Here is a 69557-nt window from a genome sequence, read left to right on the forward strand (position 1 = left end):
GATGCCAGCCATCTGGATTTGGGGTGTACACAAAGTCATGGCTCCCACTTGGAGGTGCAGCCCATCACTAGGAGGGTCACCCACCTGAGTGAGGTTAACACCAGCCTCCTTCAGCTGGAGCAGTCACATCTTAGAAGGCTGGTTCTTTAGCCCACATGCAGACACACGTTGGCCACTCTGCACAGAGTGATAGACACCACACGTGGAAACCCTTTCAGACTGGCATGATTCCCTGAAAATGGCTAAATACATCCTACTCTGGTTCTCAAAAATCATATAGGGCATTTGAGACCTGGGAGGCCATTAGCTTCTACAAGAGCCAGCAAACAGCAAGCCCAAACCAATCAAAACTGCCCTTTCAAAGTGCTCTGTCCTTGTTAAAGTCATGGAAGTCAAGTTCTCAATGTTGGCATGCCTTCCAAGTATCTTTTTTAAATTCTTTGTTCATTTCACTATCATAACACAAATAATAAATGCTCTTTGTCTACAAGTACAAGGATAACAAAAATCTTTCAAAAGATATTCATACTTGGGTTAATTTAAAATAGTTGAAGCAGTTGACCTGAGTCCATCTGTCCCACCTATGTGCAAAAAGATGAATTTCTGAGCACTCATGTGTACAGAACATTGATATATTTATCACATATGCACACAAACATATATCATTATAAATGCACCTGCCATATTCCCTATTACCCTCTGTGCACCCATACTTGTGTGTGTGTGTGTGTGTGTGTGCGTGTGTGTAATTAGGGCTTGAAGTAAAACGGATTTTCAGAAAACTTAATCTATTCCCTTTGTTTAGATGAGAGAAAAGAGACACTTGTTCAGATGGCATAAAAGTAGAATTCTGTGGTTGTTTCTGGTCTACCCCAAATATAACTGAGATTTTGTTTTAATTAAGAAGCAGGAACCCTTTCTTGGTCTCTTTGAGCCACACTGTTGAGCCAATGATTAAATTTAGAATCATTAGAAAATCTGTTTGGGTTACTAAGATCCAAAGCCTCCTTTTTCTTCAATAGTGAAGAACACACATGGAATTGTGTAGATTCCATAGAAAATGCCCTTCACTGTCCATTCCTCTTAGCTTCCCAAACCAGATGAAAGCAGGAATCAGACAGCAGAATTTTTCCTGTGCATGTATAAACACACTTAGCCAAGCATATACACACTCCTGCATTTTGTCTGTGCTATTAAAAAAAAAAAAAAGTGTATACTGCACTTTTGGGAACTCTAACTCTAAAATACTATCCTTTTAAAATAGCAGTATTGAATCACTGGCTACACCAGAAAATAGCCATCAAAAAATTAACAAAATACACAAGACAGCAAAGCAAACACTGCAAGGAAAAGTTAAAACAGCAGAATTATTCATTCTGCTTTCTGCCATGGAGGCAGCACCCACTCGCCCTCTTGCAGCTGGCCCCTTCTCCTCCGCTCTGACGACTTGCCCTCCTTAGAAGCCAGGGCCTCTGAGATGCTGACATGACTCCCAAGTATAATCCCAGTCTCCTCTTTCCTATTACACTGTTTGTTTATTTCCCCCAGTGATCCAGTGAACCAGGCAGGGAGAGGTTAATGAAAACACAACTTTATTCACAGAGGCTGAGAGTTTGGGATAACAAAATATCCAATGACAGCCCTTCTACCCTGTTTTCAGTTCATCTCGGTGTGCCTGGATCTCAACAATGGGAGTGCTTCAAAATCCCCAAAACCAAGCACCCTCTACAGTTTCCCAGAGTCTTCCCACTAGCCCAGGAGAACCCAGTCCTGTAAATGTTTCTGAGTCTGTAGCTCATGGGTCAGCGTGGTCTTAAGAATGAGTTTCCAGAAAGCCAACTCTGTGCCTGCTATGATTAAACTATTCCGCTTGCCTGAAACATGTCTTTTCCCCAACATTATTAACCAAACCAGTTGTCGTCGAATTGATTCTGACTCATGGCAACCCCATGTGTGTGAGAGCAGAACTTCTCCACAGGGCTTTCAAGGGTGTGATCTTTTTGGAAGCATATCACCAGGCCTTTGTTCTGCGGTGCCTCTAAGTGGGCTTCAACCTCCAACCATTTGGTTAGTAGTTGAGCTACTAACCGACAGGCCCTCTTGATTTAAAATTTGTACTAATTTGTATACATGACTTGGAAATGACTCTGAAAGTTGTTTCGAAGACCCCTCTCTGTCTACCGCCAAGGATTCATGACTTTCTGTAGCTTGCCTGCACCAGAAAAAATAAAATTTACTTGGAGGTTTAAACCCGTTGCCATTGAGTCAATTCCAACTCATAGCAACCCTATAAGATGGAGGTGAACTACCCCATACGGTTTCCAAGGAGCGCCTGGTGTATTTGAACTGCCAACCTTTTGGTTAGCAGCCCTAGTTCTTAACCACTACGCCACCAGGGTTTCCACTTTGAGGTTTAGGAAGTCAAATCTCAGAATCCGTGCAATAACACAAATACAGATGCCATAAGAGGTTGGGTGCATTTCCAAAGAGTTCCAAGCTGAACCGGGATGTGAAAATCTTAATTTTTTTACCCAGACCCTTGTTACAGAGCCCTGCCTCCCTCTCCACCTTCCTGCAGACTTCCAGCCATTTAGTTAAGGTGTTTATTTAACTGCAGGCTCCAGGCCTGCCAGGTGGGGGCTTGGAGGGAGAAGCTGGTAGTGGGCTGGGGATGGGGTCGGCTGAGGGTGTCTGAAAGAATCCTCCCATCAAGCCTCTGTTCTTTGGGGTCCAGAGAGGCCCCTCTAGCCAACACCAGCAGATCCCTCACGCTTCCAGGCATTAACCCATCCCTCTTTCCATCTGCTTTCTGTTTGTTTTACCAAACTTGTTTGATTAAAAGTAGTCCTTAGCTACATAATTCTGGAAAATGTAACAAAAACCAAACGTAGGTCTTGAAAAAACATGGGAATCGAAAAATATGACGTTGTCTGCATCTTCCCCCCCCCCCCCGTGTCCCTTGAAATCTTTTGATCTCTTAAAAGAAAAAAACGAAAAGATAAGAGGGCTGCTATCGGCTGTTACAAAAGTTGCTGAAATGAGCGTTGACTAGTGGGCTATCATAATGGAACCAAATGCTATATTATACATAGTGCATTTTCTTAATAGAAGTTGTTAATAGAGAGGTTTTCAAAGAGCAATCACTACAGCAAAAGAGTCATGTATTTAGGCAAAGAATAAAGCGTGTTCCTTTTACAGTCTAGAAAGAAAGAGAAAAAAACCTCTACTTGAAATAAAAATGTTACTGCTCTTGGTGGTGTCTCAGCTTCCACTTTGACATTGGCCAGGCGGGAGATCTCGGAGAGAACCTGAAACACAGGGGTCATCCCCTGTGCCCCCCACGACTGGACTCCAGGGACAAACCCAGCTGTGAACAGAACCACCACCACCCAGACCGGCTCGAAGCCAAGCCTGGGCCACACAGCGGGAACCGAGCTGGTCAGGCCGCAGTTCCCAGATGGAAACGACCACACTGCGTCCGTCTGTCCTGGCCTCGGGCTGTCTGGGCGCTCGAGTCCCGGAGGCGCAGGACCTGTGGTGGGTAGCGGAAGGTGACGCCATTAGACTGGCCTGAGGCCAAGGAATTGCTCGCTGGAGGGTCTGGGATGCCCAGTCCCGGAGGGGGCCGGCCTGTTAAATCTCTGAGGCCGCTACTAGCGGCGGCGGGAAAGGGTCTGCTGCGGAGGAGCAGGCGGGGATCGGGTCCCCCACGCGCGCAGAGGTTGGAGACACTTTCCAGAATCCCTACTTCGGCAGAGGAAAAGATAATTTGTAAAAGATCATGACTAGTTTTCCCACCGGTAGCCGATCGCTCAACGACTCAGGCCAGGCACCCCCACCACTGCTGGCTTTACTGGAAGTGAAACACTGAGTCCGAGAGCTGCAGGGGGAAATAGGAGAGGAAGGGGATCCCAAGCTGGTAAAAGCCACCCTGCACGTGCGGGTCGAGCATCAGGGAAGCGTTGAACGGCGGGCGGAGGCCGGCGGAGCTGGCTAGCACAGAGGCGCCCACTCCGCCGCCTCCGGGGCCTGGCTTGGAGCCCCCTGGGAGCTCGACCCTTGCTGCGGGCTCCGGGCTCGGCCTCCCCGCGAGGATGCTGTCTATGCTGAAGCTCTTGGCCCTGTCTGCGCCTTTCGGAGAGCTTCGGGAGGCGGGGCGCGGAGGGCACCCGGGGCTCTCCGCCTTGCTCCCTGGCTGGCTAACGGCCACCGTCGCTGCGCTCTGGACAGCGTCGCGCGCGTCCTCGTCCTGGGACCCGGGCCCCGGCCAGGGGAGAGGAGCTGTCGGAGAGGGTCCGTCCGGGGCGGGTGAGGGGCGCGCGGGCCCTCCCTCTTCAGGGCGAGGGGTCGCCGGGCCATAGGGAACTCCTTCGCCCGCCGCCTCGGGCAGCGTCTCTGCCCGGGCCCGCTTGGCCTCTGGCGCCCCGGGGCCCGGCTTGGGCTTCCTCTTGCGGCGCCGGTAGTTGCCGTTCTCAAACATGTCCAGGCAGCGGGGATCCAGCGTCCAGTAGCTGCCCTTGCCGGGCCGCCCCTTCTCGCGCGGCACCTTGACGAAGCAGTCGTTAAGAGAGAGGTTGTGGCGGATGCTGTTCTGCCAGCCCTGCCGGTTGTCGTGATAGAAGGGGAAGCGGTCCATGATGAACTGGTAAATGCCATTGAGCGTAACCCTCTGCTCGGGCGCGTCCTGGATGGCCATGGCGATGAGCGCGATGTAGCTGTAGGGCGGCTTCTGGGGGGGCTCGGCTCGGCCCGAGGCGGCCAGGGCGGCCGCGGGGGCGAAGGCCAGCGGCAGCCCAGGCCGCTCGGAGCCGTACAGGTAGAGCAGGGGCGAGGCAGCCAGGGTCGGCAGCCGCGGGCAGAAGAGGTGGCTCATGGCGCGCGGAGCCGGCGCTGCGCTCCCCGGGGCTCAGGGACCGCGGCCTGTGCCACCAGAGCCCTCCCGGGGATCCCGCTGCGTCGCTGCCTCCTGCTCTGCCGCGCTCCCCGGCCGCGCCGAGCTCTGGCCCTCCTTCATGGCCTTAGAAATGTTAAATAATTGTTGTAAGTTTGCTATTATATGTTGACTTAGCGCTGGAAAATAAATTGTCTATGATAAACAGTCGTTGTGTTCTCAGCCCACCCACATTAATTAAAATTTCATTGCTGAAAAACTCCAAGCTTTTCCCTCCACGTGTCTTTTTGATACCAGCCAATCGGTTTCGGGGCTATTCCTTCATTTGTTTATAGAATTAGTCTGTTGATAAGTCCGCCCACCCAAGTTGAATCAAGCTGTGTTTATTTGGAAAAATTTCCGGGCACCCAATATATAAACGCACTGATCTGATGTTTGAAATATCACGTCCACCCCTTGACGCTGTAAGCACACATAGTCAGAAGGCAGGATGTGGACCGCAGTGGCTTGGAGCGGTCCGCCAGCCAGAGTGGAGAGCCGAAGGTGGGGAGGGGGCGCAGGGTGGCTTCTCCGTCTGACCTGGGGAGCCCCAGCTGGCCTCTCACAAAAGGGCTTTTCTTCTCACAGGCTTGATAGGAGATGTGGAGATGGCACCATGTTGTAAAATGTCTTCTGAGATTCTTGAAAGCTTTTAGAGATCTTGGGAGGTAGGGTAGGGAGGAAAGGAAGGAGGCATGTCCATCCAAAAAGTTGGCCTCTCTGATGAGAAGGAGATAAAGCCCTCTCTGGAAAGATACCCATCAGGCCCCATATGGGGCAGTATTCTCTAGGGGCCTAGAATCCCCAAGAGGGGAGGGGGCACTCCAGGACTCCTGGGGCATCTGGAGAAGGGGACAGGCTTATTCCTGGTGCCCAGTTTCTCCAGAAGCCAGTGTAGGGCACCGAGGAGCTGGAGAGGGTGTGGGGTACCTACCTGATCCATAGCTCGGTTGAGGGAGGTCTGAAAATAAACCCGTTTGGAGAGTTGGGGGGGGGGTTGAAACTAAGGTCTTTCTGGTCCGGTTGAGGTTGCAAGCTAGGAACACCATAAAAGGGGAATTTGGCAGCTGACGCGGGAGAGCTGGTATTTGTGAATGCGGGTCTGTTGCTTTATATTCTGCGCTTTCCTGTTTATAACAAGGAGGGGGGTTATAACAACTTTACAAGTGCACGCAGCTGGCCCGTGATTACATTTAGCATTTGGGAAGCCTGCTTGCCTCTTCCCCCACCCACCCACCTTGGGGTGTAAGCAACCCTCCCTTCTTGTTTTGCGTATAGCCACGTCAGAGTTTGAATCAAAAAAATCCTGAGGATGCTGACTGAGAAGGAGGGGGCTTTCCCCCCACTCCACCATGTTTACAGGGTAGGGGGAACATGCAGCATGACTGGTTCCTGTTTATGATGGCCAATGAATATTTTTTAAAAGGAAAAAACACACAGGATAACTGAATTCGCGTCTCATTGCGTAAAATGGGAGAGGAGACCAAAGAGGAGTGAGATGGGTGAGAACCAGGTGAGAAATGGTCGGGGCAGAGCCCAGGGCAGATGGACCAGAGGCGATGAATGCGCACTGTCGGAGGTCTCTGCCACTGTCACAGAAAGATGGCACCAGCCTGGGGACTAGCAGTGAGCCTCAGGTCGCCCCTGAACACAGAGAAGGAACGGAGAACCTCACTCCACAATGAGGAGGCCAGAAAATACCCCCACGTGTCTGGGGGTTTCCGGATGCCAGGCCTATGGAGTAATTAGAACGCAGGGAACCGGTGAGTTTGAAACACCAAAAAGGAAGTCGCAGTCAGGGTCGAAAAACCGGTTTGGGTGCAGGCACCGCCTGAGGCAGAGCCGAGCCCGGCCCTGGGACACCCCCAGGCCTCCCTCCGCAGCGCTGCAACTCTGACTTAGGCCAAGCCAGGCCTGAGGCGGCCTAGGTCCTGACAGGGGCCTCCTAGCCAGGAGGCAGCGGGGCGTTGCTCTCTCTCTCAGGAACCCTAGCTCTTCCTGGGGCACCCCTTTTGAACTTTGGGGTGAAGAGAAACAAAATGACTGCACCTTTGCAAACCGAGAGCCCCACAGTGCCCCGGAGCCAAACAGCCTCTCCAGATTAACGCGCCCCCGGGCAAGCTCAAGTGTGGCTGCACCTCCGGCCCCGCTCTACCCGACCCCAAGCCAAGAGACAAACGGGTGTCACTCTGTACCACCCCCACCTCTGCACCCTGCAGCCACTCCAGGATCTTCCCGGGCACCCTTGGCCCAGCACACACAGCCTGGCCTCTCCCGAAATGCGCGCGGCCCCGGTGAGTCTTCTCAACTCTAAAGCAAATCCGAGCTTGACTTCGTGCAATAATAAACACCACTCTATTTGGGCATGGGCCGGGATGCGGGCGGGGACAAGCTAGGCTAGGGGAGGGTGGGCGGAGCGCGGACGTAAAGAAAGAAAATACCCGCGTTCTAGTCGCGGTTTGGAGAGGCACGCCCGGCCCAGGGCGTTGCAGATGTTTTCTACGACTCGCGAAGTTCCAGCGGCAGAACTCCCGCGGCGCTCCCCCGGTCCCACTTGGGCTCCGGCGAGAGCAAGTCTCCTGGGCTCCCAGGGGAAGAATCTGTAACTTGAGCCTAGGAAGGGGCCGCGAGACTAAGGAGCTGCGCGCTGGGGCGGATTTTCCGGGGAGCGCACCGCACAGCCCCTAGCGTCTGAGAGCGGATGCGCCCTCGTGCGGAAGCTCTGTTGGGAGAGGACACCCGGAGGCCGGGTGGAGGGCAGCCGAGCTTGGGAGACGACCGGGCGGAGGTGTTGTCCCAGAGAGCCAGATGGGGACAGCCTGAAAGTGTCCTGCAGGTTCTCAGAGAAGCGCGTTCGTCTCCGGAGTCGGTGGGTGCCCCGCGACCTCCGGCGGCTCTGGTACTTGAGAACGACGTCCAACGCTGGGGCCCGAGCAGAAACTGGGTTCTTTGAGAGATCGGGGCAGATGGCTCCATTCCCTTCCCAGCCTCAGGACGACGCGGGAGGTGTGCCCCTGGGGAGGCTGGGCGGATCCCAGGCACCAAGCGACTAAAGAGGCCGCAGGAAAAAAAGGAGCCCCTCCCCCTTCCCCGGAGATGCACCATCTGCATCCATCCTTCCCCAGCTGCACCGGTGAATAAAAACGTCTGCGTACCAGCTAGCGATTACCTGTTTCATCTCTCCAAGTATCTGCATCACTTTTCCAGGTGTGAAATACAGCTAACAAGTTATATGTACTATAGATGTAAATTTCTACTGTATGGTAGTGCAGTATGTGTGAGAAGGGCAAGGGTGGAAACAGATGTAGGACTTAGGCAATCACCCTACTGTCAACCGGAAAATGCTCAGGAGGATGATACTAACAATAAGATTAATAAATGTTAATGAACACTGCTATGTGACATGTGCCAGGAGCCCTGGTGACACAGTGGTTAACAGTTCAGCTGCTAACCAAAGGGCCAGCAGTTTGAATCCACCAGGTGCTCCTTGGAAACCCTATGGGGCAGTTCTACTCTGTCCTATAGGGTCACTATGAGTCAGAATCGACTGCACGGCAAAGGGTTTGAAGTTTTTTGTTTTTGTTTTTGGCTATGTGCCAGCACTACTAAGCCATTCCATCCTCATGCACCTCTAAGAAGTAGAAACCTTTGTCATTCCCATTTTGCAGTCCAGGAAACTGAGGCCCAGGAAGTTAGCATGCCTGAGGCTGCACACAGGCAAGTGTTCCAAAGACAGGAAAGCAGTCATATTATAATGGGTGCCATGTGTAGACCATGAGGGCCTTGAGGAAGTTCTCTTACTAACCCTCACACCAACTATGGGGGTAGGGGTGATGAATCCACCCATTTTACAGATGAGAAAACTGTGGCTAGGCACAGAATACGCTGATATCATGGAGGTTGTAAATGGCAAAACAGGGATGGGAATCCACATTGTTGGCCTTGAAAGTGGGGCCTCTGCAGTTTGACTTGCTCAGTCTGACATGCTCAGTCGACCACAGGGACTCAGAGACAGAGAGAGAGATTGGTCTGCAGTGTGGTTTCTGCACAATGAGGGGTGGGGAAGGCTCCCCAGAGAAGAGAAATATTCGGCAGCTCCAGAGCTTCAAGATTTGGGGCATTTTGTAAATAGAAAGCCCCAGGGTCCTCACTTAGGATCCCACCCAAACCCAGAAGCCCCCCCTTCTCTACTGCTTTGAAAAGATCAGGGGCAGGGTCTTCTGCTTCTTGTAAGGTGGGGGGCCAGCCTAGGGTCCAGACACTGATGGTTGGTGGAGTCAGCTGATGGTGCAGAACAGAGCCCAGAAAGCTGGACAGGATTTTCCAAATTACTGCCTTATTTATAGCCCACCTTGTTCCCAGAAAGTATTTACAGGGTCTAAACAGGGGCAGTTAGGTCACATGCATACAGTGCACTGAGATCAAAGAATCCTTTCTCTTCAGCTATCCAGACCAATCCTAACAGCTAACATAGTGAGTCCTCGCTGTGAACAGGCGCTGCTGGAAGCCCTTTGCCGACGTGCATTAGGTTCATTAATGCTCACAATAACCTACTTGATAAGCCTATTGTTTTTCAGTTGAGAAACTGGCCCAGAATGCTTAGATAACGTGCTGGAGGTCCTATGAACCCTGCTGGTAAGGGCCTGAGTTGGTTCTCCTGAATTCAGCTGCCCATAAAAACAACTCCAGGCAGAGTGAGAGTTGGGACTGGGGAAGCAGCTGGGGAAGGGGAGGGCCGGGGGCTCTGAAACTTGGCTCAGAGAGGTCTCTCTGCCCTCCCCCTCCCCCATCTCCCAGCCAGGCGGGCACAGACTGAGGTCCCCAGAGCACCAAGCCACACCCCAAGAGACTAGAGAGACAGGGACTCCTTCCCAATGGTCCCCAGCTCCATTTCCTTAAAAGGACCTTGGATACCAGCACCCTTGTCATCCTGCCACCTCACCACCCCCCATTTTCAGCCTTCCACCCATCCATGGCCCCAGGATCAGTCCCCACAATTAGACCCCACAAGCCTCACACGGGAAAAACCATAGCACTGTGATTGAAAGGCGAAGAAAGTCTACACAAGGTACATCTTTCTGCCTTCGCTGTAGAGCAAGAATGCTGAAAAGGCAAGGTAAAGGCTTGCAAAAGTTAAAGGTGGGGGACATCTCCCCACAAAGGAGGCTGTCCCTCACTGGGGCTGCCTGACTTCCAGCATCCCTGAAGCCCTCCACCTCCTTCCTTATATGCCTATGGCAAAAAGCAAACATTTCGAATGTTTTGGCGAGCTGAGGCCACGCAAGAAAGAGGCAGGCAGGGAATGCTTCTTGAAGTTTGGGAAAGAATTTCGAGTGTGTGGTGCAAAAAGGCACTCACTGGGTGGAGGGCAGGGCGTGGGCGCCAGTTCAGCGGGGTCCTGTTTCACCTGGTGCTGAGGAGTGGAATCTCAGCTCCCCAGCCATCTGTATCAGGTCAGCACCTAAGGAGTAAAACCTCAGATCTTGAGGTATCCACACCCATCACATTCTGAGATCGGACAGGGGTATTTGCAGGGGGTGGGGGGGGGAACACTGGCAAATGTTCCTTGAGCCACCAGGCATAGGCTCAGGATCCCAGCACCTTCTTCTGTTCTACTTATTAATTAATGGACTTCTTTCTCTGTATCTCTCTCCAACCAACTTAGGTTGATGGCTATCAACAAATTCCCATCAGCCAACCTGCCCCAAGCCCTCAATCCCCAGTTTTGGATTTGGAGGTGGGGATAAGAGATGCTTGGTTTAGGGCTAGATGGGAACTGTGCTCTCTGTGATTAGAGCCACCAGTGTGGCAAGTAGTGACCCCCAAGCTGGCTCAGGAGACAAGGGAGATGCTCCCGGAAAGATTTGTGAGCCAAACGCCCCAGTTCCCAGCCCCCTATCTTTCTCCTCCCTCTACCTTCTGATATCGGCAGGGGAGCGTAACGGGCTAACCGAGGGCCCCGCTATGCAGGAATATAGGTGCAGGCGGTCCTGCTATGGCCTTGCACTGACCTGGCCATTTTGCAGATGAGAAGACGGAGACCAGAGAAGGGGCGTGGCCTGGTTATGCAGCAGATGGGGGTCTTCTAATTCTAGCCCAACGCTAGTCATTCCGGGATGTGAGTCACCCGAATCTGGCATCTGTGGGGACAGGCTACTTGATCCAGGGCAGTGGGGGCCGCCTTGCTACGCAGAGGACAGCCTGGTTCTCAGAGAGAGGCCTGGGCCGAGTCCCCCTCACTGACAGCAGTGAGCTTGGGGCGGCGCCTTCGGATCTTCCAAAAAGAGGGGAGCACACAGGCGACTCTAGCCTGCAGCCTCTCTGGCGCTGGGAACGCTCTGAGGCCACGGTGTCCGCCTCGGGCGGCCCGTATCTGTCAAACTGGACCCTGGTTAGAGTCGCAGTCCACTCAGCCACAGCCGGCCCGGGGGCTGCGGGGTTAGCTCAAGGGAAAAAGAAGGTGTCTGCTGTAGGCCTTGCTGTCTGAGTTGCTTTCATTTTATTTGCAATCTATTTGCTACCTCCAAGCCGTATCTTCTTGGGTCGGGAAGGAGACTGGTATCTAGACATTGCCTCACGCAAACTGCTCTGCGTTTCCGCAGGCCACCCATCCCCAAGTGCCCGAAGCCTGCCTCCTTTTCCCTTTCCCTCAAAGGCCCTGGGCCTCGCGAGCTCCGAGGGCCTAAGGAAGGGGCCACGCCGAAACGTCGAGCGAGGACAGCCTGAGCCTCGCTCCACAGCAGACGCGCAGGACGCCGCTAAGAGCCAAGGCAGCCGGACAGGCGCGTCGACTCTCCGCGGCTCAGAGCTGGGCGTTACGGGTCCCACGCCGCCCGTGGGGAGCGCAGCCAGACGCCTCGAGACCGCTAAGCCCCATGCCGGAAGTCCGCGCGTCTCCGGGTACACCTCGCGCCGTCCGGAGCTGAGACAAGCTCCCAGCGCAGCGCGCAGCACACGGGCCCGGCCTCCGGCTCACCCGCACCCATCCCGGACCCAAGGCCTCGACTGAGGACGCCTCTGGGGACCCCGTGGTGCGTCTCGAAGCTCCTGGGCCTTACACCTCCCAAGGTCCTGGCTCACCATCCGCCTCCTCCAGATGCCCGAATCAAGCCGCAAATACAACCCCCCAAAGTGCTCAAGTTCCAGGAGAATGGAAGGCCCCTTGCCCTGCCTCCAAGGGGGGGACCCCCCCAGCTGCCCACTTGGGCTGGCCGACCCATGCAGAGCAGGGACTTTTTTAGGGAGCCTTCCTAAAGCTGCAAAAGCCAGCGCGATTTCAGTAGCTACACGGGTCTCAGACCACCCCAACCCCGCGCCTCTAGCTCCTTTATTTTCCACGTGTGTCTCAGGCCTCGTCAGGAAAACCAAGGGTCCCAAATCTTAAGATGAGGGCAAAGCTTTCAGGAAGGCATCTTTGGAACATCTGGGGCAGGAGGAGGCCAGCTTGCTCAGGATCCAGAATACCCTCCTCTTCTCTGGTGGCAAAGAGCTTAAAGACAGCAGGGGCAAAATGAAACCGAGTGGCAGAGGCGGTGACCAGCTTGAGACCACCTCACTCCACAGCTCAGAGAGGTCCCCTCTCTCTTTTTAGCTCCCGTGTCTGCTCACTCAACCAAAAAACGTGTGGTGTGGGAGGCCTGCTGAAAGCCGGGCACCAGACTCCCTCTCCAGGGAGCTATGGAAAGGAATAAAACCTGTCCTGACCCCTAAGTCCTGACCACTTGCCTGCTTTGATAACATACATTGAAAGAATCAGGGATTGCACATATCGGGGAGGGGGGTATGCCTCCAGCTTTCCCCCAAGTCTGTTTCAGCAGAGCGTGAAGACAAAATGCCACGTTTAAAACAACACCAACAACACCAACACCCAGGTTACCTGCAATGCCACCGCATGGAGCAAAATTGCCCTTTGGAAAATCTTTTCCACCTGAAGTGTTAAGTTCGCAGGAACTTTACCTTGGCAAATTACAGCTCACCTGCTGGGGTAGGGGCTGGTGAAGCTCTGGCCTCCAAATTCGAACTCCGAAGTCAGTGGGGGAGTTGCGGTATTCAGCCGATGAAACAGAATAAAGCCATCCCCCTAGCCACATTTTGCCAAGGCTACGTTGCTATTTAAAAATTTAAAAGACAAGAAATCACAATGGAAAAGAAAAATAGTCTCCCTGTTCCTGAAAGTCTTGAAACGTTGAGGCATTTAGAATCGCATAAGCATTGAAAGTTGTTTTTGAAGGGCAGTGAGGTTTTGAAATTTTTGACCATGACACAGGAAAGGATTTCTAAATCAAATCCCGAAGTACAGAGGTCTGAGTTCCACCGCCGAACAAGAGGGAAATGCTGTGGACTTCTCTTTGAACCTTTGCTGGCCCAGTTCATATTCTTTTCTGGAGACCCATGGAAGTGGGCAAGAAAGCCTGCATTTCAGGGGACAGGGACAGTGAGACTTCCCCTCAGTAGTAGTTAGCAAAGGGGAAATGTTTATCCTGCCCCCTGAATTGGGGACGGCTGGAAACTCAGATGGAGTGGCACTGTTTGTTCTGACCACGGGCATGTTTTTTCTGCATTTAACAAAATGTATCACAGCAAATGACCCCCGCAAAGTCCTCAGTCGCCCCCATCCAACTGGCTGGTGACTTGAATTTTCTTGGCCAGGGTGGGATTTTTTAATTAATCAAAAGCTTTTCCCACACTCAATATCACTGTTCTGTGATGAGCTGTATAAGTCTACACATATGCCCACCGGTGTAACAAAAATAATCAAAACAGGTGGGTTTGCAAACACACCTCATTTTTTAAAAAATGCGAGAACACACACTGTCCGAATTTTGGGCAGAAAAACAACATGGATTTATTTTAAGGTAAGTACAACAATTAAGACCATGTAAGACAAACACAGGTGAAGTTAAATTTTTTGAAGTTTTTTTTTCTTTCTTTCTTTTAGGAATTCTCAGGGTGAAGTCTACTATACAAAACCATCACACTTTGTAAATAAAAAGTATCAGATACTTGACTTCATTATCCGCTGACAACAAAAATAATAAATTATTTTCTTGTTTTGTAAAAGACCTACAGCTGAGAAGAGAATTATATCGCATAATTGTACAAGGTGAAAAAAACCGCCTAAGTTTCCCTACTTCAATTTGGCAGTTAGAAATGGTTGGGCAAGATGAAAAATTATCCAGTGAACTCAACTTTAAATATTATATTAATGGCTCTGAACAACAACAACAAATAGCCTGATTACAAATCCACACGTTTGTACAGCACGGTTAGAGAAATTTAAAATTACACACAGCACGTACATTAATCTATAGAGGCCCACATACACACGTCTATGTGAGTCTCTACAGAAAGTCATTACTGGTCGCTATGGGATTTGGTCCATAACTTAATTTTTTGAAAACCCGAGAGGAGCCGATCACAGCCATCCTGCTTATATGGCGGGGGAGGGGGATTTAAAAATCAGTATTCACCCCTTTAGAGGCACTTCCTGGAATCTCAGAAACGGGGCGGCGAATTAAAGTTACCTGCAGCTTCTCAGAGGGCTGGCGCGCCGGGCTCTCTGCTCCCGGGTCTGAGAAAAGGTGGGTGGACATGTTTGGTTTCTTTTTGCGTCTCTGCAGCCTTAACTGTCTGGGAGGGCCGGGTCTGGGAAGCAAAGCTGGAGCGGGCCGGGGGCAGGGGAGGCCCAGGGGAGTCAGTATTTCGTGCAGTCGTAGGAGTAAGGGGCTGCGTGGCGGTAGAGCGACGGCGTGGACCTGTACGGCAGCTGACAGCTTGCATTGCTGCTCACCTGGTGGTCCCCGAGGGTCGAGTTCTCAATGCCCAGCCGGTGGGAGCTGAACATCTCCCGCACGTTGGGGAAAGTTTGCTGCTGGGCGGCGAATGTGTGGCTGGAGAGGTGGTTCAGCTCCCCGCTGTGGTTGAGATACCAGGAGGCCGCCTGGGCTGCGGCAGCCCCGGGCTGCGGCGCCGGCTGTGGCTGGGGAGCCGGCGGGGGCGGCGGCGCGGGCGGGTGGTGGTGGCCGTGGTGTTGGTGATGGTGGCCCGCGGCGGCGAGCGCGCCCTCCTGGCCGGCGGCGAGGTTGAGGGCGCTCAGGGGCGACGTGGGGCCGCTCGGGTGGTCCGAGAGGGCCTCGTCCAGGGCAGGAGGGCCGCACATGTGCGCAGGCCGCTCGGCGCCGGTGTACAGGCTCATGGCGCGCACGCTGCACTGGTAGCCGCCGGGCGGCCCGGCCTCCAGGCCCTGCGCGCACGGCTGCCCGTAGGCTGCGGGCGGCGCAGCGGCGTAGGGCAGCGCCAGCGGCGGCACCACCAGGCCAGCGCGCCCCGCCGCGGGGCTCAACTCGCCGCCCGGCGGCGACGTTCGCAGGGTCATGATGTTCTCCACGCTGAAGCCTGGCAGCCCGTTCGGCGGCCCGGTGTGATGCTCGGGCAACGAGCCGTCGGGTGAGCCGGCGGGCGTGGAGGCGGCGCTGCGCGGACTGCCCTGCAGCGCGCTCTCGGGGCTCAGCGTCTCCACCTTGGTGATGACCGGCAGCGCCGGCGACGCCGCCTCGCTCTTGATCACCACCTTCTTTTCGGTCTCCTTGGGGGCGTCCGCTAGGGGGGGCCCGGCCGGGGCGCCCTTGGCTGCAGCCGGGGGCGGCTCCTTGAGGTGCGCGCGCTCCTCCTTCTCTCTGGGCACGTCCTTCTTCTTGAAGCGCCGGCGCCGCCGCAGGAAGCTGCCGTTCTCGAACATGTTGTACGAGTCCGGATCCAGCGTCCAGTAGCTGCCCTTGCCCGGCTTCTTGTCGTCGCGCGGCACCTTGACGAAGCACTCGTTAAGCGAGAGGTTGTGGCGGATGCTGTTCTGCCAGCCCTGCTTGTTCTCCCGGTAGAAGGGGAAGCGGTCCATAATGAACTGGTAGATGCCGTTCAGGGTAATCTTCTTCTCGGGCGCGTTCTGGATGGCCATGGTGATGAGCGCAATGTAGCTGTAGGGAGGCTTCACCAGGTCCTTGGGCGCCGCGGGCTGGTGGTGGTGGTAGGGAGCATACGAGCGGCCCATGCCCGCGCCGTACTGCTCCGGGTGGCCCGAGTAGACACCCATGGGGCTGGCCATGCCGCCGTAGCTGCCGGCCGCGCGGTAGTAGTTCTGCTCGCTCAGATAGGGCACCACTCCCAGCGCGTTGGGGTCCGACACGGAGTAGCGCGCCTGCATGCTGCGTCTGGGGCAGCCAGCCACCGCCTGCGCGCGCGGACGCGGCCGGGCAAGCTAGCGAGGAAGGGCCTGCGAGAGCGAGAGAGAAAGAGCAAGAGCGAAAGCGAGCAAGAGAGAGAGAGGAGAGGAAGCCGGCGGGGCCCGGCGCCGGGAGCCTCAGCGGCGCAGCGGAGGGCGCGCCAGCCTCGCCGCCGCCGAGGCCGAGAGGGGCGCGCTCAGCGGCTCGGGCGGAGCGGCATCCCGGAGGGCGCGCCGGGATGCGCCGCTGGCCACTGATCGTTCGCGCTCCGGAAGGGGTCGGCAGGAGACCGGGACCAAGGCTTGCCCCTCTGCCTGCGCGCGGGGGACAGGGCAAGGTGGCCCCCAAGTCCCAGCAGATCGGCGCTCTGCGGTCCGCAGCGGGTGCCTGCCGAGACCGGAAAAAAAGGCCAAGTCCCTTTTCGGGGTTGGGAAAAGTTTCAAAAGTCGTCTTGCGAAAGCCAGTTTTTACTTTCCTCAGGCCACGCCCTCTCATGGAACTTTAGGCCAATCCGCCGGCAGCTGTGGGGAGCTGGCACCAATCGGGGCGAGGAGCCCCGGAATCCGTCGGCTCTAAGACCCAGACGCGCAGAGCCAGACTTTTTGCAGCTTCATACCAACTTGAACAGATTTTTTTTAAAAGTTATATCTTATTAAAATTAATTTTATTATCACATTTTGTTTAATAGGCCCACGTGTCCAGAGTAAAAAAAAGCGATGTTCCCTTGCAAAACGTTAGTTTGAAATATAAAATCGAATTGATTAACGTAGTCAACTATCTCCCCAAAGACCTTGTAAGTAGCAAGATCCAGTGCCTATTTTTCTCATTAATGAGTGATGAGGCGAGTAATTAGATTTCCTCGTTATCGGCTCCCAGGTTGAGTGGATTCAAAGCCAGTGGGCCGGATTCGAACCGAGAGGCCTCCCTGGATGTTGTCACGATTTAATAAAATGATAATTAATAATCATCCGGAAGTTTTCAGGTCCAGGGCCGTCAAGAATAACCGATAAAGATTTTAGAGGCAAATTGTAGAAACCGAATTCCCCTCCCTCCTCCTGAGAAGTCAGGCCTGGCGCCTATGCGGGAAAGGTGGAGCGGGGAAGTTAGCAACGACCGGAGGAGAACTTGATCCTTGCAGACCGCCGCGGATACGGTGAATCCCACGCGTCCCCAAGAGCAGTTTTGTGGGGTTTGGGGAAGTGAGCGAAATAGCTGCACCTTTTCGCCTTTCCTCTCCTGCATAGACGCTTGCCGCCCACCAGCTCCAGCTTCCCAGGGCCTCTCACTTCCCCCAGCTAAAAACTCCTTTTGACAGTTGGCTACCGCGCTCCCGAAAGACAAGCACAGCGCAGCGACTTACGGACCCCAGGCAAAAGCCAGGGTCCCTCTGCCCGGCGACAAGAACCCGAGCTTGCGCTCCGCGGCGGCTTAGTACCAGGCAGCGCAATGCGCGTAAAGAGCGTCGTTCACCCTAGCTGGGAGTCCACCCGCCCTGACCTCCTGCCTTGGGCAAAGCCCCCTCGCCATTAGCCAAGCTGACTTTTCTTCATTCTAGTCTTTTCTGTTTGGTACGTTTTTGGCAAGGTGAGTTGGGGGCCGGGCCTCCACGGGGGAACCGGGTAAGCGATTCCAAATGAGTAAAGACCCCTCCAGAGGTTCTATTATTCGCGGTGCCGACCTGCAGCAACTCGAGGTTCCTCGCCTTCCGACTGTTTGGCTTCCTCCTTCCCTCTAGGAACCCTGGGCAGTTTATTTGTAGGCTGATTTATTTATTCCTTCAACGCCTCAGAAAAATCGGATCCCCTTTTGCCCACTTCCGAAGCGGGGCGACACCCCTTGCGAAGGGCTAAATGCTGGTCAGGATCCTACTGGAAGTTATCTGTCCGGTTGGGTAGCGGAGGAGGATTTCAGATAAAACATTTGCGTTTCAGGTTTTCTTTTTTCCTTCCATCCCTTCCATCAATCGCTTATTAGGTTCCCCAGCAAAGGGTTTAGAGATTCCACGCTTCGCTCTTAGCTTTGGGGAGGTTAGTAGAAGACACTGGGAAAGTCTCATTCATTTTCAACAAAAGAACAAAAGAAAATATTTATGTGCATTACAAATATTATTATTAACCTATTCTCTCTTGATAAATTCAGAATCAAAGGGAAAAGACATAACAGGTTGCTGTTACCTCGAGTATTCTAAAGCGGCCACTACATATTCTATGGGTCCTGCGGGTTCTTTCCCTAACTTGATTCTTCATTATTACTATTTTGTAACGAAGTAAAATAAAGCTGCCCAGTTCTCAGCTTACACGTCGACAGTTTGAGCTTTCTTTCCCCAACTCCCACCACAGTTTTATTATATTTAAATGGCTCTAGGATTTTCGCGTCAATCTTAAAAAAAATAAATAAATAAAAATAAAAAGGACTTTGGCAAAAGTACCTTTCCCCTGGAGGCACCCCCAGTTCTTTTCGCATTTTTACTGGAAATGTGAACCTATTGATCAAGAAACACTCCTCAGTCTGTGGGATTCCTGAAGGAATATTACTTACTTTTTTTTTTACGAGGTGTTTTTCAAAAAACTAGCTTTATCACATCATAAGGCAAAACCCCAAATAGCTAAAGACCATGAAGACTAAATTTCAAAATGGCAGTTTCTGCCTGTCTTTGTATTTACAAGAGTGTCCAAGTTTAAACCAATGTCATCGGAAAAGAACGAGATTGCGTTGCCAAAAATAAATATCATTTGCCGCCCCCCTCCCATGAAGCGGGGGCGGGTGGGGAGAAATCCTTATAATCAAGACAGAGGAGGCAAGAGAGACACTTTCCTTCGCCCCTGGAATTGGGTTTCTTCTCCGCTCAGTGGGGCTCCGGGAGAGATGTTTGTTCAGGTTATTAAAACAACACCTTCCACGCACCTGGAGTTTGCAAAAGCCATATTTCCGATCTTTTTTTTAACCTGCCAAGGTATTTTGGGCTGGGGGGGCTGCTAATTTCTTGCTGATCTCCCTGACCTGCTCCCAGTGAGCCGAAAGGGGAATCGGGCCCCAGAGGGCCCTGTGTGTTACTAAAATAATAAGCGATGATAAAGGCAAAAGATATTCAAGTTTCTTTCCACCCCCACCTCATTGCATTTCCCGCCCTGGCGCTGCTCAGCTACCGCACCTGGAGGCTCCGGGACCGACTTTGTGGGTGTTGGCGCCATCTAGAGGGCATCGGGGAACTACTCTGAAGCAAACAAAACAACAACAACAACAAAAAAACCCGACCCATCCTGGTTAAAATGGACGTGCTGACACCTTTTGGATAGATCTTGGCATTGCACGGCAGGACTCAAGCCTTCAAGAATCTTCTATAAGTGAGAAAAAAGTGAGAGAGAAGGTAAATAAACTGTGTGCGGCACGTCGGTTAGAAAACACACACACACAAACATTTTCCATAGCTTTGCAATGTGTCAAGAACATGATCTGTTGGGAAATAGAAATGTCTTTGAAACTGCTTGGGGAGCAAGAAAGCTTCTCTAGGGAAACTTGCTGAGGTTTTAAGCAAATAAAATCTATGCCTCTTAGGTGGCTAGAAGTCTGGATTTTTTTTTTTTTTTCTCCCACAGTTGTTGAACAAATTGCCCGTCAATGTCTTCCAACCGGAGCTGCCTTTCTGGCAGAGGTGCGGCGGGAACCGGTCAGAAAGCTGTTTGTGCTGGATGTGAGTGGGGTTGGTTGGCTTTGATCAGAGGTAGACTTTCAAACGGGTCTCACAGCTAACATCTGCTTTTGAGGCACAACAGAGAACTCAAAGAGGGGCCACGTGAAGGAACTTTTGTTTCTTCTCTCAGTATGTTCAATTGATCCATCCCAATATCCTGCAGACTTTGCTCTTCTAGGCTCACAAATGCCTTAGGTTTTAGGGAAACAGACCCAAGTCTAAGAGCAGTGCCTCAGGCTTCTAAAAGCTACTAGGGAGATCCTGGATGGCACAAATGGTTAGGCGCTTGACTACTAGCCGGAAGGTTGGCACTTTGAACCATCTCATCCAGAGGCACCTTGGAGAACAAGCCTGGCTGTTTCTGAAAGCTTTCAGCCTTGAAGACCCTGTGGAGCAGTTCTACTCTGCACACACTGGGTCACCATGAGTGGGAATCAACTCGAAAGCAACTTACAACGGCCACCACTACCACCACCACCAACAACCACAAAAGCTACTTGAGATGTGACGAACTCTTGGGTTAAACAGTCAATGCTACTTCTTTTAAAAATCAACTGTGATCCAGCTTCTAGAAATAATCTTTTCCAGGACAAAAAGCTTGTCCCTGATGAAAACTGCCTAAGCCCATTTTACTGAGCATGCCCTTTCTAGGGAGTTAAAGTGATATGGCACCCTTCACAAATGACAGTACCTTGAATGACAAAACAAAAACCAACAAGGTGGTTCTTGGTTAAAAGAGATTAAAGAAGCTCCACAGTTAAATGCAATACTTGATCTTAGATGGAGGAATACAAAATCTTACAAAGGACAAAAACCTTACAAGGGACAGGTTTGGGGATATTTCGGGAACATTGAAATCAGAGTAGATATTAGGTAGTAATCTGGTATGGAGGTTAAAATTCCTGAGTGTGATAATTATACGTGGCCAAGTAACAGCACGTCCTTGTTTTTAGGAGATGCATATCAAAATATTTAGGACTGATACTCATCAACTCTGCAACTTTAAAGATTCTACCAGAGGTGGGAGGACAGAAAAATAAGGCAAATGTAGCCAAGTGAGAACAATTGCTGAATTGATGGAATGTGGGTATTTGTTGTACTATTATTGCAACGTCTCTGTAGGTATGCAGTTTTATAAAAATTAAAAAAAGAGAGAGAGACAAAAAAGATGGGGAGAAAAATACTTTTGTTATTCTGAAAATAAAAAAGGGATGTGACACTGAGCAAAGTCATTTCTATGGGAGGAATTTCAAAGCCTAATGTGGACATTCAGTGAGGGCTTAACCAGGGCCCAGTGTCCCATCTCCTTCTCTTCTGGGAATTTCTGAAAAACAACCATCAACAGCCATGGGGTTTATACAATAACTTCTGGTGGTTAAAAGTCAAAAGCAAAACAAGAAAGTTGATTCTCGAAGAAGCTTATCTGTCTTACAGTTCAGGCACTGCCACAATGAATATAATTAAAGATGCAAGAAACTCAACACAGTGATGTAGATGTTTCTAAAAGATATTAAAGATATTCATACTATTTCTTCTTAAAGAGAGTTAATTATATGCTTCTCTGTGCAGCCTATTTCATATATGTCACATATAGTTGCCCTTATCCAGACTGCTGTGTAACTGACATGCTTACGTGCTGTATTAGTCAGTCTAGGCTAGCGTAGGCTGCAGTAACAAACATCCCAAGGCTCAGTGGCTTAAGCCTGTGCTGGCTCATCAAAGTCACACAGGATTCTTGGCTTTCGAAGGCTTTCTGTTATCACCTGCTTCCACAGGCATCCTGCACTGGGAATGAAGTGTTCCACCTGGGAAGTGACAAACATCATTGCCATTTACAACTCACTGTCCACAGGTGATCACATGGCCCTGACACTCCCCAAGGGGACAGGAAGTTCAGTCTCCCCTGTGCCCAAGCAGTCAGGGAACCAAAGTTTGTTTAGCAGCCTGATGATGCCACCACATCCCCCTTTTCAGGCAGGTGGTAACAGTGTCTTACTCCTCTCTGCGACTCCAGTGCCTTTCGCAATATTCCAGCACGTACTAGCTGCACACGTGTTCGTTGAATGAATGTGTGACTGCTTCCAAGATTATTCTTCCTAATTTATAAAGGAAATTGTAATGCATGCATACTATGTGCGAAGCACTGTGCCAAGTGTTTTGCACGTAATGTCTCATTTAACTCTCTTCTGGGGTGAAAAATATCCTCATTTTGCAGGTGAGGAAACTGAGGGCTAGGGATGTTAAATAACTAGGCTGTGGTCTTGCATCTGCCATGGGATAGAATTGGAATCTTGTTATCCATTGCTCTGCTGCCTTTTGAGATTAGGGCTAAGGCCTTGGAAATTAGAGGAGACTCAAAATGCTGAAAGAGAAACCTCTACATAAAAAAGGTAGTATATATAGAAACTTATATATATAGTTCCATAAATATATACACAGTCAATGGTGTATGCATGAAGGCATGACTTCTGAACGCACATAATTCATAAGTCTATGAAATTTTAGCTTTTTATATCACCAGCTTGAAACCCTGTAATTAACCCCATGGGGTAAATGGACTCATTATTAAAGCCCAAAAGAGGACTTCTCCTTACGAGGTGTGGAGAGGGCTTCAGTTGTTTGGGCAAGCGGGGCTGAAAAAGCAGTAAGGAGACTGCTTGCCTTTGGCAGACTTTGCCGTCTATGGGGTGGGTGTTCTGCGCCCCAGTGAACGAGCCAGACTGGGACTCCACAATCGGCAGCTCCATCAGCATTCCAAAGTGGCCACCAGGTGTAGTACTGAGGCCCCATGGAGCATATAAAGGACTGAATGAAGTCACATGCCCAGAGCAATTCTCCAGGGAGTAGAAGCCGCACTGGAATGGGATTCTCGTCACCTATTGGGCATCTGATGAAAGCCAAGAACGCTCTCCCCCCAAACATGAACCATGTAGTTCCATACAGAATTTCCAATGCCAGCCCGGCCCAGGCCTCTGCAGGGCCTCTGCAGGGTGCCTTACCTTCTGGGTCATCTTCATTCAGCTCTTAGCTCCCTTGCCTTCTCCTTGAGAGCCCCGCCCTGACCATATACCTACCTCCTCTCTGTCCTCCAACTCCAACCCCATTTCCTGTTTCATTTCCTCCATTGTGATGGCCACTTGTCCAACAGGATCTTATTTGCTCCTGTGTTTGTCATCTGCCCTCCATATACCAGAATAAATGTACCAGGAAGCAGGCAGGGCCCTGGTCTGACTCACCCTCTGCTGAACCCCAGTACCCACGGCTGTGCCTGGCCCAGACTCCATGCTCAGTTATTGTAAGTTGAACAATGGGTGTCACCTGGGGGGCTCACAGACCCTCCCATTCTGACTCCTAGTCACCTTTTTGGTGAAGGAGGGATCCCCCACCCTAAATAATACAAGATGGTTGAACACATGCCACCCGACACTGGAGAGATGAGAGTGACAGCAGTTAGTCACCTGTACTTATAGCCTGGAGGAGGAGGAGGACACTGCACCACAGAGGGCCACACAGGGGCAGAGTGAACCAGCAGGGGGTATGGGAGGCAGACTTTGTAGTAACAAGAGGGTGGGGTGCCGCTGGTTCCTATGTGAGATGTGACTGGTCAGTTTAAACAGTTTCCTGGGCTGATAGCAAGGTTGAGGACTGGGTGGGGTGCAGCTGGCCCAGCTGATAGGGGAAATGGCTGAGTGAAGAGCCTTTCCGACTGGGTTGGAAGCATATCTGGTGAGAGCAGGAGAATTCAGGGTAAGGACGTTTAGGGGCCCTTTTTTTATGAGGCTCAGGTGGAGTCCTTGGGTGGCACAAATGGTTAGGAGCTTGACTATTAGCCAAAAGGTTGGCAGCTCATACCCACCCAGAGGCATCTTGGAAGATAGGCCTGGTGATCTACTTCCTACAGCCTTGAAGACTCTTATGGAACAGTTCTACTCTGCACATATGGGGCCACCATGAATCGGAATCGACTTGATGGCAACTAACAATAACAATGCGGTAAGGCTCAGAGATGCCAAAGCAGCACTTGAAATTTTAGGACTTACAACGCACCGTCATAGCCTCAGCACTTCAATGTAGCACTTCAAGCCCAAAATTCAATCCAAACACTCATGGAGCTTAATTTAGGCAGATGCTGCATCAGGAATGGGAGAGAATCAGCAAATGCCCCCAACTACAGCAGGTAGGCAGCTGCCTTTGAGGGGGCGGGGCTCACAGGCAAGGACAGGTTGAAACATCTCTTTTAAGCAAATACATACCTGGCTCTCACCACATTCCAGGCACTGTGCCATACTTCTATTCACTTACTTAATACTCACCAACTAGTACCAGCATCCCCATTCTACAGATGAAGAAAGTGAGGCAAAGAGAAGGTCAGTGCTCACCCAGTGTGATGGTTAAGGTTGTGTGTCACCTTGGCTGAGCTGTGATTCTCAGTGGTTATGATGTAGTTTGGCAGCTGTGTAATGATGTAATCGCCTCCATAATGAGATCGGATATAATGTAATCACCTCCATGATGAGATCTGCTATGAGCCCCTTATTAGTTGAAAAGAATTTTCCTTGGGGTCCTGGGTCCAATATATGCGTACTTTCTGGCAAGGTTCGTGAGTTTTTGCTCACTCTGGACCCTGCATCTGGTTCTCGTTCATCTGGCTTCCAGTTCTTGGGACTTGAGCTAACACTTTACCTGCCTGTCTTGGGATTCGTCAGCCTCTGCAGCCTGTGAGCCAGTGGACTGCCAGCTTACCTGCCGTTCTTGAGCTCATCAGCTCCTGCAGCTATGTGAGTCAGGGGAAGCCTCCAGCCTGACCCACGGACTTGGGACTTCCCAGCCTCTACAACTGCATGAGCCATTTCCTTGATATAAATCTGTCTCTCTCTCTCTACATTTTTGTTAGGTGCCATCGAGTTGAATCCAACTCATAGTGACCCAATTACTGCAGAACGAAACACTGCCGGGTCCTGCACCATGCTCACCATCGTTGTTATGCTTGAGCCCATTGTTACAGCCACTGTGTCAATCCAGAGAGAGCTTCACTGGTTTTGCTTCTCTAGAGAACCCAGCCTCAGACATTCAGACTTACCCAGCTGGAGAGCTGCAGTCCTGGAATTTTACAACCAGACGGGCCACATGCTCAGCTCCTCTCTGGCAGTGCTTCCTTCATCCATTTGCCCATCAGGCACATGGGGAAAGGCCAGGGCCTGAGCAGCCATGAAAATTCAGAAAGGGGATGCTTAGGGGCAATAGACGTTTCTAGGGCAAGTTGGCCATGAAGCTGGGCCTTGACACCGGAGTAAAGAAAAAACTTTGTGCTCGATTATCATTCTTTGCCTTGACACTTTGGGCTGCCAGATTTCTCGACTAAAAATACAGGATGCCCACGCATTGCATGGCACATACTTATACCCAAAAAATCTTCCGCTGTTTATCTGCAATTTGAATTTAACTGGGAATCCTGTATTTAGTCTGGCAACCCTGAACTTGGGGGAAAAAACAGTTCTTCAAACACCTCTGGAGGTATTAGCCTATTAAAGTTTCTTACACTTATTAAGTGTTAGATGCAGCTTCAAATAGCTATGTGTTATTAAACTTCACAATAAAAGGAAGCATACCAGGAGAATGTCTTCACCCTTCTTTCCAACTGTGCCAGGCCAGAGATGAGACATATCAATGGATTACTCACAGCTTGAAATGTGGGAGAAATTATACCGATTTTTAAGGAGTTTCGGCCTCATACATGTACATGGCTCAAAAGCCCAAAACCACAGAGAAACTTCACATGAAAAGAGTGTTTTCTGGCCACATCCTCCCTGCTCACATCTAGCTCATTTAACTGTTTCTCCTGGCATTACCAACATATCTTGAAAAAATACACTTTTGCTATTTCTTGACTTGGCGAGCAGAGATGTGATGGACTGGCTTCCTGCTGAGTATTTAAAGACGGTAATAAGTTTACTTAGAAGAAATTGGCTGGTTCCCGTTGAAAGAGAAACGTTTTCAAACACGACCCGAGTGTTCCCGGCTATCCCCATTGCGTAATAGTCAAACAGTGTGCACATTTCAAATTAGCATGTGGGTTCACCTGAGGATGTAAGGGCATCTCGCAGGCGTTACCCAGCCCTCCCTCCTCCTCTCCGCCAGCCTTCTAATAGGGATCTTGTTTTTTTTAGTTTCTCTGCTGGTTCCCTTTAAGTAGTTGTTGTTATATGCCATCCAGTCGATTCCGACTTATAGTGACCCTATTTGACATAGTACAACTGCCCCCATTGAGTTTCCATTGAGTTATAGGAGCAGACGGCCAGGTCTTTCTCCCTCAGAGCAGCTGGTGGGTTCAAATCACTAACCTTTTGGTTAGCAGCCAAGCCCTTAACCATTGTGTCACCAGGGCTCTTTCTTCACTTTTATTTCTCCACCTGACATCTACCCACCATGTCAGTGATTCCCCACTTTGTTCAAGGAGATTAATGCCCCAAACTTCCCTTCTGCTTGTTAGGATTTGGGGGTAGGATTTTTGACCCACAAAAATGGGGGGAAGGGCATTTCTGAGACAAGAAAACACAAGCAACATGAGGAAGGAGGAGACGTGCAGTTGACTTCAGAGCTGGGGAGACGCAACTGGGAGAAGGGATGAGGCCCAAAGGAGATGGCAGTCAAGCAGGGCCTTCGCTGCCCAGCTGAGAAGTGTGTGCTTTGCCATGGGAAGGCAAAGCAGGAAGTCATAGCCAGAAGATACACTGGTGGGATTTGGGTGGATGGAGGGCAGGAGAGAGGGAGGGAAAGCAAAGGAAGAGGAGGAGGAGAGTGGGGGAGAGTGGGGAGGCAGGAGGCCCTTGTATATTCTGGGGCCAGGTGACACATCCCTAGCCTGGGTCGTGGCAATGGGAAGAACAAGGTGGCATTATGACATTCAGGTTCCCTCGTCCTGCCAAAACGTAACCTCCTATGGCATGCAGGTGCTGATGGAGAGGCCTCACCTGACCCCGGAATGGGAGAATCATCCAGCCAACCGGGCAGAGCAGCTACAGGAACGCCTGAAGGTGCAGGGAATTTTCTAGCTTCTCAGCAGCAGCCTTTTTTGTTATTAGAATTACTGGTGTTATTTTTTTTCTCTGTGGCACTTTAGAAGGTGTGGGACGTGTGTGATGCAAGAAGGGAAGAGAAAACAGAACCCGGCATTGGATATTTAAAGCCCGCAACTAAAGTGGAGTCCCCGGGTGGTGGAAACAGTTCACATGCTCAGCTGCTAAATGAAAGGTTGGAAGTTTGCGTCCACTCAGAGGTATCTCAGAGAAAGGCCTGGTGACATGTTCAAGAAAGCAAGTTGAAGTCTCGCCGTCCTCACTTCTAAGGAACATCCCGGTTGTATTTCTTCTAAGACAAATTTGTTTGTTCTTCTGGCAGTCCACGGTATATTCAATATGTCTCGCCAACACCACCGTTTGAATGCATCAATTCTTCTTCCTTTTTCATTGTCCAACTTTCGAGTGCGTATAAGGCAACTGAAAAGACCATGCACTCAGTTGAGACACATCTGTCTGTCAATGTGTTGTACTGTGGAGGCTTGGCATGGCTGTGATGCTGGAAGCTATGCCACCGGTATTTCAAATACCAGCAGGATCACCCATGGTGACAGGTGTCAGCAGAGCTTCCAGACTAAACTAGGAAGAAGGGCCTGGTGATCTACATCCAAAAATTTGTCAATGAAAATCCAATGGGTCACAACAAAATATTGTCCAACATAGTGCTGGAAGATGAGCCCCCTAGGTTGGAAGGCACTTAAAATATACAGTGGCTGCAGCAATGGACTCGAGCATACCAACCGTGGTGAAGATGGACGGTGATGATGGCACAGGACCCATGTTCTGTTGTCCATGCAGTTGCCATGAGTCCAAGCCAACTTGATGGCAACTAACACCAACAAAAATGGGTGTTCAAATGCTATGCCTATTTCACAAGTTTGCTGTGAGGGTCTTATGAATTATTAGATATATAATTTTGAAAAGTAGCTACCACTTGAGTGCTTATTATGGGCTAGGTGCTTGCTAAGAGTATGCACTCACCCATTAGGAAGGGGTTACTAGTGGTTGGTTTTTCTCCCCATGTTTTTTCTTTGAGGGGGGAGGTCGCCTATTTCAGGCCGACAGACCCTCACTGTACGCCATACTGAACCCCGTGTTTCTCCTGCTTGACTGGCGCTCCAGGAGGGCGTGGACTTGTCCCTCCAGCCAGGTGTCTCCGGACGCTTCCAGGCACTTCGACGGTGTTTGACGCATCCTTGATTATTTGAATAAATGAATGAGCAAATGAATGAATGTTGGAGTCAAGCAGACGCAGGCTGCCACGTTCCTTCGGTCCGTTTTGTCTGGTGGGAGCGTTTCTAGGAGATCCAGAGGCCAAGGTAAGAGTCTGGGGTGGTGAGAACCGACCCCAGGCCCAGCGAACCCCACGCTGACATTCCTAACAAGAGCCAGCCGAATCGGACGCCCACTCAGGTGTGGGGCCGAGGTCTCTGTGGGTATCGGAGAAAAATCCCGTCCGGAGGAGGAAGGCCGGCCGGCTTCCCGGAGGAGGCGGCCTCTTGGCTCGGTGGCGGGGGAAGGTGGGTTTGAGCGGACAGTGAGCTCCGAGGGGGCCGTTCGCTGTTCGCTTCTGGATCCCCGGGGCCGGGAGAACGCCGGTCAGAGCAGACGCTCAGTAAACATTTGTTAAATGAACAAGCGAAACCCGGGAGCGAACACACGACTCCAATTGTCCGCGCCGGACCTGCCCAGCATCCCGTGCTCATACTCGCCCGGGTCAAGCCTCCGCCCCCCCTGGCCCCGCCCCTTCCGTCGAGGCCGTGCCTCCACCCCTCACGGCCACACCTCTGTCCCTTCAAGGCCCCGCCTCCGCCGCTCGCGGCCAGTGCGCAGGCGCAGAGAACTGCCGTGCGAATGACGTCACTCCGCGCCAGATTCCGCCCCGGGGAGGGGGGCGTCGCGCAGTGATAGCGTCGCCATGGAGCTGAGGGCGGGTGAGGGGCGCGGCGAGGTCACGGGGTGGTTGAGGGGTCACGGGGTGGTTGAGGGGTCACGGGGTGGTTGAGGGGTGTGGAGGGCGAGGGGTTTGGAGTGCGCAGAGTCAGGTCCCGAGTTGGGGCGCCCGGGGATCAGCTCCTTTCCCTGCTCTGGCCGCGGCCTCTTGCCCACACGGGGGTCCGGGCGCAGGGTGGGTGCCAGGGGATTCCGTACTCATGGTCACAACAACCTGGCGAGATCGGCACCCCGCACCGTCCCCGCTATGCTCCGGGGAAACTGGCTCGCCGCTGGTTCAGGGGCAGGATCCGAAACCGATGTTTCGTCCAATCTAGGCCCTCCCTGTGCCAGACCCTGCTCTAGGCACCGGCGAGGCTTGTTCCCGAGCCGCTGCTCTTTAGGAGGTCGCTCTCTCCTGGGGAAGTGCCTTGATTGATTGTGGGATTGCCTGGCAAAGGTAATAGCCAGCATTAATGCACAAGGAATTCAAGGCTCTGTAAAATCCACTCCTGACCTCCCTTCATGTGCACCCTACTGGGGCGAAGTAAACAGCACAATAAACATGCTTACAGCACAGTGGGGTGGTAATAGCGACCCTGGGTGGAGGCCAGCCTTGTGCCAAAAGTGAGCCGGGGTTGGAAACAGGAGGATGAATGAGACCCAGGCTGACCTACAGCCTCTTGGGGGAATACTAAACAGACCATTACAAGACAGGGTTCAGGTATTTCACACATTAATACTGTCACCTTTTATTATTCTAATTACTTCCCATGTTGGTGTAATTTTCCCAAGACAGGGACTTGCCCTTTCTGTGTATTTCTCCTGCCCCCCAGCTAGTCCATTGCTTTATAAATGGAAGTCCATAAGTGTTGGTGATTCACTGAGATTATGTGTATGTGTGTGTCCCACGCAGTATCTATACCATACTGGAGATACTGTCCAGGTTAGTTAGTGAAAGTGGTAAATGTAATAAGCTTATAATAGTTGTGCCAATATAATTGTTTTTGTTGGTTTGAAAACAGAACAAAGTGTGAGCTGGACTGGGAAGAGGAGGCTCCTTCCCTAAAGGAGGGGCATCAGTCTGAGACTGTGCACTCAGGAGTGCTTCCTAGAGGAGGTGGCGTCTAGCTAGACCTGAAGGGAAAGAGGAACTGAATAGGAAGAGGGGAGCAGAGGGTGTACAAAGGCCTGAGGGAGAAGAGAGAGGCAGGTGTTGACCCAGAGAGGCAGAGTGGTCAGTCGAGGTTGGTAGTGATAGTGCAGTATTGAGTAAGATTACCATGTGTGCAAACCAAAAAACCAAACCTGTTGCCATCGAGTTGATTCCAACTCATAGCGACCCTATAGGACAGACTAGAACAGCCCCGTAGGGTTTCCAAGGCTGTAATCTTTACAAAAGCAGACTGCCACATCTTTCTCCTGCAGAGCGGCTGGTGGGTTTGAACCACTGACCTTAAAGTTCGCAGCTGAGCACCTAATCATTGTGCCACCATGTGTGCAGTTCTTAATAATTCACACAATGCTGGCCATCTAAGTTGTTAGGAAAACAAGTCAGGTAGTAGATCCCGGAGTGATCTGAGACAAACTTCTGTACCAGGAGACCCTTATGGACCAACAAAACCCAATATCCAGTGAAGTGTTTAAAATGTGGAGCTGTTACCTTTATGTTTTTTCTGCTTCACTGGGAACCGATTTTTATATTCCTTCGCTGCCAAAAGGGGCAAGCAATTCACGCAAACCTTGGTAGTACTGCCCCAGTCAAATAATTACGCGTGTATATCTGTTGTCTAAAAAGTCGTTTCCAAAGTCTAAGATAGAACGAAAGATTCCTACACTAATCAAGGGAATTGTAGCTGCTGATTGAAAGTATTAACTAGCTTACAAATGAAAAATGGTTTGCCCTTGGCTGGTAACTGAAAGGTTGACTGTTCGAACCCACCCAGCGGCACTGAGGAAGAAAAGTCTGGTGATCTGCTTTTGTTAAGACTGCAGCCAAGAAAATCCTATGGAGCACAGTTCTACTCTGTAACACATGGGGTCTCTATGAATCCGCTTGATGGTACCCAACAGCAACAAGCTTAGAACTTGTTAGAAATCACTTAGGGTTAAGGCAAGCTTACTTGACTTACAGCAAGAGTAAACTAATCAAAGCTAGATCAATACTCAATAGACAGTGAGGACTAAAGTACAGCTTCTTTGCTTCTCAAGAGAACTTCTGTGTCCAAGCAATGACCCTTTAGGAATGCCTGGTTACATGGAGTGGGCTCCATTTTGTTCTCTGACATGGGTGTTAACTGGGTATAGAGAGTTGAGAAGGGGCGGTGGTGACACAGTAGTTAAGTACTCGACTGCTAACCAAAAGGTCGGTGGTTCGAACGCACCAGCCACTCCTCAGGAGAAAGAGCTGATGATCTCCTCCTATAAAGATTACAGCCTAGGAAGCCCTCTGGGGGGCAGTTCTACTCTATCCTGCAGGGTTGCTATTAGTTGGAATTGGCTCAACAGCGACAGGTGTAGAGAGTTGAGGGTGTAACTGTGGAGCAGGCAGACAGTGTAGTCTGTGACTGCATGCAGACTATAACTTTTTACTTTATTAATAAGACACAACCCTTTGTCGTGATAGGTGTCACCAAACAGGATATTCGTGAAAAAATTTGGGACTACATGGAATCACAAAACCTAGCTGACTTTCCCCGACCGGTTCATCACAGAATCCCTAACTTCAAGGTACTAAAGCTAAACTACTCCTGGAGTAATGCGGAGGAAACAAGATAGTCCTGCATGAATAACATGGGTAAATTAAAACTGCTCCTGCACCACTGCCTGGTGGGTTAGAATCTGGGGAACAGAGAAATCAGAGCCATCTGGCAGGGGTGTGGTTGGTGTTTGGAGACGTCCCTCATCCTGTTACTTAACCTTCATGCCCAGTGACCACGCTCTTGCCTTTCTGACCATGGTTGGTTGTGTCTTGAGAATGAGGTAGCGCCGAGACTCCTGTTTACTATTTGATAAAAAGAAAAATATTTATCCTGGCTGGAAGCATGTTATCGTTGTGCTGCCTTTTCACAAACCTGGCTTCCCTAAGAACGTTATGGAGGGAATGGGCTATTTAAGTGCCGCCCAGCCGTTAACCACTTTGGAAAAAGATGAAGGACTTGCCAGGCCCTGAGGACTCTGGAAGGCAGTGGTTAAGCACTCAGCTGTTAACCAAAAGGTTGGTGGCTCTGCGGGAGAAAGACCTGGAGGTCTGCTCCCATAAAGATCACGTCCCAGGAAACCCTCTGGGGCAGTTCTCCTCTGTCCTACAGGGTTGCTGTGAGTCGGAATTGACTTGACAGCACCCAACAACAGCAATTCTGGGCCTCAGTTTCCCAGCAGTTCAAAATATAAAACCATCAGAGACGTTTATGATCATATTGACATAAAAAAGTTTGTGTGAAAGAGAGGACGTCACACAGCTCATAACCTCTGGCATGCGTATTTTCCAAGAGAAGAAGAAAGCACTTTTTGAAAATATTCTGGCTGCCCAGCCAGGCCTGTGGGACTCAGCCTGTCTGCTTGCCACCCTCCACTTTTTGACTGGACTCTCGCTTCCATGCCTGGCTTCTTGGAAGCAGCGTCATTCCTTCTTGGTCCTCAGCTGGGCTGGTTCTGAGACAAGTATGGGATCCTGTCCCTTTGAAAACTGCTCATTCGTATGGTTTTTGTTATTATTTTGATTTGTTTTTGTTGTTTTGTTTTAGTGCTTGTTACCCCAGGGAGATGCGCCGTGGTGGCACAATGGTTAAGTACTCAGCTGCTAACAAAAGGTCAGCAGTTCAAATCTACTCAGCGGCTCCATGGGAGAAAAGACCTGGCGATCTGCTCCTGTAAACATTACAGCCTTGGCAACCCTATAGGGCAGTTCTCCTCTGTCTTTCGGGGTTGCTAGGAGTTGGAATCAACTCAATGGGAACTGGTTTTGGTTTACTCCAGGGAGAGAAATGTCCATGAAGTACAGGGAAAAGGGTGAAGGTCACACCCAAAACCCACTGCCATCGAGTTGATTCTGACTCATAGCAACTCTGTAGGACAGAGTAGAACTGCCTGTCAGAGTTTCCAAGGAGCACCTGGAGGATTTGAACTGCCAACCTCTTGGTTAACAGCTGTAGCACTTAACCACTATGCCACCAGGGTTTCCGAAGGACACACAGTCATTAAAAATTCCTCAACAGCCAGTTAGCCAGCAGGGGGTGGGCTCTGAGCCAGCGGTAATCTGCTGTTTCTTGACGTAGGTGATGGTTGCACAGGTGTGTTCATTTTGTGAAAATTCATGGCATTTTGTACTCACAGTTTGTACACTTTTTGGAATGCATGTTTTACCTCAGTAAAAAATAACTTGGGGCTAGGCTAGCTTTCTCAAGTTTCTTTCTACCCTGGCTGCTTTTGTCAGTTTCTTTGGTTGCCTTCTAGTTCTTGTCTTCAGAATTAGGCACCCTGCCTGTCTGGGTGAGATGCTCAGCCACACAGACTGCGGTTGTCATATTGGACGGCCCTCTTGGTAAACGTGCATGCGCATTTAAAAACAGGGTGCTTCTCAGGCTGCTGAGCAGCCCCCACACTTGCAGGAATTCAAAGTGGCCAGAACCGTTAAAGTAAATCCCAACGCTCCCCAGAAAAATGCTTGCTTCTTCATCCTTGATGTAATCTGGCTCTGTCTGTTTGCCTGACTAGGGGTCTTATCTGGCTTGCCAGAACATCAGAGAGCTGGAAGCCTTTACCAGGACGTGGAACATTAAAGTGGGCCCAGATAAACCACTGGAAGGTGTTCGGCTGCTGGCACTGCAGGTAACCCCGCTTCCCTGAGCAGGGGTGGCCCCCTGTGTGGGGGGGCAGCCCTTTATATAGAACGCTGGGGCTCTGGCTCCCCTGGCGCAGGAGAGGACAGTCCATGAGTCTCTCCATTGTTTAGCGGTTGGTCAGTCAGAAGTCCTGAGTGTTTCTTGATTCAAAGATAAAGGATATTCAAAATGCTGATGTTGAGGCATTCCGAATTCTGATGCACCTCACCAGAAGAGAAAGACTACAGCATGTTTGTTTTTTCCACATTTATAATATTATTATTCTTGGAAACTTGATAACCCATGAGTAAGAAATCTGATAAATATGTCCCCAAAATATATAATGAATTAGAGCAGTGCTTCTCAACTTAAATATATAGGCACCTTTTCAAGGAAAAAAAAAAAAATTCTGTGTTGATTTAATTTATTGTAATTTAATTTGATATATACAAACATAAAACTAGATATAGTTTTTTTATATGTATAGCTCTTATGCAACCATAAAACCAAAATAAGCATACAAATTAAATACAAACAGAGCTATAAAGCAATAAGATCAAAGTAACATCAGTTTAACATAATGGATGATATGGTTTTGCTGAAACAAGTCACTCCCCACAGCATGACTATGGTACTGACTACTGTGGTGTAGGATCTTTGGAAGTCGGCAGGCCTAACGTGGCCACGTGCTGTGTGGCCACTCAGTTCTCCCATCATTGTTGTCGAGTCAAGCCACTGAGAACCGTTGGTTGACAGAGGGCATTTCTCTTAGCCTAGGTTCTCTAGAGAAGCATATACAGATATAGAGAGAGATTGCTTCAAGGAAATGGCTCACGCAATTGTGAGGAAATGGGTCACACAACTGTGGAGCCTGTCAAATCCCAAATCTGTGGGTCAGATGGCAGGCTGTTGACCTCTGCTGGCTCTCATGGTTGTAGTGACTGATGAACCTGAAACCTGCAGGTCAGGTGACAGGCTGGAGGTCCCTGCTGGCCTACGTCCCAAGAACCGAAAGTCAGATGCTGAGAAGTGTGCAGAATCAGAGAGAGAGCAAGCTTTTCCAGAATATTCATTTATATCACAGATGCAGGCCACACCGCCAAGGAAACTCCTCTTCCAACTAATTGGCTGCTCACATCAGTTCAGAGAGTGGGAGGTGATACATAGTTTTTGCCAAACCACTGAGAACCATAGCCTAGTCAAAGTTGACACGTAACATTAACAGCCACAGCACTTTTCATGCTGGGTGGGGAAAGGGACAACTGAAAGTGTTTCTGTGGGGAGGAGGAGTGGGATGCAGGGAGCCTCCTTGGCCAGCTCCAAGAGGGACACTCTCCCTAGTAGATGGACAGGACTTCCCTTTAGACTCTCTTCCCTTTAGACTCTTTGGCTTCATTTCACTATCAGTAAATCACCTTGATGAACTAGAAGTTGGGACAGCAGCAGCAGCAGTATCGTAGCAGCAGTGGATGTTTATTGGGTGTGAGGCACAATTCTAAACACTTGATTGAATTCTCCCAGCAGTCCTATAGGAACAGTCTTTGTTCCCACACTACCTCTTCGTCGCCAGGCAGTGGAGCCTCAGCTCTAAGTAAAATCGACCACCCTACACACACATACACGATTTGACTGGTTTGGCAAACAATTTCTTTGGCACATACACAAGCAAATGCGGGTAACAGTACTTCCTTCTTTCCCTAAAATGTTTAAAACACACATACCCAAGAAGGTTGTTATGTATAGTTTTTTAATGTGTGGATCCTCTTTCCTTTTAAAGAGCCACAAGACCTTATTAGTTCCAACACCACGATTGAGAACGGGATTGTTCAATAAGATCATACCACCTCCCGGGGCAACGAGAGACATCTTGAGAAAATGTGCCACCTCTCAGGTAAGTGCAAGAAAGCGGCATTCCTGAGAAAAGAACTGTTCTCGTGGAGACGGAAGATGAATTAACACAGTGTGAAAGAGCCTCATGGCGTTGGAAGTTATTTCTAACAAAGCCAAATGCACGAGGATGTTAAAAATGTTCAGCAATTCTGTCACTAAAGAAGCCAAGTAGAAAAAACATGAACAAGTGTATGCCGTGTGTGCAGCTCAGTTTCTATTTTCCACCAAGTTGGCAAGTTATAAATTCCCTCATGAAAAACAAAAGCAAAAACAAATCATTGGTGCTTTGGCGCCCTCTAGTGTTAACTTGTGATGTCGGTTTCCCCAGTTGCTGTTGCCTGTCAACTCCCACTCATGGCAAGCCATGTGTGTCACAGTAGAACTCTGCTCCACAGGGTTTTCAATGACTGATTTTTCGGAAGTAGATTGCCAGGCCTTTCTTCCGAGGTGCCTCTGGGTGGCTCGAACCTTCAACCTTACTGACCATTTTTTATGTGCTAAATTTGTTACACCTGTTCTCTCAATCCCAACAACAGTCCAACGAGGTAAGTGGGGGTATTCCTGATTTACACATGAAGAGACTGATGCTCAAAGTTACAGAGCCCACTGCGGTCATGGCCAATAGTGGATTTGAACTCAGTTCTGTTTGACTCCAGAGCCTGTGTTCTTCTGCCTCATGAGAAAAGATGATTTGTTAAATATGATGAAATGAATGTCCTATTGTCACGTCACTTCCTCCTGACCACTTTCCTGGAGAGGAAACTGGGGGAAATGAGTCCTAAAATGACTCCAGAAATGAATGGTTTTTCCTGAAAACCCACTTCTGTCCTGCCTCATGCTTATCGCAGGCTGGTGCATTTATTGTTTTGTACAGGAGATTGATTCAAACCGTGATCACTGAATAATAAAGGGAGAGCGTCGCTGCAGTTGAGGCTCTAAAGCCCATGTCTCTGTTTTAGGGTGTGAGGAACTACAGTGTGCCCATCGGCCTGGACTCCAGGGTCCTTGTGGATCTGGTTGTTGTGGGCTCTGTCGCTGTTTCGGAACAAGGTGAGATGGCAGAGCATGCACTCTGGGTCAGGATAGCTTATCCTGAAGGTGCTGCTCCGCAAGCCCTCTGTCTGTCGTTTGAAAGCCTGTGGTAATTTCCACTTTCTGGATGTCTGCCTGGGCTCTGAAACCATGTCCTCCGTCCTGCGTCCCTCCCCTCCTGGCCTCACTCAACACCTTTACAGCACGCTTACTTTTCCAAGAGGAAAAATAAAGCGAGATAACTCTTAGGTGGTGAAAGGTTTGCTCTCTGCTCTCAAGTCGGCTGGAACTGGAGCTGAATGTATTTGCAGAATGTCAGTAAACAGTTGGTTTTGGAGGGACTCCAGTGACTAGGAAAACATGAGGTCTTGAGTCGTGTTACGCAGTGGCTGCCTCCTGAACAACATGGTGTGGCCTGGGACTTCCTGCCGGCTGGGGCTCTGCCCTCCGGGCTGGTGAGACTGCGCTGGCCCTCTGTCAAGGCAGAGTCCCTGTGCCTGTGTGCCTCTGCTCAGCACCCTCAGGAGGTGAGCCCTGTGGTGACGTGGGACCATCCCCCTCTGCCGAAGGCCTGGCTGGGTGCTCTTTGAAATCATCTGCTTGTCCTGCAGCTGGACCAGAAGCCTCTGGTAGGGTCCACCTGCAGCAGACATACCCTCTTTTAGCAATGGGAAGTTAGCAGATTCCTCTTTAAAAACACACACACACAGGGTTTCCCTTTTGTAATTCAGGGATGTACAAAGAAGAAAACAAAATTGTCTGTAAGTCTCATTGCCCAGATAACCTCCTGTTGATATTTCAAAAAAATAAAAATAGTCATGCATATGGTTAGGAAATTTAAATGGCAGAGAAAGCTGCATACATGCGTTTACCCCATTCCTTTTCCCAGAGGTACACTGCTAACAACCCTGTGTGTATACACATCCATACCAACGCCTGTGTGTGACGTTGATGTCTTATAGATTTTATATAGATATTTTATATATACATCTACTCCTCACTTATTGAATGTCTCATGAACCGACATTTTGAATTTACGATAACAGTAAAAAATCTACTATCTATTTTGTGCTGTATTTCAGGCAGTAACGAACGCCGAGGTGCAAGGTGAGAATATCACTGGCTGTGGTGGTTTAAGCTTAGGGGTCAGCTTAGGTGTCACCTTGGGCCACGTGATTCTCAGTGGTTTGGCAGTTATGTAATGATTTAATTTGACAGTGGTGTTATGATGTAGTCATCCTCCATTTTCACATAATGCTGATTTTTGCATAATAGCCTGGTCTTTGGAACCTAAGCATGTTGATAAGTGAGGAGTGGGTATATCTCTTTTCTATTTTCACAAAAGGGTAACAGTATATATAAAAAAAAAAAAGTGCTGATATTTTGCTTGATGGTGTATCTCAGAGGTCTCCTGTCAATGCACACAGCTGACCTCATTGTATCAAGGGGCTGCATGGAACATCCCAGAATATATTTCACCAGGTCCTCACTGATGGACAGCTGTGTTATTTCCAGGGTTTGGTTTTTTACAGATGATACAGAAGGGAACTTCCTTGTCACAAAGTCTAGGGAGCTTTGGGGACTGTCCCTGGGATCATTCCTAGGAGGATAATTGCCACACCCAAGGGTGTGTTTTAAATCTTGATAGGTCTTGTTGAATTACTCGCTGGAAGGGTTGCCCCCGTCCAGTCCCTGACACTGCATGCCCACTCTCTTCCTGTTCCCTTGTCAACAGCTGGAATTGGCAGACTGTCATTTCCACCAGTCTGGCAGTGAACAGTGGCATCTTGTTTGCCTTTTGATTTGCACTTAAGTATGAGTGAAGTGGAAATGTTCACTGTTCATTTGCTGTGAATCTTTTCCCTGAACCGTTTGCATCTTTTGCTGCTTTTCTGTTGAATTGTTTCTTTGCATGCCTGCCTGCAGGTGTTTAATCATGTAGGCAGTGTGAGCACATGAGAACCTGAAAAGACAGGGGCGATGAGGAATTTGTTCTTAGCCGTTTTAGAAACTGCTCTTCTGTTGCATTTAAACGTGAGCCTGGTTAACCTAAAGCTCCTAAATATGAGCTCAGTTTCCTTGTGTAACACGTTTAGAATGCGCACTGCTCACTTCACTGTTTTTTAAACACTGCACACATTCCGTGTCATTATCCACTTTAACTCCTGAGAGTCCGTCTTCAGTGCGCTGCTCGTGGGGGTTACAGCTCCTGGGGAAGGGCCGGGGATCCTGGATTTGGGTTTCCTTTCCGCTGTCACCTAACTAACAATTCCCTCCTCGAAATGTCCCAGACCCCGCGGAGGGCTGATTTTCTGCATTCTCTCTCAGGCTGGCGGATTGGGAAGGGAGAAGGCTATGCTGACCTGGAGTACGCCATGATGGTGTCGATGGGGGCCGTCCGCGAGGAGACGCCCGTGGTCACAGTCGTCCACGACTGCCAGGTGCTCTCTGCGAATGGGCCAGGCAAGGCCAGCGCCACGCTCCTCCCAGCGAGCTAGAGCAAGGGATACAGACAGACAGGCCCCTCGGAGACAGCGAGAGGGGTGCGAGGGGGACAGACAGACAGGCAGAGGCAGGCCCCGCCCTCTCACGTGCTCCTCACGTGCTCGCCTCAGGCGTGGTGCTGATTGGCTGTATGAGGCCGTTCTGCAACTCAGAGCCCGTCTGCAGAGGGAGGGATTGCCACAGGGAGGAGGGGCTGCCGCAGGGGTGGGGCTGCCACAGGGGGAGGGGCTGCCACAGGGGTGGGACTGCCACAGGGAGGAGGGGCTGCCGCAGGGGTGGGACTGCCACAGGGAGGAGGGGCTGCCGCAGGGGTGGGACTGCCACAGGGGTGGGACTGCCACAGGGGGAGGGGCTGCCGCAGGGGTGGGACTGCCACAGGGGTGGGACTGCCACAGGGAGGAGGGGCTGCCGCAGGGGTGGGGCTGCCACAGGGGGAGGGGCTGCCACAGGGGTGGGACTGCCACAGGGAGGAGGGGCTGCCGCAGGGGTGGGACTGCCACAGGGGTGGGACTGCCACAGGGAGGAGGGGCTGCCGCAGGGGTGGGGCTGCCACAGGGGGAGGGGCTGCCACAGGGGTGGGACTGCCACAGGGAGGAGGGGCTGCCGCAGGGGTGGGACTGCCACAGGGAGGAGGGGCTGCCGCAGGGGTGGGACTGCCACAGGGAGGAGGGGCTGCCGCAGGGGTGGGACTGCCACAGGGGTGGGACTGCCACAGGGGGAGGGGCTGCCGCAGGGGTGGGACTGCCACAGGGAGGAGGGGCTGCCGCAGGGGTGGGACTGCCACAGGGAGGAGGGGCTGCCGCAGGGGTGGGACTGCCACAGGGGTGGGACTGCCACAGGGAGGAGGGGCTGCCGCAGGGGTGGGACTGCCACAGGGAGGAGGGGCTGCTGCAGGGGTGGGACTGCCACAGGGAGGAGGGGCTGCCGCAGGGGTGGGACTGAGGGGCTGCCACAGGGGTGGGACTGCCACAGGGAGGAGGGGCTGCCGCAGGGGTGGGACTGCCACAGGGAGGAGGGGCTGCCGCAGGGGTGGGACTGCCACAGGGGTGGGACTGCAACAGGGAGGAGGGGCTGCCGCAGGGGTGGGACTGCCACAGGGAGGAGGGGCTGCCACAGGGGTGGGACTGCCGCAGGGGTGGGACTGCCGCAGGGGTGGGACTGCCACAGGGAGGAGGGGCTGCCGCAGGGGTGGGACTGCCACAGGGAGGAGGGGCTGCCGCAGGGGTGGGACTGCCACAGGGGTGGGACTGCCACAGGGAGGAGGGGCTGCCGCAGGGGTGGGACTGCCACAGGGAGGAGGGGCTGCCACAGGGGTGGGACTGCCACAGGGAGGAGGGGCTGCCGCAGGGGTGGGACTGCCACAGGGAGGAGGGGCTGCCGCAGGGGTGGGACTGCCACAGGGGGAGGGGCTGCCACAGGGGTGGGATTGCCACAGGGGGAGGGGCTGCCACAGGGGGCGGGGCTGCCGCAGGGGAAGGGGCTGCTGCTGGACTAGCTGCCTTCTACTGCAGAGGGCATGGTATCAGCTCTTTTGTCTGCTTTCCTCTGACAGGTTGTTGACATCCCTGAAGCACTCCTTGAGGACCATGACCTCACCGTCGACTATGTGCTCACACCAACGAGGGTCATCAAGACGGGGTGCACACGCCCAAAGCCAAAGGGCATCACGTGGTGTAAGGTAGGCGTGACGTCACAGAGGCTCTGCTGCTCAGCAGGTAGCTCTCTTCTAGAGGGTTCTCTGGCCGGGGGAGCAGCGGCCCCAGCCGTAGTGCAGCTGTTAAGTCAGAACCAGCTGTGGAGCGTTGGAACAGCGCAGCTGACGGGGCCGACCGAGTCAGAGGCCGCGGGCACGAGTCCGGGATCGGCTCTGACAGCTCCTGGGGTCTGATACCAGCCAGGCTCCGGGTCTGCTGCTGCGTTACGATCAGCTGCCGACAGCAGAATGGACCAGTCTACCGCTTTGAATTTATATTTGGCTGTTTCTCATTTTTAAGAGTTGCTTTCTACTATCTCAGGAGTCCCTAGGTGGTACAGATGGTTAAACACTTAACTACTGACTGAAAGGCTGGCAGTTCGAATTTACCCAGAGCACCTTGGAAGAAAGGCCTGCCGATCTGCTTCCAAAAGGTTTCAGCCTTAAAAACCCTCTAAGCAGTTCTACTCTGCACACATGGAGTTGCCATGAGTTGGAATCCACTGGACAACACCTAACAACAACAACAAATCCCAGCTACAGTATGGCCTGCCCATGAGTTTTTCCTTTTATGAAAAGAGATTTTCTCACTGTGTATCTGGAGTGCCAAGCAAAACCAAGTGGTGTGGAAGGCAGCCCCCGAAGCCTTCATAAGTCTAGTGCCTTCATGGTGTTCCTCTCCAGAGTCCGTAAGGGGATGTATTCCAGATTAGGCTGCTGTGGAAACCTGAGCCCCTGCAGCCAGCCTGTGGGTTAGAGGGCTGCTTCTGCGTCAAACAGCCCTAATTACTGGGGACACACGGAAGGGTTGGGCTCAGTTTGGATGAGACTGTTGGAAACAAGCATTCTTGTCTGTGCCTCCCATTCTTCAAATCTGAATCATCCAGAGTTTGAAAGAGGCCTTCTGTGGGGCATGGAAAGTAAACACCATCCCTCAGAGTGTGACCACGGAAACAAAGTGCCTCACGCCATTGCAGGCCCAGCAGGTCTTTCCATGGCAGACACCCACAGGCGGCTAGGGTCCCAGAACAGCCAGGTGGCTGAGCACTCGCTTCTAGGCCAGCCCGTGATGTGGCTGGGAGGCCTGAGCACGCGTGGGCGGGGGTGGATGGGCAGGTCCCTCAGTGTGCTCATGCAAACGCCAGTTCATGGTGTGGCAGGGGAAGGTGGTTGCCATACCTCAGGAATAGTGAAGCCTCCCCTGGCGTCTTTCTTAAGAACTTGGGGTTACCTCTGAATTCGGGTCCACAGCCTACCTTTAGGTGGAGGCGGACACAGGGGCAGGAGTGATGGCTGTCCTCTCAGAGCAGAGGGCATGGGTCGCGGGGGGCTATGTGAGGGAATGGGCCCATCAGGGCAGCTTCTCAGAAGAGGGCTGACGGCAGCAGGTGATAGGAGGCTGCCGCGACCTCTTCAGGAAGAGGGAGGGATGCCTTGGGAATAGCCAGAGCTGAATCTGCAGGCTTGAACAAGAAAAATGTGAAAATAACCAGTTAGGTCCCTGGCCATGTCAGATGAACATACTCCCTCTTATATGAAAGAAATCCTGCCAGCACCCCAATGCTTACAAGGCAGTGGGGGCTTTCCTGGCTACATGGAACCCCAACAGTCTCCCCCTCTTCCCAGCAGGTGATGGGCATTGATGCAGTTTTGGCAAGAATTACAAATTTCTGAAAAGCCACTCCCATCTTGGGTTCTGCATTCTCAGTTCTACCCCACCTGGTGGTCTGTCGCTTTGCACTGACCACGTGAAGCTGTAACATTTTCTAGTCCCCGAGCGTTGTGTTCTTCCTGGGTAGCTGCACAGCCAAAGAGAAGTTTCATTGACGATGGTTGGGAAAAAAAACCCTAAATTGCAGTTAAGATTGGGGTACCCCCTTGTGTAACCCTCCTGAGCCCCGTTTTCTTAGCTCTCAGGATATTTGGGTGTGTGTTTCAGATAGTTTTTGGGGGAGCAAACATTTCATGATATTCTACCCATGGACTTGTTGTCATGTAAGTATTAGCATCCAGGAATTGCCTCCTGCCTATTTTATTGGAATACCCAGAATATAGCAAATGGAGTATAAAATGTGGTGCCTTTTCTTTGCTTGTTCCTAACACTCAAGGGTTCTGCAGCATTGAATCCCCTGGCTTATCCCTCACTTATGTAAGTAAGTCCCGCCCAAGCCTGTAGGCCAGTCTGATAAGACTCTGAGTGTCCACCTGGGGTGACTTTGAGCCCTGCGTCTCCTTGACCTACCTTCAAAGGCCATGTGGGCTTTCCCTCAGCCTGTGCTCCTGATTAGAAAACGGGAGACCCTCTAGCACGGGGTGTAGAGCTGAGCTTAGAAGATCACGTGTTCATCGCTCAGTAGCGCCCAGTGTTTTATCTGTAAAATGTCAGCGCTAACCTCATAGGGTCTTTATTAGTCAGCATTCTCCAGAGAAACAGAACCAGGGGGAGGTATATAGATATAATATATATAAGGAGTCTTATGTCAAGGAATTGGCTTACACAGTTGTGGGGTGGGCAAATCCGAAATCTGTAGGGCAGCCCAGCAGGCTGGAAACGGGCAGGAGCTGAAGCCGCAGTCCAGGGATGGAGTTTCGTCCTCCTTGGGAACCTCAGGTGTTTCTCTTAAGGCCTCTCAGCGGACTGGATGAGGCCCAGCCTGATTACAATGGAGAACTCCTTAAGTCGACTGACTGTAGGTGTGAACACATGTACACTACACACACCTTTGCAGCAGTTCCCAGGTGAGGGTTTGATTAAGTCACAGGTGCAATCACCTGGCCAAATTCACCCATGAAGCTGACTGGCACGGGGCTATTGGGAGACAGTGCATGCCAAGGGCTGAGTACAGCGCCTGGTAAGCATTTGTTGTCGTCATCACTGCTCTCGTGAACGTGAGACGGCGTCGTTAGTAAACATGAGAAGTCAGCCTGGGCACGGTTGCACTGGTTGTCTTTCCTTTGCTGCGGGCGGAATTCTCCTCTGTGAGCCAAGACCGGGACTCCCACCAGTCTCTGTGGACATGTACTATACGGGGGTGCTGCTGATGGGCTGTGTAACCCCAGCTCCACAGAATCAACTTGTTGGAAGTCTCTCTGTCCATCTATCCATCCATTTATCATCTGTCTGTCTCTCTCTCTCTTACCTACCTACCTATTCAAACTGACTAACCCAATAGACCCTTTTCGTACTAACTGACACCTCTGGCCAACTCTGTGCAGAAAGATGTCACTGAGCCTTGTTATAATCAGGTAGTCCCCAACTTACAACGGGGTTCCTTTCTGACAATTTCATCCTAAGTCGGTTCTGACTTAAGTCAAATAGTTCTTTTTTTTAGTTTTCATTATTATTGCTTTTTATCATCAGTATCTTTATAAATCGCATCTTTGAATATCTGCAAGTGAACATCTGAGAATGCTGAGTGATGACATCAGCAAATTACGACCTGCAATGTTGTATGTAGTACGTATTACTAACGATAAGATGTACAAAAAAAAACAACAGCTGGCGGTGACTTGGTTTGTCGTGACTTAAATACGTCATAGATTGGGACCTGCCTGTCCGTGGTACTTGAGATCAGAATGCTAATCAATGTTGCAGGGTGTGAATGACAGGTATGGAAAAGAACACATTTCCTCAGCTTTCTCTGTACTCTTTTGAGCATGCTTGTGGAGGTATAATTATTCCACCTTGGTTATCTGGAAATTTCTACAGGCATTTTCATCAATGAAGGATAAGCATTAGTCTCGTGGAAGAGAATTAATAACTTTGGTGGTTGTCGTGTTCAACATTGGACGTGCTTTTGGTGCCTGTGTATCTTTGTCTGCATCTGCTCAGGCCCATCACAGCATTTCAGAATGAGGGGGGTTTCGGGTCATTTCCCCCAGGCCCCCATCATCTCGTCGAGAAGAGTGAGAGCCACAAAGCCAAGCAACTACCCAACGTTCCAAAACCAGTTTGTAGCTGCAGTAACATCCAAGTCCCCTTTTTGGGGTTAGCAACAGATGCCTTGAGAGTTAGATTTCTGATTTGTACTTAGCATGTGTTTCTAGGAGAGAGATTTTTTAACATAATCTTTAATGAGAGTATGTATTTATAAATGGCTGGCGTCTGAATGCTTTGGTGAAGAGTGACCATAGCATATAAAAGAAAACCCAGTTGGAGGACGGAGTGATTAGTGACAGGAGGGCAGAGATGTGTTTTAATGTCTGATTAACAAGTAGAAACCTTTCACTGCACATGGAAAATTGACAAAAGGAGACAAATGTTCCTAATTGCCAGCCAGGGAAAACAGAGTCAGACGGCTGCACCTTGTTGCATGTGCGTGGGAGTAGAATGGTCTGCGCGTTGGAGGCATCCTGTCCTTGCTCAGCACGGGTGAGTCTTCAAGGTCAAAAACCACATGTAGAGGGGGAAATACCCAAAGCTGCTTTCTAGTCAGGAAGACTTTTCCACTTAGAGCTGGTGGAGGAGAGACAGAGAAGGGACTGATACTAAGCTTTTTCACTCCTTACCAAAAAAAAAAAAGCCTTGCTTTTGACGTGAGCAGTTTTCCCAGGAGGGCGTGCACTTCTACTGTGAAGACCCCCTCTGCGTGGGCCAGGGTGGCAGTGGACAGCGTTTTCAGGTGGTCCGTATGTGTGGTGCAGACGTTTCCAGCACTCTCTAGCTGATGGCAGCGTGCACAGCCCCACAAGGGGCACAGAGGAGGACTCCCCCGCCTTGCTTTGGAGCACGTTTCTCCTGCAGGATCCAGAGTGTGGGGCCTCTCCCAGGTCAGGTGTCCCTGAATACTCCCTTCTGCCCCAGGGAACCTGGGCTCCGCTGGCCAGAAACCCAGGAGCCATAGCCATCCAGGGGTGGTCCACGGGCAGGCTGTACCAGCAGGGCTCGGCCAGTACCTCTGCTGGGGAGCCACTGTGGCCCTGGGCTCCTGCGGCCCTGAGTGACACCTCCTTCTTCCATATAAGTGCACAGTCACATTTTCTCTGCTTATAAGCGCAGCTTGAAGTTTGGTCATCCTTCCTAAATACTAGATCTAGTAACTGAAGAAGTCCTTGAAAATCTCATTATGACCCGTTTGAGTCAGTTTTCAAATATGCCAAAGGAAAGCAGGAATCTGAGCTCTTTAGGAAGGTAGGACAGGGGTGTGGACAGTTTGCTTGGCTGGGTTGCGGTCACCTGTGGGCATCCCAGGACCCACTGACTGGCTGGACGGTGGTCACTGGGGGCATCCCTTGTCCCAGAGCTGCTAGGAGCCTAGCCTAGTTGCGGCAAATCAGTTCACAAGAATCACACGGAGTCAAGCGGAAGAAGAGTCCTTCGAGTAGAGGAGAGTAGTAGGATACTGTGAAGGAGCCTGGGTAGTGCAACGGTTGAGTGCTCGGTTGCCAACCTAAAGGTCAGTGGTTTGAACCCACCAGCAGCTCCGTGGGAGAAGGACCTGGTGATCTGCTCTTGTAAAGATTACAGCCTAGGAAACCTTATGGGGTAGTTTTGCTCTTTCTATAGGTAGCTATGAGTCGGAATCAACTCGGTGATACCCGACAACAGCCGCACACTGTGGCCCTCTCCGAGGCACAGGCAGAGTTTTTGCTGTCAGTTACCTCTGCCTCAGAGACAGGGAAGGAGCATTTCTCTCTTTGCAACATCCGTGACAGCCTGAGCCCCTTTGCTTCTAGAGACCCAGGGAGAATGAGCGTCCCCGCAGGGACTTCTGATGTGCAAAGCAGGGAGCAAACCACGTGCTGCTGAGGACCCTCCCCGCCCCCCGCCAGGAAAGCTGTGGGTGAAGGGAGACAGACAGTAGACCATAAACAAAGCCAGATATTCAGTTAATGAGCACTGAGAACCTTTAGGTTTGCAGGAAGGTACTTGACTGTTCCGTGTGTTTGTATTTCTTTAACTGGTACTCTCATCGCTGGTTCCTAGCTGGGCCTGTGGGCCGTGAATAGACTCAGAGGCGCATGGACCCTGGGAAACTGTTCACGAAACTGTGGGTACCTAATTCTTGGGAGGGAGCCATAGCTTATCTCAAGGATCCCAGACACCCCTCGGGGTGAAGAACCATTGCTCTAAGTTATCTGTTATGCCAAATATAGTTAGAATGTCAATAAAACAAGTTGCTGTCCAGTCAGCCCCGACTCGTAACGACCCCACGTGTGTCGGAACAGAACTGTGCTCCATAAGGCTTTCGGGGGCTAGATCACCAGCCCTTTCTTCTGAAGCACCTCTGGGGGGACTCGAACCTCCAGCCTTTCAATTAGCAGCTGAGCATGTTACCTGTTTGTACTAACCAAGGACTCCAGAACATTGATACTAGTTATCTTATTTATTCTAATTGCCCAATTTGTGTGCTAATCTGTGTTCTGATCCATCAGAACAGACCTCTGGGAAGCCTGTGTGTGGGGCACCAGTGGCTTTTCGGTCACCGTTCTCACTTACAAGCTTCGTGTCCAAAAGGAAAGCAAAAGTCATCTCTAAAGATAGAAAACTGCCAAGAAGGACCAAACAGCTCTCAGTCCCCTGTGATTCCTCAGACAACATGAGGCTAGTTCTTCCCTGGTCTCATTGTTCAAGCATCGCTGGACTGGTCTGACCCATGTGAGCAACACCCCCAGTGCAGACCTGTCCCCCAGGGTGGGGCTGGACAGATTTTCACATGTGAGGCTGTATCAAGCCAGTTCCAGTCTTCAGATGGGATCAGCCAGTTGAGACTATTCCTGAAGGCAGGAAACAGCATCATCTGTTGGGCCCCTTCTTCCGCCTCCTTGTGAAGGTCCCCAGGAAGTGTCCACTGATTAATTGGACCAACCCAGATAAGGCCAATGTGTTTAGAAGTCCTAGGCAACCGAGAGGGAAGATTTGTGTGTGTGTTATTCTGTCGCTTGAGGGCCGGTTGTTAGAAAATGCTGTCCCACTTTGGTCATGATCGAGGGTTGGCCCCTGGACATGTTCCCCTGTGAGGGGTGAGGGGAGGAAACTCCATGGCCCTCTTATTGGCCTTTTCTCACCTTATCCCAGGCGCAGGTGTGGGGAGGCAGGGCGTGGAGGCAGACAACCCCGCTGCCCTGGGGGTGTCAGGGAAGTTGCCGTTTGTGTCCCTGTGTCCCTAAGACCAGCACCTTCAGCTCATTCTAGAAGAGGGCCCTGCCAAAAAGCCCAGTTCTGGCATTCTGCTCCCCGGGCCTTGCAGAGAGTAGAGTGTGCCCACTGTCCCTGCAGCTGCGATAGCAGCTGGACAGACTGCCAGGCCAGTGCTAGTGGGGCCCCAGCTTCACTGAAGCCAAGGTCACAGCTCCAGGCTCATGACCGTGGGGGTCCCACTGCCCAGGCCCATGCTGGGCCACGCTCATCCACTCTGCGTGTCAGATGTATGTCAGAGGCTGAGACCCCCTGCACAAACCTCCATGGCTGATGGCCTGGTCACCAAGGCGCATTCCCTGTTGGGGCACCAAGAATAGCAGGAACTCCTTTGCTTTTTCAGATCAGCCCTGAGATGCTGGAGAGAATTCCGGTGCTGAGAAGCCTTCGCCATCGAGAGCAGCAGGCAGGGAAAGATGTCAGCCTTCAGGGGGAGCAGCAGCATCTTTGGGAAGCTGGCAGCAAGCATATGGTTCCCCTCAGTGCTGTTCGGAAGCCCCAAGATGCCCTCCAGCCCACGGAGGGCTCTGTGCCAGCAGCCAACAGCTGCCTCCACAGGGAGGGCTTGCCACCTGACGCCACAGCCCCACCTGTGGCCACCGTTCACGTGGGCGACCTCCCCGCAGGTGCCCGAGTGAGCGAACTGAAGAGAGCCCTTCGGGAGCGTGGTGCTGCACCCCTGCGGCTCACCTGGCAGGGCCCGCGGCGCCCGGCGCTCCTCGGTTACAGGGACCTCGCCGAGGCTGAGCGGGCCGTTACTTGCCTGCAGGGCCTGCGCCTGGGTGCCAGCACCCTGCGGGTTGAGTTGGTGAGGCAGCTGAGGGACAAGTGAGCTGGTGGCCAGCAGGGTCCTCAGGCAGAACCAGGCTGGAGGGGGTGCCCTCATCCTCACTGGCCGCCATGACATGGGACAGCCTGCTGCGCAGGGCTTGTATGGACCTTCTGCACCACAGACCTTGGCTGGTTCTGTGTCCTAGTTCTTTCTAGGAAGTTACAAGCCTCCCATGAGTGCCCAGCAGCCCCTGATGGGCAGAGGACATGAGTGAATGATGTATCTCAGTATTCAGGAGACTGAAAACTATGTAATTCAGGTGCCAGCTTAGCTCCTCCTTTTTGCCTGCGTTGATGTTTTAATCTGATTTTCCGGAAGGTTCGGACTGCGTGAACAGTGGACGAGTGGAGGAATGGTGACAGCGATTGAGGACCATCTGTGCTCTGAATTTGGGGGAGTGGGAGGGTAGAGATGAAGACAGGCGACCCCTGAGATCCTGCCTCTGGGGAGTCGAGGCAGGGCCCTGGTGGAGGGCAGAGTTTGGGCAAGACCAGAGAACGGGCTTGGGGCTCTTGGGTTCTCAGCCAGGCATTACGGAATGAGCAGAGCTGTATTGGCACCACAGAAGTTCAAGTGGTGCCGCTCCAGTTGAGAAGGACTTGTTCCCGCAGGCACAGCATTGCAAGGTGCGGGGCTGTGCAGAGGGGCCTGCATGTGGGTAAGCTGGCCTGGTGCCACCCCCTCACTCCTGCCTCCCTGGGGAGCCCTGCCTGGGGCAGCAGGAAGCTCCGCCTCGCGGGGAGACACTGGCTTTGAAAAGCGGGTTGTGTCTCCCCTTCCCAGCCCACATCACAGACACACACCCACGTCTGCCCAGTGCTCAGGTCTCTGGTTTACTCTCCCGCCAGGTCTCTGTTCCTGAGGAACAAACTGGAGCACGGCTGACCTGCACTTTCTGAACAGAGGCACTTTTGCAATTGATCTTGGGCAAAAAGTCAAAATAAGCATTTAAGTGGAGATTCTGTTTTTTTCAAATGCACATGGGTTGGACATTTTTACGTTTAGCCAGAGGGTCTTACCAAGTGTATTTTAAGCATGTTGTTATGCCTGGAGAGGGCTGGCCTGGCAAGTCTTCTCCCTCTTCCCCGGAAAAGGCATTTCCTCACTGGCGTTCCCGTGGAGACTGCAGAAAGTCTCTCCTCTGACACGGGTTTTACTCCAGACGCAGGCTGCTTTCCCAAGTTGTCATGAATGAAATGAGGGGTGGGGAGATCTTAAAGGGCCCTGGGGCCTGGCCCGGCGGCTCCACTCCCCACCTCCTCTGCCCAGAACGGTCACCCTCTGGCCGGCTGGTTCCTCTGTCCGCTTGATGTCACAGGCCACCTCTGACCACCCCGTAACAGTAACCACTGGTCACGCCAACCTCACCCTGCTTTATTTTTCAGACTCCTTCCTCCACGTGAAATGCTTTTGTTAATTTTTTGTTAACACTTTTATTGTTTCTTTCCCACCGTTCGAAGCTGCAGGAGGGCAGTGAACAGGCTGCGGCCAGTGGTGTTACTAGGGCGGCGTGGGGGCGCAGACCATACCGGGCGACACTGCAGAGGGGGTAACACCAAAATGACTGTAAAGTTTTTGTGCAGTGTTTCAGCAGAAATTTACTATTTTTTCTAAAAATAACCCTGTGGTTAGCTTTAACAACAAACGCATTTTTCATAAGCCCGGATTACACGTAGCAGTATACGTACAAGGCTCAAACTCCATGCGGATTTACTTTTCGAACCTTCTAGCGTGCTCTGGTCAGAGCTGTCATTATTACCCAGTTTTTATGATGATGCTTCGAATCCCTTGGCTTCCTCTGCACCCACTACAAGCATGCGCTGTCGTTCTGATTGCTGCCGGTGTTTTTATAGTCGCCGATTTTATCCAATTTTCTGGCGTTTTAGCTACACTGTTGTGGTAATTAGCATGAATGGGGGTGACACCAACCCTAGCGATGGCACTGGCTGCAGCCAGGACTCCTGGTTCCATCCCCTGCTGTGTCTCCAGCAGCTGGGACTCCTGGCAGAAGTGTATTGGTGAGCACACACATTGGAGCTGGGAGATGGGGAGGAGACCCTGGGTCCTGCCAGCACCGTCTGAACTCCTGCACCCAGCTGTACCTGAAGCCGGACCTGCCTTCAGACCATGGAGTTACACAAGGCGATAAACTATCCATCCTGGGTAAACCAGATTGCTTGGGTTTTCTGTCACTTGTAGTCAGAATAATCCAGATATATCCTACACACGTAGTCCTTGACGACATATTTGAGTTACAATGAATGGCGCTTAGGACTGTCTTTTTTTACATCTTATCATTAGTAATATGTGCTACATACAATGTTGTAGTGCGTAATTTGCTGATGTTATCATTCTCAGATGTTAACTCCTAGATGTTCAAAGATCAGATTTATAAAGATACTGATAATAAAAGGCAATAATAATGAAAACTAAAAAACAAAAAGATAAATTGACTTATATCACAACTGACTTATGACGGAATTTTCAGAATGGAACCCGTCGTAAGTTGGGGACTGCCTATAATCTGAAACAGTTTATCATTTTTATTTTTGTGGAAAATAGATTACCAGTAACAGTTGCTGTCAGGTCAGCCTCTGACTCATGGTGACCCCATGTATGTCAGAGTGGAACTGTGCTCCATAGTGTTTCCAATGGCTGATTTTTGGAAAGCAGATCACCAGGCCTTTCTTCCAGGGCACCTCTGCGTGGACTCAAACCACACCAGCCTTTCGGTTAGCAACTAAACACATTAATTGTTTGCAGCACTCAGGGGTCAGGAAAATAGTATTAGGAATTAGGAAGTATTAGTATTAGGAAGAACTAAGCATGAGAACTATTAAAAAAAAAAAGTTCCCCAAATGTGTTGGCCTACACACCTTTTACTGCTCCATCCTACGTCAGGGAGCCTGTGAGTCAGAGTTCTTTGCAAGGCAGCCCTGAAGAGCACGCAATTACACGGTGAGGACTTAATGGCCTGGCCTTTTTGTTCCCAAGGCTCTGGGTATTTGTTAGCACCATAATTGTGTAATTCACATAATGATAATAATGATAATAAGGGAAAATAATGGAAAATGACCCCTTAGCAAGGTGCTGAGCCTCTGTGGACCCCTTTTAAATGAGGCCTTCTTGATCGGGGGCCCTGTCCTGGAATGTCCTAATGGTCGTGTGGCTTTGCCAGTGGACAGTGAGGAGACTTGTACAGGATCTTCAGCGACGCAGTTTCTAACCACACACACCCTTAACTCTGTGATGACGATGCAGTGGTGTTGGCTACGTCCTATGCAGAGAGCAAGTCCTGTAACCTGTCTGGGCCATCGTTTCCTCATCTTTAGAGCAAAAGGACTGGACTTGCCGATGTTTAAGTCCTACCACTTCTGGTTCTCTGTTTCTTTTTTAATAATATTTTATTGTGTTTTTAGTGAAGGGCTTACACAGCTGTTTAGGTTCCCATTCAGCAATTTCTACACAAATTGCTCGGTGACATTGCTTATATTCCTCACAATGTGTGGACATCTTCATTATTTCTGCTCTGGTTGTTCCGTTTCTATTGATCAAGTTTCCCAGCCCCCTTACTTTCTCATTTCTGTTTTATAGTAATTGTTGACCGTTTGGTCTCATAGAGATGATTTTTTTTTTTTTAAAGGAGCACAGTACTCATAGTTAATAACCTTTATTTTGTGAGCCAAGCGGTTTTTTAGCTAAAGGGTGACGTCAGGGGCTAGTTTCTCTGTTTGTTACAGGGCACCAACACTTTGCTTTATTTTCCCCTGGCAGTCCTGCTCCAGCCCTCAGTTGAACTGGAGGTGTCCTCTCAGTAAGAGATCTGAGAGTAGATCTGTGACAGCTAACCAGTGAAAAAGACCTTAGAAGAATCCACTCACCCAAAATCCTAGGAAATGTTAAATCTGAATACACTTGAATAAACAGAAAACAAATCCACACAGGGCCCTTGAAAGACTTAAAGTAAAAGAGCCTGACACACGAGATGTGAAGGAAGATACATTTATGAGGAAGATGTACTGCAGGAGACAGGAGAAAATCTCAGGCAATGTCCTGTTCGTACCCTTGAAATTTCTGAAAACACTTGCCCCGTTTCTATGAAAAAGCATCAACATTTGTCTGCTCTGATCTCAAAATGCTATGGAGGCTATCATGACTCTGAAAATAACAGCAATGTGGGGGCAGGCCAAGGAACTAAAAAGAGAGCTCTGAAAGTTACCCAAAAGTCAAAAGAGCTGAGCATGATGGTAAAGGTACTTTTTAAAAATTAAAAATGTAAGTGTCACGTTGAAATTTGAGCAGATGTGGTGTGGAGGAGAGACGAAGAAAATCTTTCAGCAAGAAGATGAGAGAGATGGAGAATGGATAATGAAAAGCCCCAGCTCCTACCCAGTATTGTAGGCAAGACGGTGACAGTCTTCAAAGATGTCAAGAAGGATGTCCCTGAGCTGACAAAGCAGTTGTCGAGTGAGGGCTTTGCTGATCCAGGGGGCGGGGGCCTCACTGGGGAACAGGAACCACATCGGCACTGTTGAGTCTGGGTCCCTGACTACAAATATGATCAGATAATCGGCATCTTGAAACAGTATCTTACTGTGGTGGACATGTTCACCCAGGAATCAAAATGTGATTCAAGGACCATCATATCCATTAAAAAGAGAATAAATTGATAAGAAAAAACAATGCTTACAAATTAAAATTTCATAAAATAAAAAATTTAGTAGTTGGACTGAAGACAGAATACACACAGAATCAGTTAATTGGACGATTTGAGCCAAGGATTCTTCCCTGAAACTAGTGCAGAAAGAGAAAGTACAGAGCGGTGAGGGAAAAAAATAAAAACTTCCCTTCAGCTAAAGAAAGATTTGCCTTCATGTTAGAAACATCCGCAGAGTGCCAGAACATGGTAAATAAAAATCAGTGATTTTCCCACAGTGTCAATAACTCATTAGAAAATGTTCTTGGAAAATGCAATAGCAACAAAAACTAGTAAGTATTGGGGAATAAGCCTGCTGAGCAATTCAGGGATCACATGGCTAAAATTACAGAGCTTCCCTGAAAGAGATGAAAGACCTGAATAAAGAGGCATATTATGTTCTTAGATGGAAGGATTCAACGTTATGAAGATACTAGCTTTTCTTGTACTAGGAGATTCTGTACATCGCAGTCAAAATCCCAGCAGGGGTTTTTCATGGAACTCGTGGACAGTAAATGCACAAGTATAGTCAAGATGGAGGAAAATCGACTGCCCTTCTAGGTATCAAAACATGTGCTAAAGCTTCAGTACTAAAACAGTATGGTATTGGCGAATGGACAGGCCAATGGAATAGAATAGAAGGCCCCAAAGAAGGTGGGAATCTAGAAGACTTATTACAAGTGGGGAGTGGATTGGCTTCTTAAGAAATGGATTGAGAGCAACTAGGTGTTGTTTAGAAGGGTTGAAAAAACAACTTGAACTTCTAAGTCATATTACACATAAAAATAACATCAAGGTTAATTAAATGTCTAAACATAAAAAGAAATACTAAAAAATTTGGAGATAATAGCCTTTAAAAAAAAACAATGTTGGGGTAGAAAAGGGCTTCATAAGCAAGACACTGGATTTAAGGAGGAATGTCTCCCTCTGTCTCCGTTGAGAGTGTGAGATTTTGATTGGCACAGAATCCCAGTGAGCCCACCAAGATGAACTATCTGAAGAATACATCTCCAAGTAGCAAAACGAACTAGTCTATTTTATGGAGTTATTTAATATAACCCTTTTTAATGCTGCCAAGTACAACAAATAAAGAGCCTCTTAACATTAGTTCCATAAAAACATGGCCAGCAAAAGCAGCTGCTCCCTAAGTTTGACTTGATAGAACTGTCAGCATGGAAGAGATTGCCTGGCCATGGTGCTGGGAGCAGACACCAGCCCGTATTGGGCTTCTAAGGAGGAGTGGGGAGGCCAATGGGACAACCCAGTTTAACATCTAGAAAATTCTATCCTCAGGATGAAATCCAGACGCCTATACTCAGTCTTTCCTTCCACAGATCCTCCTCACAACCCTAGCAGGGTGTTTATGAGAGGTGTAGAGTACACTGCGGACAGGCCCAACAAAGCATCTTTCTACCATTTTTTCTGCCCCTCTAGCTGAGCTGAAGAGCTGCGAGGCCGGCCTTGAACTTCCAGGGATGCACACTGACATTGAGCGGGGCTTTTCTTCATAGATGGTTTCTGTACTGGAAGCCATGTCTGAACCATGTACATAGCTCTCAATGGCTTTCTCAGTAAGATGAAACAAAAGTGCAGTGGCTACTACTAGCATAAGTGCCTCTAAGACCTCTTTGTTCTTCACACAACATACTTAATGGGCAGGCCCAGCTCTGCAATTTGTCGAAAAGAATATTTGCAAAGGATTCCCAGTACATCTCACATTTATAAACGTATAAAGGGGCAATAGAATTCTAAAACAAGTTAGTATGGAATGTTTACAAAAGGCCAGGAAAAAGAAAATCCCACCACCATAATTGACTCTAAATTTCTGTGTGTTCTTTTCTAATACTTGTCCATATGTGTAGATAATTTTATTTAATACTACTTAAATCATTTCTGGAATGATGGTGTAAATAGTCTTCATAATATTTGTTTTCTTCTTCTAAAACTCTCCCTCTGTATTAATGTCTATAAAGATGTGCTGTTGTTAGGTGACGTCAGTTCAGTTCCAACTCATAGTACAACATAAGGAAACACTGCCCGGTCCTGTGCCATCCTCACAGCGGGCTATGTTTGAGCCCATTGCTGCAGCCGCTGTGACAGTCCATCTCATTGAGGGTCTTCCTTTTTTCTGCCGGCCCTCTGCTTTACCAAGCATGAGGTCCTCCAGGGAATGATTGCACCTGATAACATGTCCAAATCACAGGAGACAAAGTCTCACCGCCTCGCTTCTAAGGAGCACTCTGGTGGTACTTCTTCCAAGACAGATTGGCTCATTCTCCTGGCAGTGTATGGCATATTCAGTATTCTTCTAACATCTCTTACTCTGTATTAACATTTATAATGCATATAAATATATATTTTTTCCGTGGAGTTGTATTGTGTTTATAATGGTGCATTTTCTGTGCTGTGGTTTCCTTGCATTTGTGCAATTTCACAATGATCACTTTGAATGATTACACTATATCCTATTAATTCATTAATCATGTCAGTAAATATAAATAAAATCAAACCAAACCCACTGCCGTCAAGTCGATTCGGACTTATAGCAACCCTAAAGGACAGAGTAGAACTGCTCCATAGAGTTTCCAAAGTGTGCCTGGTGGATTCAAACTGCTGACCTTTTTGGTTTGCAGCCATAGCTCTTAACCACTATGCCACCAGGGTTTCCAATATCATTAATTATGCTTATTAAATTATGACTTTGGCTACTGTATCTTGGGGGTGTACTGAAGTATCCTGACCACATGACACTTTTTCATGTTGTCATCTCACTCTCAGGGTTACTGACCACCTGTGAGGTGGTAATAGGATTTTCTGTATGAGATGTGGGACTACACCAGACAGGTGGCACTGGGATTGGGGCAGGGTCTCTCTGATGCCATTTGTCATGTCCTCTCTGCGGGCCAGCCCCTTGCACACAGTCTTGTCCTCACGAATCCTCGCAACAACCCGATGAGGTAGGAAAAATGCTCTCCCCATTTTTGCAAACCAAGAGGCTGAGGCTCCAAAGAGGAGCAACGTTCCTGTCACCCACTATTTAGGGCAGAGATGAACCTGGTAAAGACGACAGCCACACCCAGTGCTCTTCATTGCACACCCAGGTCCTGCTCAGCTGGAAGCTCGTTGAGGGCAGGGCTGCACCTGTCCCCTCCAGGGTTCGCCCAGGTCCCCAGTAAGTACTCCCTGAATGCACAAGAGAAGGGGTGACTAGGACAAAAAGCTGTGCTCAGAAAGCTCCAGGCTCTGGTGCAGGACTACCAAGCCAGGCAGTGTAAGGCAAAGACTCATACCCAGCCTCTCAGCCTCCAACGCCACGCCTGCATCTCCACACCACCTGCGGAGCAGCTGCAGCACTGTGTGCCCCCACTGGCCCCCACAAGGGAGCAGCCCGGACCCTGGGCAGCACCTCCTCCTGGATGCATGGGAGGTCCTGCCCTCCGCCTTGGGGGTTCTGCCACCCACATCCTCCTGCTTCCCTACTTCTCAACCAGGGACCTATACACACCTCACCCCAAGAACCTGAAGAGGACACAGACTTTGCAAATGAAGGTTGAAAACAGCAACATTAACACAATTATCCAGTGTCTTAGGCTGGGTTCTCTAGAAAAGCCAAACCAGTGAAGTGTGTAAATATATACATATATATAGAGAGAGAGAGAGATTTGTGTCAAGGAAATGACTCACGAAGCTGTAGAGGCCGCACAGTCCCAAATTTCTGGGTCAGGCACCAGGCTGGAGGCTTCTCCAGACTCATGTCACTGCAGGGGCTGGTGAACCCAAGATTGGCAGGTCAGACAGCAGGCTGCTGGCTTATGGGCTGTGGAGCCTGATGAATCCAAAGATTGGCAGGTAAGCTTCAAGCTCAAGTCCAAGAACTAGGGGTCAGGTGAGGATCCAGAACAAGCAAAAGCCAGTGCGCTTCACCAGGAAGTCCATATACATAGAACGCAGGCCATACCCCCAAGGAAATTCCCTTTCAACTGATTGGCTGCTCATAGCAGATCTCATTGTGGAGGTGATTACATCATTACATAGTTGCCAAACTACATCATAACCACCAAACCACTGAAAATTATGGCCCAGCCAAGTTGGCACACAACCTTAACCATCACATCCAGGAAGAGAGGACCAGTGCAGTGAAAAGCACAAAAGAGCCTATGCTTTGGCAAAGATGTGGAAGAAAGGAGCCAACATCAGACAAGAACATGTTTAAAAAGAGAAAACGGTACCCAGGTCTGTTGTTGGTTGTCAAGGAGTCGATGCCCGGTCTATAGAGGAAATGTACCCCTCCCTCTGGCACCCACAGCAGACATCAATAATAGATCCCGTACTCTTGCAGTCATCAGAAACCGTCACATAGCAGTTTGGGGAGTCAGGACCAGCTGATCTTGCTTGGCATAAGATACCAAGCTTTCTGCATTTTGGGCAGGGGAGCAAAAAGAACTTTCTCCCTTCACCTTTCTAATCCTTCTGGGGGGGGGTGATACCAGCATATTATCCTCTGTCCCCTCCCACAGCCCCCGAGGAGGCACCTGGCTTGCAGATGACTCATTTTCCAAAATTCTGAGATTCAGACCCTCAGCAAAAACAACCAAACAAGGGTTGCTAAGCTCACGTCCCCTTTATCTGGTCCCTGTCTGGACTCAACCCAACCAATGTCCCAAATAGAGCCAATACCCCTAAAACTTAAAGGCCATCAACTCTTATCATTTAAAAAAAAAAAAAAATTGGGGGAGGGGAGGGGCTGCAGAAGCCTTTCCTCAAAATAAATCTTACATAGGTGCCCATATACAAAAGAAAGAGAAGTTGGTGTGGGGGTGAAAGTCCGCTCATTCCTCAACATTCTTGAATGGGATCCCTCCCTCTCACAATTTGATCTCCTTTTCACTAACTTCTGCAGCTGAGGGAAGGGGAGAGAGGTCCTCAGCTTGGCTGTCTACTATCTGTCGTCTGCTGATGATTCCCTCCGAATGGAGGAAAAAATAACAGGTTGAACTTACTGAGCTATTTTAAATGGTGTGAAAATTGTAAGACATGGCCGCAAGGTCCTTGACGCTTCTTTCATTAAGAGATGAGGTCTACGTCCCATCCCCATGAATCTTGACCCTGTGACACCTTGGCTAATAGTTTACAAAAGTGACACTGTGCCAGTTTGCAGGTGTAGACCTCAAGAAACTGGCAGCTTCCACTTCTGGACACTTGCTCTTGGAACCTGGCCACCATGCTGTCTGGAAGCTCAAGGTGCCCCCTGGAGAAGCCCACACAGAGATGAGCTGACAGCCAGCACCAATTTGCCAGCCATGTGGGGGTGCCAACTTGGCTGTGGAGCTCCAGTCCCGATGAACCACCCCAGCTGATGCCATGTGGAACAAAGACAACTGTTCCCACTGAATCCTGCCTAAAGTCCAAAGTCAGGAGTGAAATTAATGAATTTTGTTGTTTGAAGTCACTAACTTTTGGGAGTGGTTTGTTCCTCAGTAATAATCAATTGTATAGTTTCATTTATATTCATATGTAAATTATAAGGTGTATTTATATATATTTATTATTAGAGATATAATGTATAAAGGTAAATTATATAGAGATATGCAAATACATAATTTCATTCAATCTTCACAGTAACGTTTGCGGGGTGTCTCTGTTTCACAGTTGGGGTAACTGAGGCACAGAGAGAAAAACTGACTGGCCCATAGTCCCCCAGCTAGTAGGGAGTGAAGCCAAGATTGTAATCACAGCTGATCACAGACCAAACCAGAACCACCCATGTGCCTTTCTTCGTTTCGGGTTGCCCTCACCTTGCCACCTAAGGTAGAAGGAGGCAGACAAAACCCGAGGCGTGTTCTAGAAGAGAAGAGCAAGGCCCACCCAGAAAGGCTGAGTAATTTCCCCAGGTCACACAGCACACCAACAGCAGAGATGGGTGTGGGGCCAGGTAAGATCTGTTAGGGAGCCTGCAGGACACGGGGTTTTGTCCACTCTCTGTGTCACGTCCTTAAGTTCTGGGCAGCAAGTCGCTGAACAGCTACCACTGTGTAGTGGGTGCTGTGCTAGCCTCACCTCAGTTGCTTGAACGAGCCCCATATCTTACTGCCATGTTGTAGATGAGGAAACTGAGTGGCAGAGCGTTTTGGTGGCTTGTCCCCCAGTGCGTGGTGCAGCCACAGGTCTCTGAGCCCCCTCCCCGCCCCTCCGCTGCACTCCCCGCCCCCCAGTCACTTTGCCAAGTCTTTGTCATCATCCTGGGTTTTTACTGGAGGCTGCCCAGGCAATCTTTCAAGCTAGCGGAGAGTTTTAAATAGTGAAAGCCACAATCCCACTCCCTCTAACAGGGCAAGAGTTCTTCCTATGGATGGAACCCTTTCTTTTCCTTGTCCATAAATCACAAAGGTTCAAATGGGAGCCGACATGTGCCCATGTTCTGTGGATGTTCTGCACTTTGGATGGCTTGGAAGGTATAAAGCTCAGCCCCCGAGTGCTGAGTTGTGAGCAAATTAGGCAGCCCCACCAGCCGTGGAGGGCAGGGTAGCTCACGGAACCCTCAGAGGCATCCCGCGAAGCAGGTACTGTTACGCTCCCATTTTCCAGACGAGGAAGGTCTGGCTGGGAGTGGTTATAGCAGAGCTGTGATCAGCTCCTGAGCCTCTCCCATCACAGAGAGAAGACCCTGTCCTCCAGGGAAACTGATCTCTGATTTCAGAGGTAAATAGAAGTCTCAGTAACGTCACAGAACACTAGAGAGACCATTTAACAGCTGAAGAACACGGCGCCGAAGCCATGCACACCGGGGTCGGGCTCTGTTTTGGGCAAAGTACTTATTCTGTCTGCCTTGGTTTCACCTGTAAACCCTTCACTGATTATTAGTCCACTTAAGCCTCACAACAGTGCTTTGAGAGGAGTACTCTTAGAATCACCTCCATTTTACAGATGAGGAAACTGAGGCAGAGAGGAGAAGCACCTGCCCAAGCTCCTAAAGTGAGGAAGAGGTGGTTCAGCATTTGAACCCAGGCCCTCTGGATCTGGTGCTATTAATCACCAGGTCCTGTTATCTGCTTCTCCAGGATCCCCGCAATCTCTGTGTGCAGGGAGATGTTTATGGGGCCACCGTGCGTGGCTGCCTAAGAAGGTGGGGTTTGAAGTAATTTTTACTTTCTTCTTTTCACTTCTCTAAAGTTTATCTTTTTGGTTTATTCTAAATAAGTCCTATCATTTGTATAACTAGAAATGAAAAAAAAAAAAAAAACTAGTTTGCCCCCCACTCGAAAAGCCAGCTACCTCTCAAACAAGGTCAAAGTGTCTGAAATTCCAAAGTCAGTTTCATCTGTGCACATGTGCTGTCCACAGTCTCAGGAGAGCAATTTTCCTTGCTGGGGTTTATTTTTAGGGGTCCCTGGGTGGCGCACAGGGTTCTTGCCCTTGGCTAGTAACCGAAAGGTTGGTGGTTCGAATCCACCCAGAAGCATCTCAGAAAAAAGGCCTGGTGATCTACTTCTGAAGGGTCCCAGTCACTGAAAACCCTGTGGAGCACAATTCTATTCTGACACACACGGGGTCTGAGGTCGCTGTGGGTCGGAATCAACTGGTTGGTAACTGGCTTAGTTTTTGGTTTTGGTCCCAGCACAAACTTGTGTGACCAGCAGGTGGTGCTGCCTCACCATAGAGAAACAGCCAGGGGAAATGCCTGCTACATGCCCAGGCTCCCGGTCCTCTTCCTGGGCTTCCACACCCCACTCACCCCAGTCCTTGGCGCTGTGCCCTGCTCCCTGGGGATGGCATCTCGATGACCGCTCCTATGAAGGTTAATCAGGACCACAGGGTGCAAGGCAGGCCTCTCTGTGCCGCCCTCATCCCCGAAGCGCACATCTGGCACCGCCCATCTGGGCCTCACCTGGGCCTCCCTCCTGAGACCTTCCTTTGGCCTCTGACCAGCCTTCTCTGCCTTACATGAGCTGGTGATGCTGCCAAGGCGACGCAGTGGAACACCAGGCTCAGCCGGTGCCACCTGCCTTGCTGGAATCCACGGTCAAAGTGGGCCAGTCTCTGGCTTGCTGGGGGAAGTGTTCAAACACAGCGGCGTGTTCATCCTTTTCCATTTGGGTGCCCAGCGCACTTCCCGATGGCTGTAAACCGTAGACACAGTGTGAGTGCATGTGGCCCTGCCTTCTCCCTGGCGGGGTGTCGCTGGTTCTCCTGAGATGCTCAGAGAGGCTGATAGCTGCTGTTTCGCCTAGACCTCCTCCCGCTGCCAGCTTTCTGCCTACCCTGCCTGTGCTGACCCAAAACGTTTTGGAAGATCAAGCCACAGAGGATGGGCCTACGCTTAAAACCACTGGAGTGGCGTCCCCTTTCCTGAGTCCTCAGGCACGCAGCCCCATGTTAGAGGTGGGACAGTGCTCCAGTGGCCACTACAGACACTGGGGCCTTGAGCCAGGCCCACACAGGCCACTGCCCACACTGAGGGTACACAGGGAGGGCCTGCACTGGGGACACACAACTCCAAGTATCCTGGTGCTGGGTGCCTGTGGACCCACCCGTGTTGAGGGTGCCCCACGCACTGCTGGCCCGGCAGGGAGCCTTAATACACTGTCAATACGAACACATTCCCTGAGGCACCTGTCTTCCACCCGGTGCTCTGGGGCACCACAGGGCACGGGTCTGTCAGTGAGGACGGGGTGTCTGCCTGCTCAGTGAGTCTGGTCTTGGCCGACGGCTGGCATGGAGCAGGCGTTCAGCGTTTGCTGAATAAATGGATCCAGGAAGGCTCTCCCTGTGCCCCTGTTATGCCGCGCTACAGTATTCTTCCCCTGCCCATCCCCAAAGCACAGAAGTAGATGTAGTTCAGTCTCATTTTGTGAAAGGCCCATGATTTAGCTCAGTCCCACAGGAGGCCTGGCACACAGTGAGCCTCCCTGTGCTGGCCCTGATTGTGGCGGCCGTCCGCTCCACGTTCTCTCCCTCAGCTGCTTGCAGGAGGTAGGAGCCTGACCCGGGCAGCAAGCGGCCAGGAGGGGGCAGCAAAGGCTCTTGGAACTGCCTTGCCTGGCCCCAGGCGCCCAGCAGAGCCGGACCCCGGAGGGTCTTAACCTTTGGCACTCAGCAGGACCACCTGGAAACCTGTCAGGGCTGTGAGTTCCGACTGCACCTCAGATTCTAATCGAGGAGCAATCAGCTCCGCTCCCCCCCCCCCCCCAATCTGCAGTGTGAGCAACGCCCCATATGGTTCTAACATGGCTCCTTCACCTAGAGCGGTGGAACCACCTCCCTTGGCCCGGGACCCTGGGCTGCTGGGCTCTCCGCAGGCTTGAAGGGTGTGGGGGAATTAGGAGACTCTGAGGGCAGGTCTCTGTCGGAGCCCAGCTCCAGCCCCGCGGTTACAATTCGGTCTTGTCTTCCTTCTCGCCGGGAAGGGGAGGTACCCGTGCGTTCCTGGTATGCAGAGCGGAGTTCAGTGGTCCCAACTGGGTGTTCATCAGAAGCTGGGCGGGGGGATCTTTTAAAATAAGGATTCTTGCGCCTCTTATGGCACCCCCCGCCCCCGCCACACAGTACATGTGCCTGAGGGGGGAGAAGGGTGTCATAAGAGGCAGAGGATGCAGAAATGCAAGGTCTGATGGCCAATCTGGTCGGGTACCGGCCTTTTGCTCCCCCCAGGAATGACACGCGCCTTACAGCCTCACCTCATAAGCCACATACTCCCCCACCCCCGCCGAAGTACGTGAAAAAAAAAGTGAGGAGAGTATTATTAGAGATGAAGAAACCGAGGGTTGGAGTGACCTGAGTTGCCCAGGTCAGTGGGTGACAATGGGGGCTTGCAGCTCCATTCTTTCACTATCTGGCTCCTCCATGGCTAAGCTGCCTGCAGTGGGGAGCCAGAACTCGTGCACCCCCGCCCCTGCTCTCCACCCCCCAAAAGAAAAGAAAACAGAGGGATGGAACGCGCCTTGGTGGGGCAGGCGCCTTGGCATCAGAAACGAATACTCCGGGCGCCTTCCTGCCGCCAGCGCTCGGGGTCAGACCCGGCCTTGGGGGCGAGCTCCAGGCGGCCCCTCCGGAGTCTTTGCGCGCTTTCCAGGGCTGCAGTGCTAGCGGCAGAGGCTGGGGCGCCGAGGGCGTCAGCGTTCGGGGGATGCGTCTTCCGCACACCAAAACCCTGTGCGTACATCCATGCACTACCCCTCCTTGGGCAGGTTTGGATTTGGGTGGTTACCTACACTCAGCGCATCGTGAAGGCGTTGTTCCAGGACAGAACCCTAAAGCGTGAGCAGCTCTCTGCAAGATCACCCCGTTCGCGCATGCAGGGCTCGCGACTTTGCACCAGATTCGGGAACGCCTTTACATTTAAAGTTCAAGCTCGAAAGTCGCACATGCCAGGCACGCTTTCGCGGCGGCGCGCGGCGGTGGGCGCTTCACCCACAGCCCTGGTGCAAGTCCCGGTGGAACGCGCCCCGGGAAAGGCGCAACCCAAGCGCGCGCTGTCTCCGCGCAATAGTGGCGGGAGATCCCTGGTTTGGGTGCAGAGGTAATTTCGCGTGATCTGGCCCTTTTGGACTCGCCTGTCGCCAGGCTCTCCCCATGTCCTCAGGCCCCAGGTTAGGCCCACAGGCAGAGGCCGGGTCCAGCCGGGCCCTCCGGGCCGGTTTTCCTGCACAGTCCCTTCCAGCTGCCTTCCACCCAGCTAGGCGGGGACGTGGACGCCCTGGGAGATCCTGCTGACACGAAGGCGCCACCGGGGAAATGAACGCAACGCGGGACTTGGGCCCTGCGGCGCCAAAAACCACGCACAACCAGGGCGCACAGAGGCCTTTGGCGCGCCAAGGGGCCAAGCGAGTGGACGCTGGGCCTGAAACTCGCTGCAGAAGGAGCCGGGGAGCGCGGGCTGGCCGGCGTTGGGTTTCTCCTAATCAGCCCCACTTCCCGGAGCCTCCGAACTAATTGGGGAGTAATCTCCGATGGAGGGAAGGAGGGGGCCTGCAGTCGGCTCTCTTGACCCGAGCGCAGCGTTCGGCGCTGGGAGGGCCTGGGGGCTTTTCTCCTGACTGGTCTTCCTGGGCAAGGCTGGGAGGCGAGGTGCGGAGAGGCGGCCTCCGACCGGGCACGGTGCCTCCTCCTTGGGCTTCGAACCCGCTCCTAGAACGCAGGCCTGACGCGGGCGGGAGGCCGAGCGCTGGGCCCGGGAGACCCGCCCCAGACCCCAGGGGACAGAGTCGCCGACATTTTCCTGTCCTCTTTATCTCGATTTTATAGACAGCCGTTCGTTTGGGACATTAATTGCCCGGGCGAGTTTATTGATAATTTTGATGTAACAGAGCTCTGGAGAAATTACCCCACGTCCAAAATGTCAAGTTTGAGAAGAGCCAGGTTCAGGGGCTCGAGACCCCACGACGCGGAGAAACTGCGGTGGGTCTCGAACAGCCGCGCTGACAATGTAACTTTATTTTGTTTTCCTAGATAGCCAGCAGTTGGAATAGAAAGAGGGTGATCAGGAGCTTTAAAAAAAAAAAATTTTTTTTTTTTCCAGAGGGGGAAGATTTACAGGGATATGTTACCGGCTTAGAAAAGTGCCTACCACCTTGCCCTACCAAAGGCCCTTTTTTGGGTCAAATTTTACTAGCTTCTGGGTTGGGGAAAACCAAGTCTGTAGCACAAAAGAAACTTCAAATTGTTTGAGGGTTTGTAACAACATGGGACCGACAAAGTTCGACATTCAAAGTAAAACACTGGTCCCTTGGTTTTGGGGTGGCAGCTTTTTTTTTTTTACTTTTTAAAATATATACCTTGCTTGGTTTCCCCTGGGGGAAAAAGGAGTACAATTTTTCTTTAGACGGTTGATTATTTCTTTAAAACCAGAAATGACATTTAGAGGGGCCAGAGGGCTCTTCTTAAAAAACAGAAGCCAAGAAAAATAGTTACTCTTGTCCAGATTTCACTTCAGTGTGAAATGAAGAGTGAAAAGGGGAAGATTAGCCAACAATTTTTTTTAAAGGAAAAAGTTGTTCAGAATCACCCAGATTTTTAAATTGAAAAAAAAAAAAGGTTTAGCTATCCAAAGGCTGTTTGGTTTTACATTTTGGGGTTTGGAAGATACTCTACAATCTCAATCCCAATAAAAGACTCTGTGCTTTTATTTCTACTTGATACAATTTTAAAGACCATGTACAAATGTTATACATTTTTATTTTTGTTCTTTTTTTAGGAAAAAAATACACAAAAGGCAAAACGTCCTCAAATGATCATTTTATACAGTGCATAAGGGAATTTAAAATACGTGTCACAAACGCTGCACACCAGCAGCCAGAGTACTAAAAAAAGGGGGTAGTCCTTCATAATATATATATTTATATAAAACATATGGAAATTTGTTTTTACACAAATCGGACTTTTTCAAATTTACAATGGATATCTAAAAAAAAAAATTCTACATGGCAAATATTGCCAACAAAGTTACACCATTAATACTGATAAACAGAGGAGCCTATGCGGTGTTTCGATTATTAGGGAAAGAAAGTAGAATAAATAACAGGATGAGCCTTGCTATAGTTTTAAAAAGTGCCTTAACCTTTCTGCGTCACCGCAATCCTGAATCCACACAGTCACCGGGCCTTCCCAGTCCCCCACATCACACTGCGTTCGCCTCATTCTCGGACCAGAAAGTTTACAGCAGAGATGGGGAGACAGCCGGGGCTACTGAGGGAGGAGAGGAAAATATCCACGGAAAAAGACAAAGTGAAATTCAAAGCAAAACAAGACTGCAGGAAAGAGGGAAGGAGAGGAAGGCGGAAGGGATGACGAAGGCCCCGAGAGCCGCTCCTTCTATTTCCTTTAAGAGGAACAGTGGCTTCAGAAATGGAAGTTGTTGGCAAAAAGATCCACCTGTGGTTGAACGGAGGCGACCTTGGAGGTGGGGAGGGAGGCTGCAATGGATCGCGATCTCCTCCCCGAAACGGCTCTAAAGAGAGACAAGCTTGCGCATTCTGAGACATTCTTTCAAAAAAAAATTAAAAATTAAAAGATAAATACTCAACCAAAAAATAAAGGTATTTGATAATGACTGGTCTCACGTGTTTGCTTTCTTCTAAAATTTCTCCCGCAGTTTTGCCACTGGAGGGGGAAGGGGGAGACCTCAGCAGAATTCTCGGTTTGATTTCGAGGGATTTCCCCCAACACAGCACCTTCTCAGCCGGTCTCAAGAGGATCAAAACCAGGTATTTATTTACCCACAGCTGCAGTCGGACCAGACCCGCACCACCACCAGTTTTTCCCCTAATTTTTGAGCGGGTGGGGAGGAGGTGCCCACCGCAGCGCCGGGTCTTTGCGTTGAGGTTTCCTTTACAAATAATCCGGTTGCGGAGGGAGTCAAACCCTTTTCTTCTGCTGACGGTTATACCTCGAGAATAAAGCAGTTTCTTGCGATCGGTTCCTAGGTCCCTGCGCCGGCCGGCCCGGGCCGGGCGGGTGCCGCGGGCCGCGCGGCCTCACATCACGCACGGCTTGATGTCTTGGTAGGTGACCTGCTGGTGGTAGTAGGAGCCGCCGCCGGCCGAGTGCATGGACGAGGATGCCATAGCGTTGAAGGAGAAGACGAACTCCTTTCGGTCACACATGCTGGGCGACTGCGAGTGATACCGCGGGATGCCTGCAGGGCGAGGCGACAGGGGTGGGAGCACAGGAGTTAGCGTCGAGGCCAGAGCTCAGGGCGGGCCGCGGCGAGAAGGCAGCGCTGCCACCGGGCGCACGCTACAGGCCTGCACGGCTAGGACGCACCGAGTTCCCGGCTCTCAGCCGGCCTGGCGCTCTGCGCCTCTGCTGCGCGCTCCAGAGGAAGACTCCGCCTTGGCCTCCGCGCCCGGGGTCAGGAGCTTCCCGAACCCGAGGGGAAAGGGATGAGAGTGGTCGCGCTGGGCGAGCAAATGCCAGGGAGGGCCCCGGTGGCCTTAATCCTGCGCCTTCCACCTCTAGGGCAGCTGCGGCTGTGTCCTTCAGCCACTTCCTTGCCCCAGAGGCTGGGGAAGCCCGGGTGGACCGAGAGGCCGGTGCGGGGAGCATGAAAGGTGCCAGGCAACCCGCAGGGGCATAGGGCAGCTTCTCCAGAGGAAGGCCTCTGGGAGAGCAGGGTCCCACAGAGATCAAGGCCCATGGAGAGCAGGCACTGGGGCAGCCAGGAGCCTGAAGTACTCAAGTGGAGACCCCTGTGGAGAGGCTGCCCTGGCCTCCCTCCGGCTGCTGCTGACAGCTGACCCCTGACAGGCTTCTGCTTCTCCATGCAGTCCCTAACACCAGGCTGAGAAGACTACTAGTGGGTGTGCAAGTGGACTCTGGGAGGGACACTTTTTTGGACCTGAAAACCTGGATCCTGAGAAACAGACTGTAGGGCCTGTAGCTCTGGGCCTGGCCGTGGCACCGCCTGCCTCTGTCACCACAAAATGCCCCCCCCATACTCTACTGTCCACAGCCTTGCCTGGTTCCCTGAAAGACAAGGGTTGCCGAGCCTCCATAGCTGGCCGGCGGCCTTAGGCCTAACTCTTCCGCTCTGCCCAGGCCTTGCCGCAGCCCAGGAACAGAGGCAGCTCTCCCAACAGCCTGCCAGTGACCATCAGGGAAGGTGGGCCAGCCAGCCACCAAGGGCTGGGACCCCGACCATACTGAGCCCCTCCCTGAGGTGCAATGGGACCTATGGAACCCAAAGGGACGTAGAATAGTGGAGTTTGGGCCTTTCTGATGAGGATGGGCCTACCTGACCAGGCTTGGGACAGGGGGCAGCAGGGAGTTAGGAAAGAAAAAGGGTCAGTGATGTTTTGGCCCAAATTGGGCTGTAAGCTGCACTCAGCCCCAAAGAGAGACAGTGGGCCGATAAGTCTCCCAGGGCAGATGCTGTTGGGCCCAGGACGGGTGGGACTTGCATTCCACCTAAGTGGCTGTGGGTCAGGCCCAGGGCATCAGGGGTTTGGGGGTCTTGGAACCCACTCACAGATGCTGGATTAGGGTAGCCCCCCCCCTCTACTCACCTTGCAGCTCAGCCGGGGCGTTGTGGCTGTTCTGGTGCAGGTAGGGCTGGTCCAGGGAGTGTGTGGAAAGGCTGCCGGATAGGGGGTTGGCCGCAGGGTTGCAGGGGGACAGGGGCTGCTGCTTGATGTAGGAGGCGCCGCTGTTGAGTGCTGCAGAGGCCGACGGCGGCCAAGCGGCCGCTGAGCCCGAGTAGACGGCGTGCGGCTCCATGACGCCGCCGGCGGCGGCGGGCAGCAGTGGGGAGGCGGGCACCGAGCCGTCGTGGTGCGGGTACTCGCCGGCCGCCGCACCGCCGCAGCTGCCCATGTACGAGTGGCCGCCGTTGGCGGGCAGGTGGGGCACCGAGTGGCTGGGCAAGGCCATGCCGTCCACATTGCCAGGCAAGTGGCCGTTCATCATGCCCAGGCCACCCTCAAGCGCCAGGCTGTTGGGTGGGCACGAGAGGCCGCTGGCTGAGCCCTGGAAGCCGTAGGTGTCCGGGAGGTGGTTGAAGCCGAGCCCGTTCATCATGCTGTACATAGGCTTAAGCGCCTGGCATTTCCTTCGGAAGCCGCGCGGCCGCCGCCGAAAGGAGCCCTCCTCGAACATGAACTCGCTGGCCGGGTCGATGGTCCAGTAGTGGCCCTTGCCCGGCCGCCCGAGGCCCTTGGGCAGCTTGATGAAGCATTCGTTGAGCGAGAGGTTGTGGCGCACTGAGTTCTTCCAGCCCTGGTAGGATCCGCGGAAGAAGGGGAAGCGACTCTGCAGGAACTGGTAGATCTCGCTGAGCGTCAGGCGTTTCGTGGGCGAGCTCTGGATGGCCATGACGATAAGCGCGATGTACGAGTAGGGCGGCTTCTCCGGGCGCCGGATGCCGGCGTTCGTCTTCTTGGCCTTGGAGGGGCCGGACGACGCGGGGTCCATGGCCGCGCCGCCTCCCCCGCCGCCGCCAACGCCGCCGCCGTGCGGTGGCTGCTGCTTCTCGGGCGCCGAAGACATCGGGTGGCTGCTGCCGCCGCCGCCGCTGCCGCCGCTGCTCTGCGCCGCCGGCGAGCCGGGAGGAGGAGGAGGAGGAGGAAGAGGAGGAGGAGGGCGAGGGGGAGGGGGCTGCGCGCGCGGGG

General features: G+C 51.2%; 4 protein-coding genes across 5 annotated transcripts; 1 reads left to right on the forward strand and 3 right to left on the reverse strand.

Annotated features, from left to right (window-relative positions):
* Positions 1-3850: 3850 nt before the first annotated feature.
* On the reverse strand, positions 3851-4873 carry FOXL1 (forkhead box L1). The gene has a single exon (XM_010597813.2). The coding sequence runs from the start codon at positions 4871-4873 to the stop codon at positions 3851-3853; it is 1023 nt and encodes a 340-aa protein (XP_010596115.2).
* Positions 4874-11999: 7126 nt separating this feature from the next.
* On the reverse strand, positions 12000-16228 carry FOXC2 (forkhead box C2). Its single transcript, XM_064273687.1, has one exon. The coding sequence runs from the start codon at positions 16128-16130 to the stop codon at positions 14625-14627; it is 1506 nt and encodes a 501-aa protein (XP_064129757.1). The 5' UTR covers positions 16131-16228; the 3' UTR covers positions 12000-14624.
* Positions 16229-28749: 12521 nt separating this feature from the next.
* MTHFSD (methenyltetrahydrofolate synthetase domain containing) lies at positions 28750-53587 on the forward strand. 2 transcript variants are annotated; one of them, XM_023558096.2, is made up of 8 exons: positions 28750-28850; positions 31475-31578; positions 33420-33533; positions 35449-35562; positions 36521-36611; positions 38922-39034; positions 40651-40776; positions 48273-53587. In XM_023558096.2, exons 1-8 carry the CDS (start codon positions 28835-28837, stop codon positions 48759-48761), a joined length of 1167 nt encoding a protein of 388 aa, XP_023413864.1. In that variant the 5' UTR covers positions 28750-28834; the 3' UTR covers positions 48762-53587. The 2 variants fall into 2 exon arrangements, with proteins under 2 accessions (XP_023413864.1, XP_003418120.1); XM_003418072.4 differs by lacking the exon at positions 33420-33533 and adding an exon at positions 33565-33678.
* An 11973-nt stretch (positions 53588-65560) lies between these two features.
* Positions 65561-69514, reverse strand: FOXF1 (forkhead box F1). The gene is made up of 2 exons (XM_003418074.3): positions 68457-69514; positions 65561-67087 (listed from the first exon to the last, which is right to left on the reverse strand). The coding sequence occupies exons 1-2, from the start codon at positions 69433-69435 to the stop codon at positions 66927-66929; spliced, it is 1140 nt and encodes a 379-aa protein (XP_003418122.2). The 5' UTR covers positions 69436-69514; the 3' UTR covers positions 65561-66926.
* Between the last annotated feature and the right edge of the window lie 43 nt (positions 69515-69557).

This window comes from Loxodonta africana, chromosome 21 (assembly GCF_030014295.1).
Source record: "Loxodonta africana isolate mLoxAfr1 chromosome 21, mLoxAfr1.hap2, whole genome shotgun sequence".
Taxonomy (NCBI): Eukaryota; Metazoa; Chordata; class Mammalia; order Proboscidea; family Elephantidae; genus Loxodonta; species Loxodonta africana.

Excerpts from the sequence above, each read along its gene's own strand:
- FOXL1 (XM_010597813.2), bottom strand. The coding sequence starts at position 4,873 with ATGAGCCACCTCTTCTGCCCGCGGCTGCCGACCCTGGCTGCCTCGCCC.
- FOXF1 (XM_003418074.3), bottom strand. The coding sequence starts at position 69,435 with ATGTCTTCGGCGCCCGAGAAGCAGCAGCCACCGCACGGCGGCGGCGTT. Across the intron at positions 67,088-68,456 it reads CGCCCCGGCTGAGCTGCAAG|GCATCCCGCGGTATCACTCG; the intron begins GTGAGTAGAGGG and ends CTCGCCCTGCAG.
- MTHFSD (XM_023558096.2), top strand. Across the intron at positions 36,612-38,921 it reads TGTCGCTGTTTCGGAACAAG|GCTGGCGGATTGGGAAGGGA; the intron begins GTGAGATGGCAG and ends ATTCTCTCTCAG. Across the intron at positions 40,777-48,272 it reads AGGGCATCACGTGGTGTAAG|ATCAGCCCTGAGATGCTGGA; the intron begins GTAGGCGTGACG and ends TTGCTTTTTCAG.
- FOXC2 (XM_064273687.1), bottom strand. The coding sequence starts at position 16,130 with ATGCAGGCGCGCTACTCCGTGTCGGACCCCAACGCGCTGGGAGTGGTG.